Source organism: Strix uralensis, chromosome 1 (genome assembly GCF_047716275.1).
Source record: "Strix uralensis isolate ZFMK-TIS-50842 chromosome 1, bStrUra1, whole genome shotgun sequence".
Lineage (NCBI taxonomy): Eukaryota > Metazoa > Chordata > Aves > Strigiformes > Strigidae > Strix > Strix uralensis.
Window position 1 is genome coordinate 148,802,308 of NC_133972.1, and position 71,448 is coordinate 148,873,755.

Genomic DNA, 71,448 nt, shown 5'->3' on the forward strand with positions numbered 1-71,448 from the left:
GGTGCAGCCGGCGTGGGAGCGGCCGCCGCCCGCCCCGCGAAAAAGGGGGGGGGGTGGGAAAAGGGGTAGCCGTGTGCCTCCCCGCGCTTGGCCCTTGGGGAGGGAGGCTGCAGGTGGGGGCTCTGCCGCTTGGGTCTCGCTTGGAAGCGCCTCAGGCAGGGAAAGTTTCTGGCCTCTTTTCTTCCTCTCCTTTCTTTCCCCCCTCTTTTTTTTTTTTTTTCCCCCCCCCACCCCATTTTTGTATCCTTTCCACTGTCCCGCTGGCACCATGACGGCGTCTCCCGACTACCTGGTGATCTTCTTCGTGACCACGGCGGGCACCAACGGGGCAAGGCTGGGCTCGGATGAGCGGGAACTGCTCCAGCTCCTGTGGAAAGTGGTCGACCTGAGGAGCAAGGAGGTATTTTCCCCGAGGGGGGAGCACTCCGACCTGCTGCTCCCCTTGGCCCCTGCCGTGCTGGGTAGAGGTGGGGCAGCCCCAGTGCTGGGCTGGCGGTGGGTGCCCCAGGCTGGAGCAGGCTCTGGCGGAGGGCAGGGGCCGGTGCTGCAGGTAGGGACCTCCAGCCCGGTGAGCTGACTCGCCCCTCCTCTGCTTTCTCTGGAGCTGGGGCACCTGCATGACGTGCTGGTCCGGCCTGACCACCCGGAGCTGACGGCTGAGTGCCAGGAGATCACCCAGGTGGATGTGGAGAGCCTGTCACTGGCTCCACCGCTGGAGCAGGCCCTGAGACAGGTGACACCCCATAACTGGCTGCTGGATGTTGGTCTCCCTTGGGGGCTCCCCGGTGGGGTAGAGGCAGTGTTATCAGCCATTTATCCCCTCCACCACCACCATTGCGGCAGTGGAGCCTGGCACCACAGACATGCATGTGGTGGGCTGTGTGGGAATTTCTCCCTTGCCTTTTGCTCCTCATTCACCTTGGGAGGGACTGAACCCCAAGAGAGGAAGGTCAGGCTCAGGCATCCCTCTACCCTGGTGTCCTGTCATGCTAGACCCTAAGCCTTAGCTGAGGGTGAGCCCCCATCAGTGTTGGAAGAGGCCAAGTTTAGGTGCCCCCTGAAAAGTCTGGGTGGTAGCAGGCCCTGTTAAGGCTTGTAGTGGCTCCTCAGTCCTGGGAAGGAGACGGTGCTGAAGCCTCTAGATAAACAGGGAGGTGTGTGTGATTCTCGTTGAGGGTAGGGCTTTCCGACATTGCTTGAGTGACCTGTCTGAAAGGCTCTTCTGCCCTGGCACTCCCTCTGCTCTCTGCAACCAGCTTTATGTCTCCTTGCAGTGCTCTTGCAAATGCTCCTGGAAAAGGATTTTCTTCTGTGATGTGAACGGTTTGTGTGGCCACATCTCATTAGAAGGGTGGGAAAAGAGGCAATTTCCTTGTGAAGATTATTATCATAAAAGTTACCATGTGCTTAGCTAATAAGAAACAAATCTACAGAAGTGAAGGACTAGGGTCTTACTAAATTAATTCCAGCTCCATGTTCCTGTTGCCCAGGAATAACATATTACCAACTGATGATACTGCCTAGCTGAGCCACTGATCTTTTTTACATGTATGTCTTTTGTTGTTCCTGCTTTCAGTTTAATCAGTCCGTGAGCAATGAGCTGAACATTGGTGTAGGTACTTCCTTCTGTTTCTGTACTGATGGACAGTTGCACATTAGGCAGGTTCTGCACCCTGAAGCTTCCAAAAAGGTATGTAGTTGTAGCTTAAGTTTGACTTTTAGTGTGCTTTATATGATTTTTTGCAAAACTGGTCAATTTCTCTTTAGTATGAGGGAACCTCCACAAAACCACAGTACAAACATCACTTGTATATTAATATGCTTACCAGACTAAAGAGCCTGTCCATATGGAAGGCATAGGCAATGCCCTGTGCTTATGTAGCCCTGAGATGCCTTTTTTAAGCTTTCTAAGTTCTGATTTGAAGAAAGATTTTCTTAAGTATTTAAGAAAGGAGCAATGCATTGACAGAACTAGTAGCTCCTACAGCTGTAGAAGCTACAATGGGTTAACAAGTGGGAACTTGGAAGTGTTGCCAAATAGTTAATCACCTTAATCATAAACTGTCTTTTGAAATTTTACATTCACCTTTAGCTTCAGCAATTTTCAATCTTTGTGTATTCAGCTGACGCTCTGAGGGCGGTGCTCATATTTCTAAGGAGCTGAGCAGTAGTTTGAGGCAGGCTATGAGCGATGACTAGTCCCATAGCCTAGAGTTTTCTATAACTTCAGAGTTGCCAAATCGCTAACAGTGTTATGAGGTCCTGCCTACTTTTCATTAGTGATAGGGTTGCAGCAATATGCCGAGTCTTTAGTCCCAAAATAACTGCTTCAATATTAATAACATCTTGTTTTGTGGTTTGCTATGAACATGCATTGCTGTGTAACTGAGCTGTTCTGCTCCTCTCCTTGCAACTGATACTTGTGCCCATCAGTTTGCTGCTTCATCTTTGAAGGGGCACTGCTGCAAGTCTGTGCTGTTACAAAACTGATATTGTATGAGTTTGGTTTTAATACTTGTTAGTGTTTGTACCTTTGAAAGCTTAGAAGAGAAACATTGAGCATTATTCGTAGTGAAGGGACAGTCCTTATATATATAACTTGTCTTAGGGTATAGTACAAGAAAATGTGCAAACAGGTTTTTTAACAGACTTTCTTCTCACTTGTAGTGGGTATGTGTTTTATACAATTAATCTTTCCATGCACGTGGATAAAAGAAGGGATGACTATGATTATTTAAGTTTGTTTGGTGTTGGGGATAGGCGTACTTTTTCTGTATTGTCACAGGTAGGAATCAAATCTTCATCAAAATCTTCTGTTGATGTTTTAAGAATTATTCATTTGAAATCTGCGCTGTGCTGCCTATAGATTAAGTAAGCCAGATGCTTATGAGACCTGTAATAGTTCTTTGGTGAATACCCTCATCCTGAGGTTGGGGTGGGGGATTGCTAAAATCCAGGTAGTCAAAAATCACTAGCCTCTCAAATATATTTCTTTTAAGATGCCCAGGCTGAACCAATGTAGCAGCTCACGGTATTCAGAGAATGAATTGGCATCAACTGCTCAAACTGAATGTCAGTGAAGTATAGAATGTAATCTCTCATTGAGGAAGAAAAATAGCCATGCTAAAACTAGAGCAGGAAATGTTGGCAAGCACACCTGCATTTTCATAAGTTTGTCTTTAAAAAGTATCGTTTGCCTAATGCACCTGTCCATATGCTAAGGTAAGCTCTAATGTTCTCAAAGAACTCAAAGAACTTGTTTTAGAGCCTAATCTTCTTTCTTTGGGCTCTCTAAATGTGCTTTCAGGTATCCTGTCATTCTGCTACAATGCCAAGATGCTAACTAGTCGTTAAATCACAGAAAGCTCTTACTTTTGGTCTAGAGGGGCATTGCAGGCAACAAACAGCCAAGTGGAACATGGAGTATTGTGTCTGTGGGAAAGCTCTGGGGTGAAGACCTAACTGAAGGAGTAGGGGTTTGTGTTGGTTTAAACAGCTTCCCCCAAGTCTTCTCCTTTGCACCCCCAAAAAAATTAAAAGTATGTGTAGTGGTAAGGCGAAAAGGGCTTTTTTGGCTTCCAGTGGGCTACATAACTTGCTCCTGGCTTCATATGCTGCAATTAAAGCCGTTGCCACACATAGACTGACAACCTGTGCAGCATATCAAACCCTCATCTGCACACAGTTGGGGTGGTTTTGTTGTTGGTGGTTTTTTTTAAGGGAATAAATATTTGAAGTGTGACTATTCTCTGAAAACTCAGCCTTGTCTGTAAACCAAAATGTCTTCTGCTAGTCTTGCAAAATTTGCTTGGCTCTATAAACTGAACTGGGTGCCCTCTGGCTTTTTACAGTTAAAACTGGAATTAAGAATTGATGATAACTGTTGCAATAGCAGTGATTTGCTCTCCTACATATATATTGGATTTGAGGCACTGGTAGTAATAGCAAATGTGCCTTTTCACTGCCAGAGAAACATTTCTCTTTTTAAACCATGTAGACAGGGAGCTGCTTAAGCAAGAAAAGTTTAAAACATACTTACATGGCAAAGAGCTATGTGAGTTTCTCTGTGGTAAAGGCTGTTTGTGTTTCCTACTCATTGTAACAAAGCTGTTAGAAAGTTTGGTATCTAAAGACAAAGTAGATTAAACCCGTCTTAGCTGACAGTAGTTACTTTTTTCCTTTTACAGAATATCTTACTGCCTGAATGCTTCCACTCCTTTTTTGACTTGCGGAAAGAGTTCAAGAAGTGTTGCCCTGGCTCACCTGACCTTAGTAAACTTGATGTTGCAGCCATGACAGAATGTATCCTTTTAACAGTGATGGTGTCTACTGCTGTTACAGCTTTGGCTGAATTTTAAGACTGAGATGCATGAGTAATGCTTGCAACACATGTTTAGAGGTGGTATAACTTTAATGAGTGACTCGGAGCTGTACTGAGTTTTCTCACAAAGATAAAAACATATGAGGATGCATGTTACCGTGGGGAAAATCCTATATTTCTTGATTTCTGTATATTTTCTTTACTACCTTTATAGATTTGTCTCTTTAAACTTCAGCTTAGTGTAACTGGCACATTTGTTCAAATTGCTGATATGAATCCTAATATTAAAGTTTTGAGGTTGCTTGCTGTATCAGGTAGATTTTTATTTTAGTTTTAGGTAAGAGTGGATGTTAGGAGACCATCCTAATTTTTTAGGAGGGGAAAGGGTTATTCTTGATGTGCATTTGTAGTCAGTCTTTGATTCAGGAGTAAACCTGAGGCAGGAATGCTGTCGGCACATGTGGTATTCAGTCTCATGGAAGTTGTACATGTTACACCTCACAAGGTGAGGCTGGGCTGGAAATAAGATGCAGTCAGTAACGTGTTTCCATTTTCAGTGATAGGGATGTCTAAAATTACTTTCTGAATAGTCTTAAGTGGTCTGTAACCTAGTCCTGTCTGGCTCTTTAGTAGTTTTAGCTCAGTTTTGTTTGCATGCCATGTACAATTACCAGGGCCAAAACTGAGGCTGTGAATGATTTGGCTCTGCCTTCCTCCTTGCATCCCTGGCAGTCTCCCCTCTTGCTGCAGGCTCCAGTCCTCATCTCAAACGTACTCTGCGACATGGAAAACGCTTGACTTCCTTACTGACTTATTGAAGCAGTGACCACAAAAGCTAGCTAGCAAGGAAGGATAAAGGAATTTGAGAGGGTTTTCTTAATATTTTCAGCTGGGTGGTGGTGTTGTTGTTGTTTTTAATAACTTTTTTCTTCTGACTAGCTTATTGTGTCCGTAGAGTGGTTGCCATTATGAGCCAGTATTTTTCAAACTCAGGCTGGCTTGTGAATTATTTTGGTCTTTCACTGCAGTAATATTGCCTGGGCTTTGTACGTGTGTCAAGGGCATAAAATATCTATGTATGTGTGGATATTTTTTTGGTAAACCATAAGGTTGAATACTGGAGGCTGTCTGCTCTGCTTTACCACCTGCAAATTAAGCTTCATCTCCCTTAGTGAAGGGGCAGAAATCACTTCTTCCCCTACTCTGAAGCAAGTACACTTAATGTAGGAGTGTGAATTTTTATGTAGAAAAGTGAAATAAATGCTTGTGTTGCATAGTCTAGAAGCTGGATGATGGAGACTTCTTAAAGTTAGGATCAAAAACTTAATACATTGTTTAGGGATGCTTTGACATGAGCAGGAGAAGTTAAAAACATTTAGCTACTTTGGCTGTTTTGGGGAGATGTCTTTGCTTTCTCCTCATGTGAGTGTCTGGTGTACATCTTGCCACTGTGGAAATAGTTGTACAGCTGTAGCCACCCAGAGCGTTGCTGGTCAGCTAAGGCACAGTGACAGACTGTACTCCCTGCCTGCTGGGAGAGGGGAGCAGACCACCCTGCGTTACCCAACTGTCAGGAAGCCCCTGAAGAGTCACTACCATCTGAGGGTGGCTTTGGTGATTGCTAGCAGTATTTCCTCCATGTTCCTAGAGGGTTGGTCAGTCTATCCAAATGCTTTCAGCCTGAGTCTGAATTATGGATCTGATATGCTTTGTAAGGTATATAAACCTAAATAACTTTGTTCTGGTTTTATATTAATCTTTGTGGTTTGTCTTGTTTTGTAACTGCTGGTGCTCGTATTTGTAAACTTGCTATGTTTATGTAATGCGGCTGAAATCAACTGACTCTACCCTATATTGTGTGTGAGTTTTGGGGGTGGAGGATGCAGGGACCAAAAAGGTAAAATAATTTGGTTTTGTTTCATTGACAAACATGATCATTTCCTTTCCCCTCACCTTGCTGAAATGTACCAACTTAATCTCCTTGGTGTCAGAAGCTGTATAAGTACAGCTTACTTGGAGACTCTGGACATGCATGTAATGCTTGGGGTAAAAAAAATACATTGTAGCAGGTGCTAAGTGTAAAGACCAGTTCAACAGTTTTGTGCAGAGATTTTCTTTTTTTTTCCTTCATGTAAGCAGGACAGCTACTTTCCTCCTGAGACGGTTATGTAGCAAAGAAAAAATGTCTAAAAAAAAAAAGTAACTTGAATTTGAAGTGGATAAGCTGGGGCAGAGGACACAAAAACAAATTAAAAACAGAGTAGGTTAAAATGAAGTTGCAGATTAGTGCACAGAATCTGACCAAGCTCTTATTCTTGTAGAAAGTGCAGATCTTCCACCTCATGCATGTAAAGGGACTGCATGAGGGAATCTTCCATGATTTGTTTCACACAAACTATACTGGACCAGGTTTGTTAGCTTTTGGTGGGGATAGAAGGTTTTGGTTTATGGGTAGGGTACTGACTAGAGATGCAGACCTACATTTACAAACTGGTAGGAGCAGGAGTGGAATGATCTTTGAGCACATCCCTTCATGTACTTGCATCTCCACTTACCTGCGTGTAAGGTGGCTGTGATCAGTGAAAGGAAACTTGTGTGATATGAAAGCGTTAGAGGAAAGCTGAGTATAATTGTACAGTCATTTAAATTATTAGGAGTCTTCCAAAAGTTTTATTTTGATGGGTAATATTTGATTAAACAACAAATTACAGGCAAATGGAGAATGTACTCTATTGCTCCTAGCGGTCAGGGGTCATAACTTCCTACTGCACAGTCATTCAAGATATATATTCCAGTGTCTAACACAGTGCCGAACTGGTGCTTGGCTACATACTTCTTGCAGACAGGCGGGCACAATCTTGAAAAAGAGAATAGAGATACTAAACTAAATAATTGGCTGGATTATTCTTCCTTTAGAAAGTACTTTTGGGACTTACTCTTTCAGCAAACTACTTGAAATTTGTGTACAGCAAAGAAACCATTTCAAATCCAAGAACTCTGGTGAAAGCCTGGCAATTCCTCTCCTCTCCCTGACATCCCCCACCCCCCCCCAAAAAAAATTTTCTAAATTCCATGTACAAGCAGCCACTGATTTATTTTAGTTCAGAGTAAGGAAATGTTTAAAATGCCATGAAATTTGAGGGACCGAGGGAGAACTGAGACTAGCTGTATCTGTTATCTGAGTGCTACTGCTGCCTAATTTACAGTCTTAAAACAGTTTTTTTGTGTAGGAGACAGTCTTCTGGTAGACGTTCTTTAGTCAGTATTGTGTAAGAGTAGTGACAGCAGGACAATTATGAGAAATTTTGAGGAACGAAAAACTTGAGAGAAGCGATCGTGTTCCAGCAGAGAAAGGAACTCAGGTCTGTCGAAATTTTTTTTTTAAACGTGTGTAAGTATATACAAAAGGAGTAGGGTTGTTCTTGCACCCTCTGTACCTCCCATACTTGATGCACTTCTTGATTTGCAAAGCTTGCTGAGCCAGTTTTCACAGCTGTGAGTGCCTTCAGGGTGGAGTGAACAAAGCTTGCATGACTATTCGTATTCTGTCTGTAGAAGACTCATCCTTTGCCTCAAGATTGGGTGTGCAGAAGCCATTAAATGGCAAATAGCTCTTGCTTCCTCCAGTGAATGGTTTGCTCCACTGGCTTCTGACCTGGGTTTGCAAGGATAACTCCTTATGAGGAGTATCTGCTGGATGTTGTCAGTAGAAACACAGGCATACTTCAGAACAGACTGCTTAATGTGCTGGATAGGACCTGGATACTGCAATACTGAAACTTGGTTTGTTTTTTTTGACCTGGGTGTCCTAAACAATGATGCAGAGCACAGTTATAACCAGTAGTACTTAACTCTAGCAATAAAAAGCCTATTATTGGGTATTACCTGAGAATCTTGCATATTGCTATTTGTATTTCCTGTGATAGCACCCAGGAACCGGGTAATATCAGATTACCTTTATGCAAAGTAGTATTAAAAAAGATGTAATCTGCCTGCAGAGACTTAAAAACAGCCAAAGGGGGAAGAGGATCAGTGCAGAACACAATTGCAATACTAGTTCATGTCATGACATCTCTGAGCTAAGTTAGTTGATCAGTATTTCTTTTGCCATTGTTAAAGGAGTTGAAAGACTAAGAAATAGAAAAGACAGTGGGAGGGAAGAAGTCTTGGAGGGCAATGGCAGTGGGTGAAGTGGTGGTGATAAATCTGAGGAAGTGATTTAGAAATTTCTTCCATGTTATATAGGCAACCCTGACGTGGAATATACCTCCCCCCCAGCCCCTTTAACTTCCTGAGTGCTGGAGGTGGTACTGCAGCTGAACAGCAAGATTAAGAAATACCTTGTTTCCCATCCTGCCTTGTTATTTGGGAGTGTCTTGCTGGTTGCTTCATTTAGAATATATGTGTGAATGCTATTGCATATTGTAGCTTTAGACAGGTCTGTTTTCTAACACTTATTTAAATGTGAACTTGGATTTGTTTGCTACAATCAAGTCTTTCAGTTGCCCAGGAGAGGCAACCTTTAAATATCACTGTACTCGAACATGTGTGGTCTCCTGTCCCTTCACAGAACAAGGGGTGGGTTTTATAAAGACTGTTCCATTAACAGCTTTTCCCCCAAGAGTCCATAATTTCTAGTGCCTCTGTTCACAGGAGTCCATCTGTATGTAGTCAGTCTTTTTCGTTAGAATTCAGGTTTTCACTCAGTTAATGTTAACATGCTCCTTGCAGAAAACTATCAATTTTCTTCTCCAATCCTGTCTAAAAGCCTTGCTTCTAGCTAATCAGAGGCAGAGATGTGAGCGATTTTTTTTTTTTTTTTTTTTTTTTTTCCACTCCTGCTAATGTTGATGACTTTCTTCCTCCCCTCCCACTGTGTTTATATTAGAGTTCCTTGGCACAACTGACTCCCTGTGTCTGAACACCTGGTACCAACTTCTGTTGGCACTAGGGCATTTTTAGGAACTATATCTCCTGTTGATCAATATTTTCAATGAAAATGTTTTCTGAAGAAAATGAACGTGGGGTGGGGGAGTTGTTTGTTTTCCTTGTGTGATGGCCTGGGAATCTGAAGCAAGGCTCTTCACACTGCTGCATTCCCCTCTCTGGCAGCTGATCACTTCTAGGGAGCTGTGCAAAAAAGAAATATTGAAACATCTCTTCAGTTCTGAGGGCCCAGTCTAACAGTCAAGCGCATGCATGTGCACATGTGTAGGCATGTCCCCTGCCATAATAGCTATTGAAACTCCTGCTGAATGTCTCTTGGCTTTGACAGAGGAAAGATGACATTTCCGAAATCTTCATAAAAAACAGTCAGGCAAGACCAGGGTTCCAATACCTGTGTCTTCAGCAGCTTCTGGTGCCCTGGATGGGCAGCAGAGACTGCGCAAGCACAGCACGGAGCTGTTAGATGCTGCAGGAGGAAAGGTGTCAGGAAAAGGAGGAGAAGCACTCCTCTGCTCTGATACACAAGGCACCCAGAAACATCTGTGTAGTGCTGATTAGGCACCCTCTTTGCAAGGGAGTCTGTTTGTGGATTATTTTTCTTTTGAACCCCCTTCCCCAGGGGGCAGGGGAGGATATGAGCTTGAGTGTAAAGCTTAGGAAAAGATACCACAATGTCTTGTTGTCATAAATACTAATAGTCTGTTAAACTGTGCTTGGTTTTTTTAGCTTGGTTCAGGATTTTTAGCTTGGTTTTTAAGAAAACTAATATTCTCACTATTTTTACCCTCCCTCCCAGTACCTTCTTTGGAGTAATGGCAATGGCTAGCAAACTGTATTCAGTCAAGCAGTTGGAGGGGAGGGATCACTGGTTTAAATTTTCTGGTTTTTAAACTAGGATAATTCACTTAAACTTCAGATGTTCTTGTAACACTAAGCACCATCTTCTCACCTTCTGTACTCTAGTGCACACTTAAAACCAACAAAGCCTCAAAATCAAATTAGCCTCAAAGTGCATTGTGTTGGCACAGCAGCTTTCCTTTCCTTGCTGTACAAAAGGAGTTCATTAATTCAGTTGAAATTATTTTTTATCTCACAGGATAATTTAAACTTAAAAAACAATTTTTAAAAATCCCATTTCATAGGAGTGACTTGCAGTCATCCCACAAATAATAGGGAATACTTTATTTCACAATGAAACTTGTGCTGCCTCCCCTGTTGATGAGACGATATGACAAAGCTGGTGGGTGGTGTCTGTTTCTAACAGAAGCTGTTCTTCTGTTCCCTGCCCTTCATGTAGGCATCTGCCAACTCAAAATGTGCTCAGCTATAGGTGAAGAAAGATTTATTTTTTTTAAGTGGAACCTTGCTATCTTGGGCTGAGAAGCAACTTTTGAGTCTGCAACCAAAATGCAGACTATTTTGAGCATTTGAAACGTGCCTAACATAGTCTTTTGGGAATATGGGCAAATAATTGGTACATCTGAGTGTTTTGAGTGTCTTCCGTTACTGTACTGCCATGCCAGGATAGGTCTTGTTTAAGAAACTCTCCCTTTTGCTCTAAAGTCATGATGCAAAGTGATAAGAAAGGTCAAAAAAGCAAGTCCTATTCCCAGACTGCTTTATATTTAATTTCTTGTTCTGTTCTTGTTTGGTTTTTTACCTGACACTCATCAAAGAAGATTGAGTGGAAAAAACCTCTTTAAAAATTTGCTTTATAAATGTTGGAGTAGAGTTGCAAGTAATCTTAGTCCTGTAGCCTGGTGTTAGAGAGACTCAAATATGACAAGAAGCAGGAGAGATGCCATAATAAACTCTGTTTAAAGTTGTGTGAAAAAAGATGGTATGTGCAACTTAAATCAGACTCCCTTTATGAATGTGGGGTTTTTATCTGGTCATTCTACAGCTGTCTTTCCAGAACAGAGCACTTCCTGCTCTCTATTGGCAGGAGAGCTTATCCCTGCCATCATCTTCCGAAATCCTTTAGATCGAAGAAGATATGGGTTATGGGATTCTGTTTTGTCTCTTGTTTATCTACAATAGTGCACTCTTACCTGATTCTCAAAATGCTTCTGCATAACCACACAAAACACAGGTTGTAACTTCTAATAGATGAGGTTTAGACAAGGTGCTGTTTGTGAATTTTGTCAAAGTGGTAAGATATTTATTCTGCTTTGGGATTTACTTGTTCAGAAAGCATGTGGTATATTCTCCTATTTCTGGAGCCTCTACTTGATGGTTTGCTTCTCTTCCTTCCCCAAATCTTCCCCTAGAGATTAAAGAAGATCTTAATTAAAGAGGACAGGACGCCATGCAAAAGTGTATCTGTCTGTCTGTCAAACATACATAATTCATGAGTATATTAAATATATATGTCCTTATTATGGGGTCTCATGTCCCCAGACACTATCTGGAGTGACCTCACACTCCCGCAGGTGGCAGTAGTTAGAGCCCAAGGCAGAACAGCTAATGTATCCCAGCAGGAAAATGGATTAAATCTTCCCCCGAGAAGCAACTTACCATCAAGGATAACATGAAAGCTTGTTGCTCTATCAGGAATCCAATTAGAAATCTGTTTGGTGATGATTGACTTAACTCCAGCATAAAGATTTAAATCTTGACAAGAATAGTCCAGCATTTCCCTATGGAGCCTCTCAAGTTGAAGATATGGGGAATATTATTTTAACACTAATATCTGAACCATACAGTAAGTGATTGTGATGAATGAGTTTCCTCTGTTGCTTGTTTGTTTTTCCTGCCTGTCCTGTATGCTGAGGAAAAAGAAAATAACTTATGCTGTATTTCATAGATCATCGATTTTCAGATCCAGAAAGAGTAAACTACAAATTTGAAAGTGGGCCTTGGTAAGTATCTTCTTCCTCTTCTTACTGCACACCCACCCCTTTTTTTAAAGATACTGCTTATCTTAGCTGTACTTCTCTGTATTCCTAATTTGTAAATAGCTGTTACCCCACTACTGTGGGAATCGATGAGATGCTTTAAGTGGGAAAGAGAACAGGTATTCTATGATCAGATGCAAGCCGGTTTTCTTGCTGGGCTTCGGTGTTGTCTGTTAGCTGCTGGTTGTTCTGGGTTCTGCTAATAAGTGCTTATAATGGGTGTTAAGTGTGCTGTGCTATTAACAAAGAATGTAAGCATTTTTGCAGGAGTAAGCCTATTGATTCTAACACTTACACTCTTCTTGCGATTTACTTCAGTTACTGAATACACATCATGATTTTTTTTTTTAATAGGGAAGAAACATTTCCATCAAGATACTATGCCACTAGTGAATTGCTCAAGCTATGATGATTGTCTTCTTCCCAAATATGTTTTAAACACAAAGCCTTATCTGCTTTTGATGACTGTTCTGTTGTCTGTTTTGTTCTGGTTTTTTTCTAAAACATACTTTCCTATGTACGAATAGAGATTTTTCTCAGTGGTTTGCTGGATACTCTGTCTACAGTATCTCGAGAGGCTGGTGTTAAACTGATCTTACTTTTATTCCCATCTTGCATGAATTCTTCCTTCCCTCTTCCAGATTAAGGAACTGTCATAATGGTAGATGATGCTAGCACTTCTGAGCCAAAAGAAGCAGGAAAAGAATGCAACAATATTGGCAGACAGTATCTAGTGAAACTAGATCAGGGGTTATGTTTTAGCATTTTTCTAAGCTTTTTCCCTTTCACTAACAAAATCCTGGGATGAGGTGGAAGATTCCCATCTGATTTGTGATAGGAGAAGTACAGAATTAGGGGTCAAGGGAACATTTTTGGCACAAACACCTACAGAAAGGCCACCCGACAAATTAAAATGAGTGAGAAACATGACCCTCCTATAGCAAGGCATACTACAGCCCTTTTGTATGAGGGAGTCCTCTGCTGCTGAACAACACTTCATGTGCTTATCAGTCACATGGTCTCTTCTGTGCAAAAACCTGTCCTTGCAATAGCCAGAAAGGCAGCCTTGGGTAGCTGTGAGCATTTTGTTGTACATAGCACTTTTAACAAGTAAGAGAACAAAAGAGACTGCGGTAATGACCAATTAAACCTGGCTTTCTGTGGCTGAGCTATTCCCATGCTAAGCAGCCAATGTAGCCTGTAGCTATATTAGTCTCTAGTAACACAGTGATGGCCTGAACAAGCAATGTTAAGGCTAAACTCTTTTTGGGCAGGAGTCCTCTCTGTGCTAAGTATAACCCTGAACAGACTTGGTCTTGGCTGGTGACCGGCTCTTACATGCTGTCACAGTACAAATAATGCGCGCTACCTTCAGTTAGATGTAGCTGCTCTGCCTCTATTTCCACCTAGCTAAGATTAGAATAGAAAGTGCTTGATTTTATACCAGTAACCCTGTTCAGACAGTGGAGAAGAACAAACCATTGGAATGTCAGGAGCAGGGAGTGAATTTGGAACATGATTGAAGAGATGAGAGCTCAAGAAGCAGATGTGGTGAAGCAGGAAAGGGAAGCTGGGAAAGGGGCAGCTTAACAGAGCAGACATACCCTGAGCAGAGGCATGTGCAGTGGCTTTGGGTGGTGGTGGCACTTAGCCCTTGCTGCCCTGGCAGTGCCATCCCACAGACACGGAGCAGGGACAGGAACCAGTCCCTGGAGCACAGGTGACAAGCAGGGAGGGTAGTGTGTGGTGGATATAACAGGCAGATGTCTCTGCATTACTCCTTCTTTCTGTGCCTGCAGCAGCAAGATGGAACTTGTGGATGACAATGCTGTTATCCGAGCAAGAGGATTACCGTGGCAGTCGTCTGACCAGGACATAGCAAGATTCTTCAAAGGCTTAAATATCGCCAAGTTAGTAGCTAAGAATTTACCTCTATATTTGTAGTGCTTCATCTGTGTTGGTCATGGAATTTTATCTCTCTTGATTTCAATCATGCAGGGGAGGTGCTGCACTCTGTCTCAATGCCCAGGGTAGGAGGAATGGGGAGGCTCTCGTGAGGTTTGTAAGCGAAGAGCATAGAGATCTAGCGCTCCAAAGGCACAAACATCACATGGGGAATCGATACATTGAGGTGTGTGACACTGCCTTTGAAATCCTTTTCTCAACAGGAGTGCAAACAGCATGCCAATCTCATGTTCTCTTTTCTTTCCTTAGGTATACAAGGCAACAGGTGAAGACTTCCTTAAAATTGCAGGAGGTAATTTTTAGGGGGTGAGAAGGGAGAGTTTGTTCTGTCACATCTGTAACTAACTTTTGGCTGTACACTGCCCCTGTTGGATGTGGCCTTTCATTTTCTTTCTTTAAACAAGTAGTTGACTGGACTATTGATTACTAGTACTCTGCTAGCAGCAGTCTAAGACGTTCCATGATTTGTCCATCTATCTTTCTCTTTCACATTCTTGCCATTTTCAAGCAGCCTGTAAAATAAGGATGTGATCAGTCAAGGTGATCTTGCATATGAACTTAATTTGTTAGGTCATCTTCTTAACTGAAGGGACCTGAATGCTATTGGTTGCTGAAAAACAAATCTAGAGTAGTTTTTCAAAACAATATGACTGCTGTTGTTGTGGAGACTTGCATGTAAAAGCAAACAGATACCACAGTGTAAGTAACAAGGGATTTATGGAACTGATTTTTTGGAAATCAAATCTTTGCCTCATACTAAAGGGGGAATGCTTATTTAAGGGAAATATTGAAATATTTGCAGCCTTGAATTGAAAGGCTGCAAAACTTGCTCTACAAATCCTCCCATGGTCTTTTTTCATTCCCTTTATGACTGCAAGCATACAGTATTCGAGTTAAGATCCAATAAGCTGTTATGTATCTACAATACTACCTTAAGGTCCTTGTTGGTTCTTGACAGAGATTTGTTTGGGGGATTGTAAATGACTAACTAGATGTCTGAGGTTGAGGTTTTAAAGTGGGAGAGGCTATTAAGCTGTCAAATAAATAACTAATTGATAGGCTTGGTAATAGTTACACCATTCACAGTAAAGACATTGCAAACTGACATGGGGGAAAAATGGTGTGTGTCTGGCACAACCAAGCTTCTTTGCAGAATGAGCTAGCTCTAAGTGAAAGGACCGTATTAAGATGTGAAGGTGGTTAGCAGCCAGCTTTGGTTAGGGTAGTGTTATGAGCATCAGTGGTCTTCTGGAGATAGTGAAAGTAGAATTGGCAGACTTTGACAGTTTTATGGGGATAGGATGAAATTCCTGAGCTGTTTTCAACATGCCCTTACAACTTACTTTCCCAGCACAATGGTCTGGGTACTTGGTTACTATATATTATGGTTTCAGAGCATGCTTTCATAAGCATAAGCTTTCATAAGTTAGAAAGGCAAGGTACATGGTAGCAGAGGTGCTATTCACATGAGAGAGTCAGACCGTGCTTTCCTTGGGCTCTGAACACTAAGTACTTTCTATTTTCCCTTTGAATAAGGATGAATCTCTTCCAAATGGAGTAACATTATTAGACTTTAATGGGAAGTGTCCTATACAATATTTCTAGGTTACCAGAGAGGGACATCTTCTGTGACTGGAGGCAAATACTGTTCTACCTGCTCAAAACTGTCTTGGGGAGGGTGTAGCTGTACCAGACTTGCTCATGATTTTGTGGCTGCCTAGACTTAAGTTCTTCTGTACTTCTTTTTGTTAAAGGCACTTCCAACGAGGTTGCACAGTTCTTGTCGAAAGAAAACCAAGTGATTGTCAGGATGCGAGGCCTTCCTTTCAACGTAACAACAGAAGAAGTGCTGACATTCTTTGGCCAGCACTGCCCTGTAACAGGAGGAAAGGAAGGAGTCTTGTTTGTCACGTACCCTGACAGCAGGCCAACAGGGGATGCCTTTGTGTTGTTTGCTTGTGAGGAATATGCACAAAATGCACTGAAAAAGCATAAGGACTTGCTGGGGAAAAGGTACATAGAACTCTTCAGGAGTACTGCAGCAGAAGTTCAGCAGGTGGGTGTAAACCTGACAAACACTAGCTTCTCATAATCCAAACTCCTACATTGGCATACAGTAGTGGAAGCAAATACTGCTTGGCTATGACTTGAAAGCTTCTCTTCTCTTCTCTCACTCTTGAGGGTAGACTTAGATTAGCTATAAGGAAGAACTTCTTTCCTGTGAGGGTGGTGAGACACTGGAACAGGTTGCCCAGAGAAGCTGTGGCTGCCCCCTCCCTGGCAGTGTTCAAGGCCAGGTTGGACGGGGCTTTGAGCAACCTGGTCTAGTGGAAGGTGTCCCTGCCCATGTCAGGGGGGTGGAGCTAGATGATCTTTAAGTCCCTTCTAACCCATACCCTTCTATGATTCTATGACTCTTGCTGGAAAGAGTACTGTCTGAATTTCCAGGAGACTTTGCTTCCTCTAAATGTAAGATCTTACAGCATATGGATGTTCTCAATCATATATATACAAACCTTTGGGGTTTTGGCTTCCAGTAGCCTTGCGAACAGCAGTTATAGCAGAGTTTGTGGGTCTAGTGGTTTACACTACAGATACCAAATTTGTCTAAGTCCAATGATGGTCTATTCAGGAGGAGCGCTAGCAACAAATCTTGATCCAAAAGACTTACCTTTAGTCACTGACACAGAAATACACCCTTTTGATGTAGCTGTCGTCTTCAGAAGATGTATCTGAAGAGTCTTATGAATGCCTTTAAGGGCAGGTCTCAACCATCTTCTGCCAGCACTGGCTACCTAGCAGAGCATGGCAGGGCTTCATGAAACAGGGCCTGAAGAGTGCCCCCTCTTGCATTAACATGGCTTGATGGGACCATTAATTGCAGTTATGCTGTCAGGGAAAGGAAGTAGGGCTGAGAGGATTGCTTATGTATGTCTCCAAAGATTTGTAGTACTTCAGTTGAGGTCACTAACTTCTAAACATGATTCCAGAAGGTCTCATCTATGATGAAAGTTATGGCCAACCAATAGCCATGTCATTGTAACCAAGCAATGGAACAGCTCTCTTCCACCCAAATATGTAGAGATTTCAGTGCTGTGTTTGAAGGGTGTCACTAACAATGAGAAGGCACAGCTGCAACACTCACTCTTGTCATTGTATTTTTTTTAAGTGCTCTCATATGTTTCTTTATATAGCTATCAGAAAGTTTTGCTAATCAAATGTAAATGCATATTAATCTTGCTCAGAGAAAGTTAAAGGATAGTGATTGAACATTCAGTGAACTCTTGACCAAGCAGGGTTTTTACTGTTAAAATTAGTCTCAAAGCATGACTGTTAACAGATACTGTGACTCAGTAACAACACCTATGTTACTTGATAGACTATTGCATCTCAAGTCAGGGCTGTTTTGTAGTGAAATGCTTCTAGTTCCCAGACTCTCCTAAAGTTTTGCAGAGGAGATATTGAGTAGAAGTGTCACTGTGACTGTAGATGGTAGAATGCTTTGGAATATTTTCCCAATAAAAATACTGTGGAAACACAGGTTTCATGTTCTAAGATGTCTTTTTGAGTTGCATAAATGTTCAAATAAATTCTCCAAACCAAAATTATGTTTTTCAAGAAAAAATGATCCAAAGATTTACTTTAAAACATCTGAATTCTAAGCACTGCTGTTGTGGTTTAAGCCCAGAATCTAGCTCGCTTGTTTCTTAAAATACTGCCCAGAGTAACAGATGGCACTGGTGTTATGTTCAGTTCCTGTGAGTTGAAGAATGAGTAAGGAGGCTTTCTGTAACCTCTCTATTCTTCTGTTTTGCACAGGTGCTGAACAGGTACTCTTCCACGCCGCTCATTCCCCTCCCCACACCTCCTATTCTTCCAGTATTACCTCAACAATTTGTGCCTCCTACTAATGTCAGAGACTGTGTACGTTTGCGTGGTCTTCCCTATGCTGCTACTATAGAGGACATCCTGGAGTTCTTGGGAGAGTTTTCTACAGATATTCGGACCCATGGAGTTCACATGGTACTAAATCACCAGGTTGGTAGGCATCACGTTTCTAGCCACTCTGCCTCTCTAGCCACTGCATGTATCTTCAGTCCTTCTGATGGTATCAAGAAGGAAGCACCTTTGGGATTGACACTAATGCATTGATTGGCCTCCAGCTCTCCTCAGAGTGTACTGGCAATAGATGTATTGACTTATTTGAAGCCTGCTACCCCAGCTGCCACATTTGCTGGAGAGTGGTTTCTGTCACTGAGACCCATGCGCCTAAAACTAAGCCACAGTCTTGGAGGGGTTGGTGCTCCCCGAGCAGCAGCTGTGATCTTGCAGTATAGGAGGCTTGCACTGAAGAGACCTGCTCAACAGCATGCATAATTCCTCTTGTACCAGGCAAGGAGTACCTTCAAAACAAAAGTGTGGGCAGTTAGCTCTCAAAGGAATGGTTTGCCCCTGCCTTGATGAGCAATGTGCCTCCAGGTATATTTGAGGGCCAATGTGACTGCAGCCTTTTAGAGACAGGATTTCCTATGGCATAAGTCAGCAGCTGAAGCTTTGGGTTTCCTGTACTGTGTAGTTGCTTTCTTTAAACAGTCACACCTAAGCACCAAGATTAACAGTTTGTTGACGTGTATAAACAGTCACATCTCTGCCATTGTTTTCTGGAAGCAGTTTCTAACAAAAACTTTAGACAAAGGATTGTGCATTGTTGTGATATCCTTTATCAGCATAGTCTTGTGACTCTAGGGGGAGGAGACAGCAGCTCCTCTAACTCTATGGAGATGACCTGAGTGGTTGCACCAATTACACTGATTATTGTGGTATAAAAATGGTTCTTCTAAAATTCTTCTGGTTAACGCTGAGCCTAAACTGAAAGTACGCAGTACTTCCTTGTCCTGGAATAGGGCTTTGTTTCAGGGGCATGGGGAGAGAGAAGGGACCATAGTTATACCAGTACCTCTTTACCCTAAAAGATTCCTATGTCTGTGAGGACTTGACCTAGCCAAGGCTGAAAAATGGTAAGGAGTGTGCAGGGCTGGGAGAGGCTAAGATGCAGATATTAAAGCACAAGTAATGGCTTATAGTAGTATCAGCCCTTGCCAGCAGTAACAAAAGAACCTAGAGAAAGAAATTATTGTGTAGTATATAGTCCTGAGGGCTGTCTGATACCCCTGCCCAAAGCTGTCATTTATTTTCCCCAGATACTGCTTTTGCCTGACTACTAGATTTTTATCTTTCTGCATGCTCCCACCATTCCTGGTTTCAGTCCTCTAATCCTGAACAACTGTGTAAGGAATGGTGGTAAAGTTCTTCCCTCCAAAACTAGAAGAACTGGCCCAGAACTTAAGTTAGAGCTGGCTTCAGATTTCTAGCTCTAGTTTTGGCTACTTGAAGTCAGCAGCTGCTTGTGGCTACAATGACTCTTCCCAATTATGTATCCCACCCATTTACAGCTGTAGTTTTTTTTCTCCACAAGCTCATACCAAGCCTTTGGCTAGTACCCTTCTAAAACATCCCAACCCATATGGGCCTTAACAAAATAAAATTTGAAATCATTTAACATTTGGCACTTGACTGTATGTATCCTCAAGTTTTAAAAATCACAGATAAAAAAATGTGGATTGATCTTCCAATTCTACATTCTTACTAAACTGGTAAAAGCAGGTCTCAAAGCACCAAAGTACCCCTGAATTGTAGTTTCTCTCATAGATGTCCTTATTTTTTTTAAACATAAAAGTAACATGGCTCAAGTTACAACCTGGCTTAACTGAAACAGGTAAATAAATATGATCAATCTAGCACAAGTGGAAAGAACTTTGGGAAGGAGAGCTTAAATATGCTAATGGGTGCTCAAGTTGACTGACTGTACTTGACTTTAACAGCACAAATTACTGCTGTGCTGCTACTTCATGGCAGCTCCAGAAACTTTTCTTTTTGTTTGCCTTGTTTGTAGGGACGTCCATCTGGAGATGCTTTTATTCAGATGAAATCTGCAGACCGAGCTTTTCTGGCTGCACAGAAGTGTCATAAGAAGACTATGAAGGACAGATATGTTGAAGTCTTTCAGTGTTCCGCTGAGGAGATGAACTTTGTATTAATGGGGGGCACTTTAAATCGAAATGGCTTGTCCCCACCACCATGTAAGTTACCATGTAAGTTTTGCATAGGTCTTGCCAATACTCTACGCTATGCGGGTAGGTGTTGGAGCTGCTTTACTGACTCTGATTCTGGTTCTTGGAAAGGAGTGTCAGATGGAGGTATTAAAATAAGGCCTTTTCATCTTAAATCAGCAGCTTGCAATCATTATTTTTCCCTTTGGTTCTGAATTGCTATGACTGAAGAACTACTTTAAAATTACTCTTGCTTTTTCAGTGGCAAACTTCCCCTCCCCTCCCCTCCCTGAAACTTAACTTGGCCAGGGTGAGCCATGACTGAAAAGTAATTTGTAAGCCCTGCCTAGACCTTAAAGAACTGTTTCCCATTTAAACTGATTCATATTTACATTTTTCATCATGGTGAACATACCAAGTAAAAAAAGCCTTCCCCTTTCACTTCCAAAACTTAATTTATTAAACTATGGGTAATGTGCTCCTCTGGGGCTTAACACAAGTGTTCTGCCTATTGAACCACTACTGACTGAAATTTTCCTTGACTTTTTGTTGTTCATACAGAATTGAGGTTGCCTGTGTGGGAGTAAAATACACATAGCTTTGGCCTTGGAGAATTGCTGAAACTATTTCATGTAAAATTATGCTCCTTGGAGCTACTAGGATGAACATGGACTTCTAGACAAACATTTGGGGGAAATGCTTTAAGAGCTTAAGGGCTACCTTACTAAGGATATGTGCCATATAAATCTGAGCCTATGGGAAAAATAATACTTTGCTTCTAAGATCATAAACGGCAAGGTAGTCAAGTAGGAGCTTTCTCTCTGTCTCTCTGTGCAAATGTATTATTATTGTTGGTGACTTTTTGAAGTGTCCTCTAAATCCTAGTCAGAGCTGTCAATATAGCAGCAAACTTCTTGGGTGTGGTTCCTTTTGAGTGTGAGTAGACCTTCAGCTAATCTTTAAGAGATAAGTTTTCCAGGTGACTAGCATTTTTTTTGTTTATTTGCAATGCAAGTATCCTTCTGAGCAGGAATCTGCAGTATGTAGTTCTGTGTGTGACAGCTGTTCCAGACAGGGATTGGATGCTTCTCTGGAGATCTCTTAAGACAGGTTCTTGGGCAGAGCCCCAAACTTTGGGAACTCTTAGGTGGCAGCATGCCCACTTCCAGCTACAGATGCCAGTGATGTATTCCTTAGATAAGCCCTTTCGTCTCTGTCACTGCCCCATCCCACAAAGCAATGAGATGCTGACTGTCACTTTAAAGTAAGCCTCTATTTTTGATCTTCTGAATTATATAAAGCTTTTATATGTTCACTTTTTATGGCACTGGGGAGGGGAAGATGGAAGAAAAAGAATAGCAAAAGAGGAGGGTGAACTCTCATAAGTGAGAATTCATTTAGGGCCTCACATCTTGTTGAAACACCACAAAGTGCACTTTTGGATTTTTTTAAACTCAGTGTTAAGGCTTGAAGCTGCAAAGACATGACTTTTACACTCTGCTGTTGGTTAATGGAAGACAGAGCTATTTTGGGGGGTAGGGAATATCAGGATGAAAAGGTGTCCTCTGCTCTAGGGAATGTTAGGCAGATCTTTAGCACAGAAGTTTCCTGCTTACTGTGGAGAAGTCTCACAATTCTTGATGGGAGTCTTCGTTAAAATCTGAGCCTAGACAAGAAAAACTGGCCTCCCCTTCAGAAAGAGACCCTATTCCCAGAGTGAGAGGTGGCTTCTTGTGTGTTACTGACTTTGCTTTTGACTGGGGATGTGCACAACACTTGTAGTCAAGCTCACATTGGTGGCTCAGATTTATTTTCTGTGATGAGCAAGAGAAGTAAAGAGCCTTCACAAGTTTCTCATTACTGCAGAGTTCTTCAGCTAATGAAGACCATATATATGCTGGATTTAAAAAGGTCCTAATCTATCTTCTGTTTGTTCCCTTTAGGCCTTTCACCCCCTTCCTACTCCTTTCCGGCTCCTGCTGCAGTTGTGCCAACAGAAGCTGCTCTGTATCAGCCATCCATGCTCTTGAACCCACGAACACTCCAGCCCTCCACGGCGTACTACCCTGCTGGGGCTCAGCTCTTCATGAACTACACAGCGTACTACCCCAGGTAAAGCAGAGGAGAAACCAAGCAGGAACAAAGAAGTCTTTTTGCAGCAAATGCACAAAGCTCACAAAAGAACATTGTCTGCTATGCTACCAAGAACAGCTTGTTCGGTATCTTGTTCAGGGAAGCAATTTCAGGATATCTAGGGATTTCCCAAGTTTTAGAATACTTCAGGTACTGATGATGTTTTTTTTTTTTTTTTAAAAAAAACCTAAATCACCAAATTACAGTGGGAATTTTGGGGGTATTTTCTTCACCTTACATGTCTCTTAAACTTGTTAGTTCACATTGTTGTGCCCTTAGTGGGAACTGGTGTGTGCAGTACTCCTTCCCATGTTCATAAAGAAGTCCTTGGCCCCTCTTTAGAATGGGTGGATTGGGGTCTGCCCTACCAAATTCTGAAATTCTGCCTCTTTGTTTTTGTAATAAAGTAACTTTTGACCTTTATGGTGAAAACTCTGTCTACTTATTTATAAAAGTACTGCACTGAAGCATATATGTATCGAATGCATATGTAGAGGCATATATTCTTCCTGACCTCATAAACATCTCTCATGAAGAGCTTTTGGCTCTTCTGCATATATTGGCTATCTTCTACAGAACAAAAACTCTTGATACCACTTGCCCTCTGCAGTCATGAGGCCTTGGAAAGAGACATTTCCCTGTAAGCCATAAACCATTCCTCATCTGTCAGGAAACCTGCTAAAGAACTCAAGTCTTCTATTAGATTCTGACCAGTGTTTGTTTTTTTTTGCCTGGAGAAGGGTCCAAACAGCTACTTACAAAATTGCTGAGCAATATGGACTCTCTAGTTACCTGTAAGATAATACAGATTTTCTTACTACTTTACACTAAACCAGTATGTCTGTAAGCTGCCTGTTGGGTTTTTTATTAAACTGTTTTCTTCACTCATGAGTTAATTTCTATAATGCCTCCAATGTCTGTCTTATGGTTATGATGATGTTACTAAACTCAGCCTCTTTAATGTAAGATCAAGAAAAATAAAATTTGAAACTTGCACTGGCACTATAAAACAAATTTCTCAATAATAGTTCTATATGTCATGAGAACATGGTAGCAGTAATGGTTTGTAGTGACTTAGTCTGGCCGCTGCAGGCTCAGCATCAGGCCCTACAGAGATCTTTCGCTGAATGGGATCCCACATGAGTCCCATCGCTGGCTGCTTGGGCTGTGGGCATATATGTTGGTTACAGACTGAGACCCAAGTCTCAAAATATCCTTTTTATATTCTTGTCTAACTGATAGTTGTATACTGTTCTTAGGAAACCATTCCTGTGTAGCTTCTGTGCCAATTACAAGTACCTCCCTTTTAAAAAAAAAAAAAAGGTAAAATTTCCAGAGTCAACTTGGCTTCTTTCCATATTGTGAGATCTGGTGTTTGGATATTGCCTTTCTATCCAGAGTAAATGTTTGATCTACAGACAAATTGTATATACTCAAGTAGAAGTAGTGATTCTTTGTAGATGATATTTTGGTGTTTTTTTCTAAAAATTACACTTTAATGCTTTTCAGGCAAGCTCCCATGCTTTGTAAAGGATGCAATAAGTAATTGGGTCCCTTTCACGTAGCAATTGGAACTCTCTTAAATGGAGTTTTCTGGTTCTGAAATTTAATTCAAAAAAATGTTAAGTATGTGCAGCAGGAAAGAATGGGGTATCCTCTGTACTAAGTGGTGCATTTAAATGCATGTACATGGAAAAGCAATACAGAGCTGGTGGCTAATGATCAGACAATGGTTCATAAATCTAACTAGTGAATACTTATGGAAATAAGGAAAGTTTCTTTGACCTGCTGCCAAAAGGTTCTACCACTTGTGTTTTGCAAGGTCGAGTTGCTTTATAATAGCCAATTCTGTTCTCTGTGCAGTAATCAACCTAGGTGGGGGGGGAGGCATTGCTTTGGTCTCCAGGATCTATCAGAAATCCCTGAAACTCTCAGACTCTTCTTAATGCTGTTATGGGTTTGGTGATGAAACCCAATGGTGTAAAGAAATGGATGCCTTCTATGCTATTAAAATAGCTTTAATGAACTCCTAATGAAAAGGAAGGAGAGCAAGTTATTCGGGATCTGTCAGTCTTTGATATCTCTGTTCAGCTTTTAATTATATCTGGCAACATGTTCTGACAGCGAATCGGTGGTCTCGGTCTCTGCCTAGTCCCAGGCTTTTGAGAAAAAGAACAATAGGATTCATGGGAGGGAGGAATTTTTTTCCTTATCTAATCCTGGATAAATAGGTGTACTAGTTGCTGTATGTATGTACATCAAAAGTAATGAATAACTGTGCTACTTGGCTACTGCTAACATGTTCTATAGAAACATTCACCATACACAAACTTGAAAGTTACTGCTATGGTATATGTAGTTTTAAAACAAAGTTAAATCTTATTGTATTTATTCAGTTTTAATGCCACTTTGATCACTTTTTTAAGCAGTGTCTTTAAAACCTCAAAAGTTTCTGTCAAAATCCATGACTGTAGGAATACACTTAAACTTTGTTCTTTTTTCAACAATATTTTGAATAGTGAAGTGGAAAGAGAAGCTTCTTACCCAGTAGGTAGTATGCTGGTGGGACTTGTAGCCAGAAAGTGATACAGGAGCTGAAAACTGATGTGGCTTCAAACAAACTGGATAAATTCAAGGGCAGGAAATTCATTGTGAGTTAGTGAATACGCAGAAACCACATCTGGCTCAGGAAGTCCTTGAACTCAAAATAACTGGAAGACTGTTCTTATGTTCTGTGTCCTATGGTAAACTCTTGTGCTATTGAAGCAAGGTGGGTAGGTGAACTTGTTTGTTCGCATCTTTGAAGTAGTCCTTGTCTTGTGAGATGTAAGTACTGCTTGTGAGCATGGGTCTTTTCCAATGTGTTTGTAGTTGTATTCAGCTGTGCTAGTTTAATAATGGCTAAATTTGGGTTATCTCCCTGTTGTGTCAGTGTATGTACATACAGCTCCTCCTGTTGGAGTGATTTGAATTAAAAGGTCTTTTTATGTGGTAGTTAAAGGCATGATTCTGACACTTGCTGCACAAGAAAATACAGGGTAATTTGTTAGTGTCCTCATCTGTCTGCTTTTGCCTCTTCCTACTATTGATTAGGTATATTTTTCTCATTATACACTAACCAACTTGTAAAAGTACAGATATTATATACATATGCAACTTATAGCATTAAATATATGTATGCATACATTAAAAAGTCCATGTGTATAAAAAAAAAATGACCAAGGCTAGAAAAAAGCCTTGCTTGTTCTCCATAATGGTCATTATGAAGGATCTGATCCATCACAGAGAACAAGTGAGGCTTTTCTAAACTTGGTTGTTGCTCAGATCTGTATTGAAGCACAATAAAGTTACAGGGAGTTTAAACTGGCAAAACTAGGAACAAGTGGGCTGGATTAGGAGTGATACCATTCAGAGCTGCTGCCAGCAGCTTTATTTGCATATCTGTGTGTCTGGCTAACTGGCATCACTTGACAGAACTGGGTTAGGAAACAACCATATGTGTATTTAGCCTGGGAGATCTGTCACAGATGGAGAACAGCAGCAGCCAGAAACAAAACCTCTTCATCAGCTTAGTTGTACTCATAGCATCATAGCAACACTCTGGACCACAGCTTTTAGAATGTAGTACCCTTTTTTCTTTTTTTTTTTTTTTGAATTTTTATAAGAAGTATGTCAACTTGGATTGCATGAGATCACATCTGCAGTGAATAGGCTCACTGAGCATAAAAGCCTACTGGTGGCTTTTAGTTGCTGTCCAGCAAATGGAGTTCACATGTTTACATCAAGTGGCAGCATTTGGGACTCTTCATTACCTATCCATGCTCGTGGTGAGCCAGTCTCAATCGTGGATTTGTCAGTCTTATTGGCATCACAGAGATGTGGTAGGATGACTCCTATGACTGGAGTGTTGGAATGGAAGGACAGGCAGGGGAGACGAGGACAGGGGCCTGCCTTCTAGATCAATGCCCAGCTGGAGTGTGTGGAGCTCTGCCTGGAATGGATGAGGAGCTGACCAGGAGCTTGTGGGTCAGGATTAAAGGGAGGACAGGAACAGGTGACATTAGAGTGGGGGTCTGCTACAGACCGCCTGACCAGGAAGACTGAGCAGATGAGGCCCTCTGTAGACAGATAGAAGCAGCCTCACACTCACAAGCCCTGCTCCTCATGGACTTCAACCACCCCAATACCTGTTGGAGGGACAACACAGCAGGGCATAAGCAATCCATGAGGTTTCTGGAATGCTTTGATGATAACTTCCTTCTCCAAGTGATAGAGGAGCTAACAAGAAATGCTGTGCTGGAACTTGTTCTCATCAACAAGGAGGGGCTGGTGGGGAGTGTGAAGCTCAAGGGCAGCCTTGAAATGGCGGAGTTCAAGATCTTTAGGGCAGTGATGAGGGTGCACAGCAAGCTTGCTACACTGGACTTCAGGACAGCAGACTTTGGCTTCTTCAGGGACCTGCTTGTCAGAGTAGCATGGGATAAAGTCCTGGAGGGAAGAGGGGCCCAAGAAAGCTGGTTAATATTCAAGGATCACATCCTTAAGGATCACATCCTTCAGGCTCAGAAGCGATGTATCCCAGCAAAGAGGAAGTCAGGTAAGAACGCCAGGAGGCCTGCATTGATGAACAAGGAGCTCCTGGACAAGCTCAAACACAAAAAGGAAGCCTACAGAGGGTGGAAGCAAGGACAGATAGGCTGGGAGGAATTCAGAGAAATTGTCTGAGCAGCCAGGGTTAGGAAAGCCAAAGCCCTCATAGAATTAAATCTGGCCAGGGATGTTAAGGGCAACAAGGAAAGCTTCTATAGGTATGTTGGTGATAAAAGGAGGACCAGGGAAAATGTGGGCCCTCTCCAGAAGGAAAGAGGAGACCTGGTTACCCAGGATATGGAAAAGGCTGAGGTACTCAATAACTTCTTTGCCTTGCTCTTTACCAGCAAGTGCTCCAGCCACACTGCCCAAGATGCAGAAGGCAAAGGTGGGGACTGGAAGAAGGAAGAACTGCCTACTGTAGGATAAAATCAGGTCTGAGATCATCTAAAGGAACCTGAAGGTGCACAAGTCCATGGGACCTGACAACATGCATCTGTGGGTCCTGAGGGAACTGGCAGATGAAGTGACTAAGCCACTCTCTATCATATGTGAAAAGTTGTGGCAGTCTGGTGAAGTTCCCACTGACTGGAAAAGGGGAAGCATAACCCCCATTTTAAAAAAGAGAAAAAGAAAGACCTGTGGAATTACAGGTCAGTCAGTCTCATCTCTGTGCCTGGCAAGATCCTGGAAACTATGCTAGGGCACGTGGGGGAAAAAAAAAAGAGATGATTGGTGACAACCCACATGGCTTCACTAAGGGCAAATTGTGCCTGACAGATTTGGTGACCTTCTACAATGGGGTTACAGCGCTGGTGGGTAAGGGAAGAGCAACTGTCGTCATCTACCTGGACTTGTGCAAAGCATCTGACACCATCCCACACAACATCCTTGTCTCTAAATTGGAGAGACACGGATTTGATGGATGGACCACTCAGTGGATAAGGAATTGGCTGGATGGTCACACTCAGAACTGGAGTCAATGGATCGATGTCCAAGTGGAGAGCAGTGACACATGGCGTTCCTCGGGGGTTGGTGTTGGGACCAGTGCTGTTTAATGTCTTTGGCGACATAGACAGTGGGATTGAGTGCACCCTCAGCAAGTTTGCCGACAACGCCAAGCTGTGTGGTGCGGTCGACACGCTGGAAGGAAGGGATGTGCCATCCGGAGGGACCTTGACAGGCTCAAGAGGTGGGCCCGTGCAAACCTCATGAAGTTCAACAAGGCCAAGTGCAAGGTCCTACACATGGGTCAGGGCAATCCCATGCACAAGTAGAGGCTGGGCGATGAGTGGGTTGAGAGCAGCCTTGCCGAGGACTTGGGGATACTGGTGGATGGAAAGCTAAACATGAGCCAGCAATGTGTGCTTGCAGCCCAGAAAGCCAACTGTATCCTGGGCTGCATCAAGAGAAGTGTGGCCAGCAGGTCAAGGGAGGTGATTCTTCCCCTCTAATCTGCTCTCATGAGACCCCACCTGCAGTCCTGTGTCCAGCTCTGGGGCCCCCAACATAAGAAGGACATGGACCTGCGCAAGTGGGTCCAGAGGAGAGCCATGACTAGGGGCTGGAGCACCTTCCCTATGAGGACAGGCAGAGAGAGTTGGGGTTGTTCAGCCTGGAGAAGAGAAGGCTCCAGGGAGACCTTCTAGTGGCCTTCCAGTACTTAAAGGGGGCTTACAGGAAAGATGGGGAAGGACTGTTTATCAGGGAGTGTAGTTTTTAAACTGAAAGAAGGTGGATTTAGATTAGATATAAGGAAGAAATTCTTTCCTGTGAGGGTGGTGAGACACTGGAACAGGTTGCCCAGAGAAGCTGTGGCTGCCCCCTCCCTGGCAGTGTTCAAGGCCAGGTTGGACGGGGCTTTGAGCAACCTGGTCTAGTGGAAGGTGTCCCTGCCCATGTCAGGGGGGTGGAACTAGATGATCTTTAAGGTTTCTTCCAACCCAAACCATTTCATGATTCTATGAAAATAACCTCAAGTCTTTAGTTAATGGCACAGACTTGTCACCAGAGCGATTGTTTTAGGGGGAAAGACTTAATGATTTACTCTAAGTGAGGGTAGCTTGCCAAGGATTAGAACAGCAGGGATGCCTTTAACTGCTACTGTATTTCACTGAAGGAGTGCATTAACAGGGAAGACTAATTGCTACATCTCTTCATAGGCTGTCATTATCTCTTCATTTGTAGGTTTTAATTAGTAAAACTGCCATGGTGTCTGAAAAGCAGCAGCATAGTAATGCTCTGATCAATATGTATCTGGGTATCAGGATAGTAAAATTATTTAAATGTTAAAAAAACAACCCACCTTTCTTCAGAGTTGATAAGCCTGTAAAAATATTGTTGCTGGTAGCAGTGTCCAACATTTACTCAAGCCACCACACAAAATGCCACCACAGATGCTGGTGGAGGTTCTTCTAGTTACAGATCCCAGCTTGCTTAATATACTGAATGATTTGATGTTCAGTTAGCAGCTTTTACCGTCACCTTCTGACTTTCCCTCTGCTATCTAGGAAAACATTTAGATTAGCATGAGGGATTAATTGATATTACAACGTTGTGCAAGCTAGTTGCAGAGATCGGTTTGAGTATAGTTTTTCCTTTTGCTTATTTACCACACAGTTCAGTGGTTGGAGAGAAGATCCTCCTGTTCTGCCTCAAGGCATGTGTCATCCATGCAGGTGGCTTTTTTTTAAACATTTGCAGTGATGGGCAGGTAATCTCAGTTTATTCAGGGCACAGAGATAGGTTGCTGAATGCTTCTCTTTACTCAGCAGCAGCCCTCTACAGGTGTGTGTTGAAAGTCCCAACTACTCAGGGCAGACCATTGCAGTCTTCTGTGGCAGCAAGAGCTTCTGGCTCCATTCCCATTGCTTGTTGTTGTCATGCTACCATTAATTTATACAGATAGGAAGCTGATTGCAGTAGGCAGACTGGTTAGGTATGTGTTGAGTGAGCAGTGGGTTATCTAGTGAAATGTGGGGATGGCATCTGTACTGAAGGAGCTTTTGGTATTTCTAGGGATAGAGTTGGGTTGATTTTGGAATAAGGCTCCTTAGAGCTGAAAACTTTTTTTTTTAAAAAAAAAAGCCTTCCCAGGTGAAAACATGGTCTGTGAGATTTGTCCATGATTAAACAGCAGTCATGGGGATTTAAATGTTTCTTTTCATTAACAGATGCCCTGATGATTTAGCGCTCATACATCTGCCATTTGTCAAGTTATATGGCTTTTCTTTCTTTAAATATGGATAAATATTCATGCCTTGTAAAAGGAAAGTTATTCTAGTTATGTAAATATTTTGCTAATAGCATGTCTTGTTAGTTTTTGTGAACAAAGTACTATGTTAAAACTTTCAACTTTGGTAATTATACCATAAAATTTACTAGCTTTGCTTCTCTCAAACTTTGTATGAACAGCTTCTAAAAAAGCTTTATACTGAAGCTGCATTTCCTCCTGCTTTCCAGAAATGAACATTATAGGCATTATGCTGCATGCTTGTGTGTACCTGCACACACTATACTTGTGACCTGTGCCAGCCCAAGGAGTAATTGAAAATCCCTATTGATCTCTGAAAAAAATCTGTTCATTGGATGCTGGAGTGATCTGCCAAATTTCCTTGAGGTTTTCTGAAGTCTGCTTGGTGATGCGCACTTTCTGCTTTTTGCTGATCCTCCTGCTGGCTTCAGTCAGAAGATCTGGCTTTGGGGTGCTGCAGAGCTTCTCAGGGTCTGCTGGGATTCCTAGAGCTAGCAAAGGGGGAGGCTTATTTAATCTTGAAACACTAGTGGATGAGTCTGACAAGTTGTTCTTACCTGCTCCCTCCCCTTTCTTTTCTTTCCCTTGACTTTTCCTACTAGCATTTCTCTGAGTAGTACAGCGAGGGATATGTAGTGAGACTGACCTGCAATACAGGACCTGTCTTAGTCCTGAAATTAATAGAAGCTGTCAATCAGTAGCAGAAAATAGTTAATACTTAACAAACAAAAAACTTTTTCAGGACTACGGAGAACAAAGTTAGGGAAAAATAGGGATAGAAGATATGCAGGGAGGGAACGGAAACCGTAGATGGTATCTATGTACATATCTGTTCTTACATGCAAATAGTGCTGGGTATGTCTGTGGTTCTCTTGACTGACCTGCAGGATACTTGGCAGAAATCTGAAAACCTGCTTGGTTATGTATGCTGACTGCTCCCAACTCACACCCACTTTTAATATAAACCACAGCTTCCTTCTGGATATTGGTATATGTTAAGCAAACGTATAAAGGAAGAAAAATATTAGGAAATCAAGCAGGAGAGACAGTGATCATCAATGTTTCTACATAATATTTTAGTGATGAGTGTTTGGGATCCTTGATCTCAGACACACAAATTACCCTTTTTGGTAGCTTCAGCTGGCTTACTAAAAGGATTAATGTTAATGACACTTTCTACAAAGCTATGCAGTTGCAAGCAGTCTGTGGTATGCATCTTGTTCAGTGAAACAATTTTTTTTTTATTAAATGTTATACATATATATGTGCATCCAGCAGTAGCTGGAAACTCATGGGTTACCTGACATTTTAGCAAAACCAGGATATTTGCTGGGACTGACAAATCAAATCAAAACAAGGGTCTGTTAACAAGCTACATTTTTTGGCAATTTGAGTAAGGCCATGGAAGACCTGACAAAGAATATCAAAGCTTATAACATCTACAAATTGTGAGTATTTTGGGTGTTAGAGTATTTTTATCATGCTAAGGAATAGCATGAAAATAGTGATGGAAATAAATGCTTGAAGTCACGCTCAGGAGATAAATCAATATGATCAAGGTGACTTTGAGTGAGAAGTATAGGCTTTTGGGGTGGTTTATTGCCTTTTTTTTTTTTTTTTTTTTGCTTTCATCTTAAAATTGTGTAAGTAGGAGAAGCTAGTGGCATCCCTTAGTATTAGGACAACTCCAGGGGTAAATGGCCTATGTGCATCTACCTAGTAGCAAAGTTGTCAACTTTTCCTTCAGAGACTTGGAGAGTACATGTGGTTCTGGCTGTACAGGAGGTGTGTTTTGTCTCTGATCTCCAGGAACACACTCTTGAGACCAATCACTTGTGACTGCCAGAGTTTGGAGACAGTCGTCTTCAACAAGATACTGTGTGTACCCATGTGTTGTGCTGTTAGGGGAGGCTGATTACCCCAGTGTAGTTTCTGTTGTTGAATTGCTCTTCACACCATGGTGATGGGAGCATTGCAAATGTCTAATTATGTGGCCTGAACTTTGATATCTGCCCAGGGCTTTAAGAAAGGTTAAGTTTGCATAGCCAGCTGCTGGCTCTGTTCTGCACTAGTTTGGCTTCTGATTGCTTCTGTCTTAACTTGTGTTTGTAGTATGCAGCAGAGGATGGACTTGTACACACAAATGATCCGGCCAGGACAGTGTCCAAAGAACGGATTTGCATTTAAAGGCCCCAGCAGTTAGACCTCCTTAGAGAAGGTAAGGATAGCAAACCCCAGGAGATGGGTTTGGGGGTGTCATAGCGTTTACTTCAGATAACCACCACACTCAACATAATTTTTCACTTGCTGCCCTGGGAACATGGCTACTCTTTGGTATGTGCAGAATGTCACACTGCAGTATATAAGACCTTGACTACTAAAGCCATCATTTAAAGGATTTTGACTACTCCAGTCTTGTTATGGGCTGCTGCTTTACATATTTCCAAATGGATGCTACTTCAAGCTCTAATATCGGTGTTGAGAGCTTCAAGAAAACTCCTCGGAGTCAGTTTTCTCTGAGAGCAAAGTGCAGAGATGATGTTACTCTCCTAGCAATGCACTAGGATATAGTGCTAGTTAGACAGAATGAGATACTTTCTTAAGTAACTACAGAATCTGATTTCTAAACCTTGTGCTGATGTAAAACTGCAGCAATGAAGTAGACTGTGTTTCTGTTACTGGCAGCTACTCTCTTGCTTTTGTGAGCTTTCTGATCAGGCCACTTCAGCCTTTCAAGCTTGGTTTGCTTGATCTTCTGTATAGGAACAGTCAAAGGGTGAAGTCACCCAGAAAGCATTTGTGCAGAAAAATGCAAGTTGAACTGAAAAGTAGTGTATTGATGGCTGTACTGTGTGCAGTAGTCTTAGAGGAAGATATAGAAATATATTTACAAAAAAGGCTTCTCTAATACCTAGTCTTTTAAAAATATGTAGTCAAAGAAGTGATAAGACTTGTTTTATGCCCTTTTCTTTCCTCTATTCCTTCATGTTCCCCTCTGAAAAATAACCAAAAAAAGCCTTCTTTTTCATTCTTCCTCTTCTCTGACACAAAGGCAACTTAGCCCAGGGTGTAATCCACTTCTGGGCAAAATCTTCACCTGCAGCATCACTTTGCTGTCATCTGCTCTAGGAGTCCTGCTAAGTGAAGTACAGCATGTGTAAAACCAGAAGTGACCATCTCCGCTAACTGGCCAATGACTGACTTTTGGCTGCATTGATAAAGCTAAGTCCCATCCCTATAATTAACAGTCTGAGACCATAGTTAGGTGCTTAGTAGCATCCTGACTTACACTGTGCTTCATCGTTTCCCATCCACCTGTAGCTGATTGTCTATGGTGAGCATTGCTATGCAGTGACCTAGGTTGGGGAAGCTGATCCAACTGGAAGAACCCATGGGGTTTGTCTTTCAGTCTGTTTTCACCCAATCCAGTTTACAGCTTAGCTGTGCGAGTACCTCTGTCAACTCAGAGATGGGAAGGTAGAAGTGAGCACAGCAGGCACTGAGGGATAGTAATGGCATTGCCATGTTGGAGTTGATTGTAAAACTTCACCTTGAAAGCTAAAAGGTCATGGAATATTGAATAAATTTTGGCATACTCTTAATGAAACACTGTTCTTTCTAACAGAAAATGTCATTGAAATCCTGTGTGTGTAAGGTGAAAACTAAAGCTTTTGCTCCTTCAGTAAAGATTTGGTATTCTGGAAATCAAGAAATTAAGGTTTGCTTTCATTATGGTGTTCAGTGACCTGCACAACTCTTTCATGCAGATTCTTCCACCCTTTCTGATGTTTTGAACAAACACAGCAAGCCAAGATGGAGATTTTGATTATGTTCCCACTTTTACCACTGCTCAAGCCAATTGTGCTCAAGAAAAATCAGAACTCTAGAAATCAGCAGATGGACCTCTAACTGTTTTAATGTCCAGTTTTCAGACACATGCACACAGACCCCTAAACCCTTCACTGAGAGCACAGATGCTGAAATCACACAAGTCTTTGAGGTTTTCTTCTTGATAAAGAAAGTATTAAGCTGCTCTTAACACAGAAATAGTGTAGCCTGACCCTACAAAGTCTGATCTACTACATTCTTTGAAATAGCAAAAAAGTCTTTTTTACCTAATTTTGCACACAGTTTAAAGTTGTTCTTTTTAAAGAAAGTGTTTTAAGACCTCTACTTGTGCATTTGACATTTTTATAAAAAACTTGTTTGCTTGTATATATTTGTCTAATCTGTGCAAAAGAAGCCTCTGTAAACTTTATATACAGGCACATTTTACACAGTGCAAAAATAATTAGGAATGTAAAATGGATTATCTGAGGAAAAAATGCTGTAATTTTGTATAAATATAAGTGCGAGATGCTAAATGCTTTGTCTCTGATTCTTGTATGCTTTCCATATGTACTTGGGTATTTAAATTTTAAATGGCTTACAGGAGTAGGCATTTTCAGACTTTGATCACACTGCTTAGTCAGAAAATGAGAAATGCAGTGAACCTCTCTTCTGTGATAGTTTTTATTTTTCCACTTCCCGCTCTACCCACCCTCATCGGTGTTCAACAATCTTATATGTAAAAGAAGGAATTATGATCTGTTGTAAGACCCAGCACCTTCTCTGCTTCAAGGGAGGATCGGGTAGGGACAGTACTTCGAGTTTGGTCTCTGAACAAGAGCAAGTCTACTTTGACTGTAACCCAGCACCACAACTGTCACTTAGCGAAGAAATCAGATGATGTACATGCTCTTACTTAAATAACTGATGTCTTTTAGCAGTTTGTGCTCTCCCTCCCTGCCCTGGGACTGGACTTCAGCTAGGGATTGGAGCACAGCATCTTTCCATGGCAATTGTACTCATTATTTGTATTGAAGAAAGGGGGGTGGGGGTAAAGAAACCCTGAAATAAAGAGGCTTGTGAGGCTAAAAGTTGCAAATGGGATAGGTTCTCTAGCATGTTCAAAATAAATATTACAGAACTGAGGATTGCAAGCTGATCTGTTCTTGAAATTGGTCACAAGCAACCCTTCTCTGCTGCAAGTTAGAAACTATCTTCCAAGTGAGAAAGTTACTGCCAAACAAGACAAGGTATTTGGCAAAAAGACCTTCTTATTATTTAAAAACACACAAATCCCAGATAATATACTTGGTTATAGTTCTGGAGGTTGATGTGGGAAAGCATTTATCCTCTGGACTCTTCCTTGCTGGTCAAGCTTCTCCTGGAAAGCACAGCTGAGCTACTACCCTCCCGAAGGTAATTCCCCTCCCAGAGCCAGGCACTCAGAGCTGTGTATGTGCTTTAGTCCAAGACTTTTTGAAATACAGGTATGGTCGAGGGTGGGGAGCCTGGGAGCTGGGACCTGTGTCTGCTGGAGAGGCTGAGCTCGGTGTCAGGTGCTGCTTTGTTTGTTCTCCCACATGTATCTTTTAACTTTGGCCAAAGGGCTGTATCTTTGTGCTCCATTGTTTGTGTATACTCTCCAGAAGAAAACAGGCTTTTGGAACATTGCAGCCCAAGGAGGGCCTCGCTCCACCTTGTAACCAATGGTTGCATGAGGGATATCAGTCACCTCTGTGGTTGTTAGACTCAGGGGCCCGTGGGGGGTCTGTGCAGGGGATGCCCAGTTTGGGTCCCCAGCAGCTTTGGAGCCTGTTTCGCTTTCTTTTCTTCCCTGACTTTTCACCAAACTCAGCAGAAAGAATAGCAAAATTTTAGGACCTAACTCATGCTATGGTTCCTTGGAGGCCCTTGGGAAACCTCAGCAGTTAAGACAGAGTTCCTGTAAAGCACTTTGGGTATGGGTTGCTTATGTTCCTCCTATAGCAGTATAGTTACCATGAAACCAAATCCACAACAGTGCCTTGGTATCTCTTAAAGTAAGTACAAAGGAAGAAGAAGAAAAAAAAAAAAAGGCAGAGGGGGTGGGTGGCAAAATACAAAAACTCTTCCAGACAAGGCAAGTGATAATGGAAATAAGGCTATCTAATTAAAAAAAAATTAAAATTCCCCCTTTCATTTTTTCCTTTATTTCTTTGCCCTTCTCTTTGCTGTGTCCCACCCTCCTTCAATCACTACAGACATAGTAGTCTTTATATGTTCTTCTGGCAAACTTCACACTGTTACAGTCTGAAGTATTTGACAGGGCATTCTTTTAAATCACTGTTCTGTAAACATGAGTATATTGAACAGGGTTAATTGATGCAAAATATTTTTAAATGGTATTCCCAACTTTTGTTTCTGAGAATGTGGTTCTGCCTTAAATTTTGGAGCACAATTATAAATTAACAGTTATGCAGAGAGAAAATTAGCCTATATAAGCCACCCAGGGAGTGAAGGTGGAATAGAGTGTTTGCATATCAACTGCACAGGAATATCCCAACTGTGCAAATACAGATAGGGAATGAGCGGATGGGAAGTGGTAGGGCAGAAAAGGTTTGGAAAAATAAATCACAAACTGAATGCAACAATAATTAATGCTTTTGAAAAACAAAGGCAAACCTCATGTTGGGTTGCACAAATGGGCCTTTTGTTTTGGATGTCCTTGAAGTTTTCCAAGTCTTCTATACAGTTCTGGTAAAACTTTAGCAAAAAGTTACGGCCAGCAATTGGCACAAAAATTGCAGAAAGATGTGGACCAACTGTAGAGTGAACAGATGGGATGTGAAAACAGCTCCCAAGGGCCTGCTGAAGGCATTGGGATTGCTTAGTTTGGTGAAAAGGAGGCTGAGGAGAGGTATGAGAACAGTATATTAAAAAATGCGGCTATGAAGAGAGAAGGAATAAATTCTTCCTATTGTGGATGTGACCAGGAGAGAGGGATGGAGTTAAGAGAGGTATCAGAACAAACCTCACAGGAGCAGTAGTTAAGTATTGACCTGGACTGCCTGAGGGGGCTGCTCAGTCTCCACCCTGGTAATCTTTTGGGACTGGTTGACCAAGCACCCATCAGAGATGGCACTGGTATAGCTGATCCCACTGTCAGGCACAGACATGGACAAGATGTGCTCTTCAGGTCCCCGCCAGCCTTGTTTTCTATGATTTCTTCTTAGGACTCTGGCTTCATATTTTATAAAGTTAGATGCACATCCTAATATATATGATCTGAGTTGGGGTTTGTGTTATTTTTCACAATCGCTCTCATGTTTGGGATTCTTTGGGTTCTATTTATTAAATTCAGAACTGAATCCTTTACATTCTTTTTCAATAAGTCTGTTTTAATTGATTATGACATTAAATTTCATTTAACCTAAAGCTGAGTAGTATACCATTCCCCCATTATAATGGTTGTATGTTTTAGAAATCAAACAAAATAGAAATAAGGTGATTCCTATAGAAGGGGAAAATGTGTGTATATTCGGTTTTCTTTTTGCAAGATTAATTGGGAAATCTCACAGCCTTGATATCTCTGAATAACTCAGTTACCTCAGTTACGCAGGTTCTCAGCTGGAGGCAATTTTACTTATTCAAGCAGGAAAGACTGAGACTCCATCAGTAAAGATGAAAATCCAATTCCACAATGTAACTTTCTCTGAGGTTAAGATTACTGATTGAACTTGAGATGTGAATCTATCACTCATGTATTCAGATGCGTAAATAATATGTAATATGAAGGTAATAACTGGAATTAATCTGAAAAAAAAAGATTGTGAAAATATGTATTATACTTTCCTAAAGACTATTTTTAAAATTATTGTGTTACAAGGAGGAAATTCACCTTCTGAACTACAGCCTGAGTAAAATCTGGTTTTAAATCTAATGGCATTATATGTTTTTTAAAAAAATTTAAACTGTGGAAGCATATTATACGTTCCATTAGCCTGGATAACCTAAGGAATGACAACCGTGTTTACCCTGATGATAAAAGTATTTCCAATATTCAGGCTGCTACATCTTCATCCTGTTTCTCTCTCTCTCTCTCTCTTTTTTTTTTAAACTGAGTCTCAGCAGCATGTTATCTTATATTTTAAAATTCCCAAATTAAAAATCTGAAACTGAATATTTATGAACTTTAGGTAGTTTTTATATGAGCTTAGTGTTAAGGATTTTTTAAAATAAGCTTTTGTTTAACATTTAGGTGCTTCCTGTGGTCAGTATGCCAGCCTGCATGGCATAATATTACACTGTTTATCTAGGAACATTGCAATCTTTTTCTTGGTTTAAAACCATTTAAAAAATAATAAGAATTCTATCACAATTTGTTTACTATGAAAATAACACCCCACATTTAGGGTAAAATTTTTTAAGCCTAAAGGAGTTCCTAAAAATTCCCCCCTTAAATTTTTATTTTTCTATTTGCACTTTTGCAAGATGACAAATAATCTCACTATAACATCTCACAATGGCAAAAGCTCTAAGCGGGTGTTGGGAAGGCTGATTTCTGCACTCTCCATGGGCAGCCACAGAGAGCTTGATGCTCTCTTATTTTGCCAGGTCTGAAATTTCTCATCTCAAATTTCCTACCATGCACCCTGAGCCATCAAAACCAAACAATTTTTAAACTGTTGAATATTTAAAATCTTTAATGATATTTTAGTCTGTGAGTTTTGGTTGTTTTCTTTTCAAAGATTGCAAGCTGAAAATAAATATACATTGATTCAAGTAACTTGCAAAGGAATTCCCCAAATCTGTGAACACAAAGTGGTTTTAACCCATAATTAGTAACTTGCCAACCAAAGCTGTGTATGTTCTAGTGTCTGAATTGCAGCAGTGCCACTCTCGAACAAGCCGTCGTTTTTAAGGGTGCTTTTATCACTGTCAACAGCCCCAAATGCTAAGACTGCTGTACTTTGGGATCTTACAAGTGGCAAGATCCTAAAAGTAACGCTGCCACAAAGCAACATGTTGCAGTGAAAAATGGAATACCTGTACTGCCTTTTTTTTTTTTTAATAGTTTAACATTTTCAGCAAGGGACCTTGTTAAAATGCAGAGCTTGTAGAAGCTGCCCAAAATAATGAGAAGCGAGAAAAGACTAACCCTTCCTGTAATGAAGCACTCCAGGGAGGGTTGAGGGTGAGGATGCCCTCTCCTCCCCTGCAACCCCCTTCCCTGAGTATGGACTGTCTGCCTTTTTTCATGCTCCCACCTATCGCTGTCCTGTCCTGCTCTTTCTCCCAGGTCACCTCCTTGGCCTCCCTGGAGCTGGGGAGGGGGTAGAGCCAGGCTGTGCCCCTCACCGGGGGAGAAGGGCTGGCAGGAGGGCAGTGCTGGAGGGGAGGGAAGGGGACGAAAGGCCCAGTGTGGAGACCCAAAGTGCTGGGCGTCCTGCGTGAGTGCCGCAGCGATGCCCCAGCAGAGAGGGTGGCAAGGGGCAGGCACAGCCTACTCCCCAGCATCCCCCATCCAGCCCCCGTCCCTCTCCAGTTCCACACCTCAGAAAACCAGCCTGTGTGTTTGCCAGGCTTGCTGCCACCTCAAAGCAACCGATTATGCTCAGTGTGTGCTTAGATGGGCACGTTCAGCTTGTAGATCCACACGGACTCCATTTTTGTTGTTGTTTAATCACTTGAACGGAGATGTAAGCAGCTGCTTTTGCCTGCATCCTCACCCGCAAAGGCAGCCAAGTGATCCTTTCACACACCGCAGGTCAAAGATGGGCTACTTGGCAAACAACCCTGGGCAGTCAGAGCGAGCATAAGGGAGATGAGCTTGCTTTTGTCCACCTTTGCTGCCTCTGCCCTGCTTGGTTTGAGGAGCTGATGGAAGGTCATGCTGTGTTAAATTGGAAACAAAGAAAAAAACCCTTGTTTTCATGGTGTAAATGGGGCACAGTGATAAAAAATGTTCTCCTGTGGCTCGTGCATGTTGCATGGCAGTTACTTGGCTTAGTACCTGCATCTCCTCAGAGGATGTGTAATCCTGGTCTGCTGCAGGAGCTGTTGCGATGAGACACTTCAGTAACAGAGTTGGTGCAAACCCTACTGAAAGGACACATGGCCAAAGCACTGGCTACAGAACCGAGCTGGAAAAGAGATTAAAAACATTGTTAAATACCAACCCCACCACTTCAGTTACTGCTGTGAAAGATGCTGCACATGTCAGCTTGGCTGGGCTCAAGGGAGAGGACTAATTTAGTGGATTCAACTGATCAAGGAGCCCACATGAACTCCAGTAAACCATACCCTGACTGGCTGTGACTGCTTATGAGATGTCTGAAGCACAGAAATATACCCAATGAAGGGCCTGGAGACCCAAACTTTGGGGTTTTTCAACTTTATCACTCCAGTTAATGAAAGATACCACCACTACCTACAAGGTATGCCCCCATTTCATACCTTGGGACCATGATTTCATAGTATGAGAGCAACCCCAACCAAAAATCCTTTCCTCCTCCTGGTCTTGTACCCAGAGGACCCTCAGAGCTGTGCCTGCACACTGCCTGGGGCCCTGGGCACAGCTCTGAGGGTCCAAGGGCACTCTTGGGCATAGAGAAGCAATGGAGATCTTTAACCACTGGAACAGTTCCCTGTTACTGATCACAGTTTGGAGGTGGATCAACAGCAGTTGCCTCACAGCCAAGGGGAGCACAAGCACTGAGCCAGCAATGAGCCGGGCATTGAAGTAGCACCACCATCAACACTGGGCTGTCACTAGAGCATTACAGGATCCCAGGCAATGAAACAGCCTGAAAAGACCAAGATGAAATTTAGGGAAAGCCAGCTGGAGACACAGCACTCTGCTCTCACCCTGGTGATAGCACTAGCACATTGAATCGCCCCACACTCAACCAAGGCTTCCTGTGGTGGGCAAGCGGGTGGCAGAAGCTTGTCCCACCCATTCTCATTGCACTACAGAAGAGAAACCAGCACGCAGGAGGGGTTTGGACCACAAAGGCTATGAGCCTTGTCTACCCCAGCAATCAACAACTAATCGTGTACTGATTTTTGAGTCTGACTGGTGATAAAACAGCTGTCCTGGGTTCACCACATAGAGCCTGGGGTGGGAGTGCTGAGGCCCTGCTGTGAATTACTGCTGGAGTTTGGGAGGGTTTGGGCAGGGGCTAATGCTGGGCCAGTCCTGCTGCAGCCAGATCCCTGATGGGGAGGGAGGGGAATCCTCTCTCACACAGCTGTAGTCGCATTTAGCAGCAAGAGCCCTCTGTGACAGCACAGGAATGAAATAAGAATGCACAAAAATGAGCACAGAGAAAATTAAAGATGGCCTAGATTAATCAGCAGGCCTGGTTTGCTTTTTAGAGAGCTGTTACACATTGGTGTCCATAGAGAGAATCCATCACTGTATAATGAAGCATCAGCAGCAAAAATGGGATTTTGTGTGTTTGCTCTGTGATCTCTAACGTCAAAACCCAATGTCCTGTGTCCATCCATGCAGGTGGGCAGTTGCATGGGCTGCTGTGATCTGGGAGCTGCTGTGCTTCAGTCCTGGCACCCTCGTGTCTGGCCACATCCATGCTGTCTGTGTGTCTTTCCACCTGCTCCTCTGACTGCCAGGAACTGGGGGAAGCACCCCTGGCCCTGCTTTTCTTCCAGTCTCAGCCCCTACATCAAAGCTAGCATGAGGTTATAGAGGAAGGTGTCTGTGCTGTGAGCTCCCCAGCAGTCCCAGCTTTCAGCAGGCAGTGGCAGCGTCTAGCATGTGCATGCCACCTGAAATGGCACCGCAGCACTTTGGCCGCATTTCTTAGGAAACTGGTGTGTAATCTGGGGTGCAAGACACACAAAATGAAGAACAAAGAAGCCCATTTACTAAAACATTTCAACCTGTGCAAGTGTGCCTGCAGGGTGGAGAGGGAAGGGATGTTACATGGAATAAATGTCTCTTATAACTGATCATACATGAACACAAAGTTATGTAAGGAGTGACAACATTTCTAGAGCACCCTGCTGCTTGGGAGCCACTCCTGGTTAAAAGACCCTTGTCACTACTCTAATGCAAATTGTAGATGAGCTATTTTTACTAACCAGCATCTGTGATAGATAGAAAATACGGTTACAGCCAGATGGAAAAGCTAGTAAGATAGAGCTAATCAATAGGCTTTAACACTTGATTCTTTTTTAGACAGCAACTGCAAAAATACTATGATGGGATCACATGTTCATTATTTCTCTCTGACTTCAGAAAAAGCAGCATCCTCCGTTGGAGGAGACTGCACCCAAAGTTTCAAACGCCGCCTGGTCTCCAAGTCTCAGACAGGCTGGGTCACCTTTTCGTGCCCAGCCACCAATTGCCACTGATCTGCAGGTTCAGTAACACCCTCGCTGGCACCTGGTGAAGGCTTCCAACTGTGCGGGTACCCTGGGGTATGGCTGTGCAATCCTGTGTCCTGGGTTTGAGTGAGTGGCAGGAGGTTTTGGTAACAGGGGAGGGGGCTACAGCGGTGGCCCCCTGTGAGAAACTTCTTGAAGCTCCCCTGGCTCCAAGTTGGACCCACCTCTGCACCAAGGCAGAGTTAATTAGCGATGGTGGCTGCACCTCTGTGATAACATATTTAAGAAGGGGAACCTGGGATGAGGAGTGGGTGTTGTGAGGAGGAGTCGCAAGGAGAACAGCTTTGAGAACACTAAGGTCAGTGGAAGAAAGGAGGAGGAAGGGGGGGAGCAGCGCTGGTGCAGAGACCCCCTGTATCCTGTGATGAGACTGCAGGGCCGCCCCCCCTGCCACCCATGGAGGTCACCAGTGGAGCAGATGATGACTTGCAGCCTGTGGAAGGTCCCACGCTGGAGCAGGCAGCTGCACCTGAAGGAGGCCGGGACCCTGTGGGAAGAAGCCCCCGCTGTTGTAGTTTGGCGCTGGGAGGATTGCAACACGCAGGGGTGACCCACATGCCTGTGGGAGTGACTCATGTCAGAGTTAGTTTGTGGAGGACTGTCTCCTGTGAGAGGGGAGCCATGATGGAGCAGGGGAAGAATGCCAGAAGTTGTGTCCTGTCCCCCCGCAAGGTGGAATAAGTGGCAGGACTGACTGTACCCCCTGTTCCCTACCCCCTGTGCCACTGGGGGGGAGGAGGTAGAGATATCAGGGGAAAAGCTGATCCTGGAAAGAAGGGAGGGATGGGGGAAGGTGTTTTCCAGATGTGGTAATGCTACTCACAGTCCTACGCTTTCTGTTAAGCATTGTTTTTGTTAGTGCCTGTATTAAATTTATGTTCTTTTTTTCTTCCCCTAACAAGTCTCTTTTGTCTGTGAATGTAATGGATGAATCATCCTTCTCTGTCCTTATCTCGATTCCTGAACCTTTTGCTTTATTTTCTCCTTCTCAGTGCTGGGGGGGGAAGGAGAGAGGGAGCAGCTGCATGGTTCTCAGTTGCCCTCTGAGCTCAAACCACACCCTGGGAGCCCACAGGCTGCAGGGGCCCATGATCAGCAATGCTGCTGGAGCATCACACAACATTGCTGTGTGTCCCCCACCCACCCACCCACAAGCAGGATCAAAAGAAGTATAACCAAGTAAAAATGAATAAATAATGACAATGTAAAACTGGGTGCCATGGTTAGCTGTACACCACAGGGCAATAACAGCATATTTGAGGTCATTACTCAGATCTTCATTCTTTGTGACAAGGGGAAAACAGTGTTTGGGAAGAGCTGGGGGGCTCTGGCACAGCCACCCCATCTCCACAGGCAGCAGCCTGTGGGGCAGAGCCAAGCTGCCTGCCCAGCACTGCGTGGCAAGTGGAAAAAACTACTTGGAAACAAGCTCTTGGCCACAATGGCTTTGGAAATAAAGGCTGCTTCTGGTCTATTGTGCAGGTGATTTTCTCCCCCTCCCAACTCGTTATAAAACCTGTGAGCTGTGACCAGCTTTCTGGATGCTACAGGCGAGTAATTCTCCTATTGAAACATTCTGACTTCGGCGTGGCGAGACCTGGCATCGCCTCAAGCAGCTGAAGCCGCAGCCACAGAGCACGCTTTCCAGCCCAGGAAGATGGAGGCTGGTAGGTGGAAATAAAAAAAGGCAGCGTCTTCCAAATCTGTCTCTGTATATGCTCTGGGATAAATGTATAGTGGCTGAACCAACTGGAGGGAAGGAAATTTCTAGTTTAATTAAATGAACAGACTGAGCAACCAGATGCTTGAATAGAGAATAAAGAAAAGCTGCCGCTTGTCCAGGAGAGAACTTTGGTGCTGGGGGCTGGTTCGTGGACAGGCCACTTTCTCCTGCTGCTGCCCTTGGGAAAGCACTGTGTTGTCCTTTGGCACGTAGGTGGATGGGACAGACATCAGTGGTGATCATACACTTGCACAGGAGGGGAAACCAATCTCCCCTTGATGGCAGATGCTGGCTCTCCCCGCAGTGCACACCAGGATCACCTGACAAATCCCGTAGGGGTGATACACAACACGCTTTGGGTACTGACAGATTTACAGAAAGCTGCTTAAGGTGGAAGGCAGCTGCACGGTGGCTGTAAGAGGCACTTGCACATCCTTAGTTTGCTGTGTTCAACTCAACTGAACTAGTAAGACAAAAGGCAATTTAAAAGCACCTTGCAGATTACCTTGTCCAAGAGCTTCTTAAAAACTCACACAATGAAAGTGCATTTGAGCTAAAAATACGGCATCAGTCATGACAGTATATAATAGCTATAATGTTTAACCTAGAAGGAATCAGCTCCGTTAAGCGCATCACTTTACAACTGCTGGCATCTGGGAGCTGTGTTTCTGGGTCAGTCTTTCAGATCCCAGTTTGTCAGACTAAAAGGGACTGAACCTCTTCTACCTAAAATGTAACAGTCCTCTGTATTGCGCACTCTAGTAAATCTAATGGCCAGCAATGGTGCAACAAAAATCCTGCAGGCAGCTGGTGAGGGAGTTGATGCCTGTGATTTAATCCATCTCAAAATCAGTCTCAGGGACCCCATTTCAATGCCATTTGTGTGCTACGGAAGCGTTTCTGCTGCTGAGTTATCTCTGTTGTTTCAAGCCTGATGTTGGTCACAGCCCCCCCCCAGCCCATCCTGCAGAGCTTCTCCCAGTCCCACGCTCTGTCGGCTCCGTGAGAGCAGAGTCTGAGCAACCGCTGAGCTCAGGGGACCTGAGTTTCTCCTTGTGCTTTGCTAGCCAAGTCGTCTGACTTCTCTTGGTTTTAGCACAAGGTGGCTAATGAACATTATCTGTAAGGGAGGGAAAGTACCAACAGCTTTAATCTCCACAAAGCCAGGCAGTGTGTCCCCCCCACCAGCTTGGAGTCAACTGCATCTATCTACATGGTTAAAAACTAACAGCCCCCTATCTGCAAAACCTCTTGTGCAACATCGAGACCTGAGGTATCTCGTTTTCTGACTCTCAAGACAAAGACCAAGGCTTAGGTCTGCACTTTGAAGTTTCATTTTGCCAATCAGGAGTTTGCAGGCCTTGGTGCGTACCATCCCCAGCCAAACAGCCACACCAGCAGGACTGCTGTTATCACAAAAGTGAAACCTATGTAAACTGCCATCCTGCTATCAAGGATCCCAGTCCCCACTTGGCTGAGGAAAAGCAGGTAGTCAGTTTAAGGACTAGAGCTGTTTGCTTGATAAATATTGATGGTGTGGAGCAAGGAGTATTGCAACACTGCAGAAGGTCCTTAAAAATGTTCAGAGGATGAAAATTGCCGGCACTGTTGTGATTTTGAAGCTCAAATAATAAATGATTCAACAACTGTACAGTTACCATGGGGATGAATTCTCATTGAGCCTAAAATTACCAAGCTGCTGACAAGGACCTATTTTTAGTATCAGCAGATGTGTATCTTTAAAAACATCAGCACAAACCTACTACTGTGTGTTTGTGTATGCGTGCCTGCTTGCCTGTAATTGAGTTTTCTGATGCTAATAACACAAGTGAAAATAAGTAAATGTCTGATCACTGCAACGGACAATGCAGCAATTTAGGCTGGGGGTCATATGTGGAAGTTCCAATTAATACCTGATAAATAAAGCATGCAAAGTGGCCAGATTGCCAGTATGTAACTGAACTAGTAAGCAGAGCCCTATCATTACCATCAACTAATGTGCTACTGCAACCAAGTGTCTGTTTTCGGTGTCTGTGAGTATCTAATGGGAAGCACCCGTCTGCATTGTCACAGCCCCATGACATGGGAAAAAGGAGGCTCAAAGCTGACACGAACTGCTGGCACAGATCCTGAATCTCTGCACTCAGAGACTGAGTTTGTCATCGCTCTCCCTCTATTTCACACTTGAGGGAGGTGCAAGGATAACCCCCCCAAGAAAGCACACAGATTAGGCAAGGTGTTAATACATCCCCAGCAATGACATAACAGCAACCGGTATCAGTGCCAAGTCGTGGGGTGCTTGCTAATCACCGACCAACACATCCCGTCCATGCTGACTCACCACAGCGTCAGCAATGCAAATTGTGTCACCAATTTAAGAAAGGTTAAGGCCCCTGCAACGCTGACTTTGACTGGGTTTTTCTTGTTAACTCTAATAGGACAGGCTGGAGACCTGCCTTTTTTTCTAACCTAATTTTGCTGAGGTAAAGGCCAGAGGGTGGCTATAATGGCATCTCATTTGGTGATAAAAGGATTGGTTTGTTTTTGCCAAACACGTAGCTGGACAGACATATGTCTGCTTGCCTATTGACATGCCAATGCAGTACATATACATGCAAACAGAGTGCTAGCAAACCAGCCAAGCAAAAATCAAAAGCAGTACATTACAGCTGGATAGGATAATAGGGCATTACAGGAGACAGTTCAGCAGTTTTGTTCAAAAACCAAACAAGCTCTTCAAGTTTCTGAAAGACAGGGATGGAGGCAATGGGAGAGGACTGCAGTGGTTCATAGCAGGCAATAGTGCTCCCTGCTTGCACTGCCACGTGAGGCACCGGTCATGTCTCCCACAGAGAGCAATGGGAAAATAATGACATTTCAGATAAGAGAGAGAAAAAGAATTAAGGATCAAGAAAAGCCCTCATGCCGAGACACATTTGAAAAAAACCTGTGAATGCTCTTCTATCCCAGAGTAAGTTATGTAAAGGGGCATGATTAAACCATCCATCATTCCCCATTTTTGATATTTAATTAGGAAAGAGTGGTTAGTTCCTCAGAGTTGGCTCTTTGAGATGTGTTGGTCATATATGCTCTTCTCTTGGAGCATACGTGCCTCTGTTACAAATGTCTGACTCTGCTAAGAAGTACCATAGTGTTCTGTGTTCTGCCATGGTAGAAAACTCTTGTCTTTTTTTATTTTTTTTTCTTTTTTCTTTTTTCTTTTTTTTTTTTATAATTGATCTTGTATAATTTGAGGCTTGAGGGAGTTTTGTCTGACTTCAAAGAAGCTGTCCCTGTGGAAGCCAGCTGACCGATATTCCAGGTGAGGTTTAGAGATGCTCTCATTCAGAAAGACTGTTCCAACAACTTGGCCAGGCTACTGAAGATTAAACTAAGAGTTTCAGGATATCTGGATAGCTGAACTGCCTGGGCTGGCCCTGCCCTGTTAAGATCATACATGTGGTCTCTCATCTGAATTTCCTAATGCTCTTGCTAAAAGAAGAATAGGATGGTATGCACTGGAGACCAGAGGTGTATGGAGCACACAGACATGTCTGAGAGGCGGTTTCAGACTTGTGGCTTATCTGAAGCAAAGGATGTGAAATTAATTCTGTAGCAAAGAGAAACTTGACCTCACATTCAATTTTCAGTTTGAACAATCAAAAGTGGAGGGTTTTTCTGTTGTCTGGGCACAGTGATCTGAAACCCCCAACATTGCCACTGGACTAGAACTTTTTTCTGAGAAGTCACTGGTTCACAGCAAACTGCTTCCTGATACGGAGGGTGTTGTCAGCTCTTGTCGAGTCCCGAGGCATTAGGTTTACTGAGACAAAAGCTGCCATTATGAACACAATCCTAAGAGCACAAGGGTTCGGGTCTTTCAAATGTGGGAAAGGGCTTTTTTCTTGCTCTCTTAGGAATAACCTTACCCTTGGGCACACATTTACATTGCATTGGTTTGTTCCCTTTTGAGTCCAAAGGTAACAACAGATGATCCAGATGAGAACTTAAGTAAGCTAAAGTAAGAATGCCTGAACCACGAGGATAACATCTGGTCCTTTCTGTCTGCCTTTTCCAGTGCTGGAGGAAACGGTGCACGTGTCTGCCTGAGCAGTATCAGCTGAGCAGTGAATGTCCTCCCTGTTGTAGATGAGAAATTGGTGGCTGGGGAGGGCTCACATATCTCAGTGAGAAAGGGCAGAATCTGGATATAGAAAAAAATGAGGAGAATGGTCTTGTCACCATAGGACCCTAAATGAGAGTAGTACTCAAGGTGAATCAGGGTGAATGAAGCTACAGCAGGAGAAAGTCTTGAAATTACATGCTTGCTAAGGGGCTACATTCATGTAGCCTGGATTCCTTATCCCTAGCTGAGATTTAGGGAAACACTGGGTGAATTCCATGCACTGCATTAGAATGGAATATTTTGTTGCAAATGGATCATAGGATAATTCAGGTCAGAAGGATCTCAAGAGGTACCTAGTCCAACCACCTGTCCAAAGCAGGGACAGCTCTGAGGTCAGACCATGTTTGCTCAGTGTTTTGTCCAGTCTGACCTTAAAAACCACCAAGGACGGAGACTGCAACCTCTGGGCAACCTGTTCCAGTGCCTGACTGTCCTCATGGGGAAGAGGTTCGTCCTTATATCCAGGACATAAGGATGTGGTAAATTATTTAATCAGCTTCTCTGTGCCTCAGAAACATCATCAAACACAGTGAGAGTGCTAACAACTGAGTAACAGAAGTTATTTAAGGGAAGCTGTTGATGCCAGGATCACCCTGGGCTGTGAATCTCAGCTGTGAGACTCTTAGTACCACGTGCAGAACCACAAAGGTAGCCCATGCTGACAATGTAAGTGCTGAGGTCTTTGGTATTGACAAAAGTTTCGTCATCATTGCTGAATGTACAGTCAGAAGAACAGCAAGACAGTTATAGATACCATTTGTACCTAATTTTGCTCACTGTGATATGGGTTAAAGCACAGCAGCAACTAACTTACTTAAGCAAAAAAAAAAAAAAAAAAGTGAGGAGAGGAAGGTGTGCTACAGCTTCACTGCTTTCAAAATCACAAGCTTTGCAATAACCAAGGAATCAATAACCAGGCAGATTCTGTTTTATGGAAATAAGACTTGGGCAGTGCTGTATTTCCCCTTCTCTCTAGGGCAAGTGAAGGAGGCTGAGGCTTCCTTGTGCAGCATTAGACAAAAGATTCAGATCTCAAGCTCTGGGACGTCAAGGAGTATCGATGCAGAAATAAATATGTTCAAGCCCCCAAATTATCTCTGTCCTGCCAGTGCAGACCCACAGTTCTGGAGACAATTGGTGACAGGAAAAGGGCAAAATCCCAGCAAGACGCAGGCAGGTGCCAAAGCCAAGAATGAACCAGAACAGAAGGAAGAGCTGGGTCAGTGCTGCCCATGGTCAGTGTCCACATGCCAGCACCCTTTTGTAGGCAGTCAGGGGAAGCTTAGTTTTCTCTGCCATGCTACTGTTTTTCCTCATCAGGAAGCTTGTTTCTACCTACAGTTCTCCAGCTGGATGTCTACCAGTCTTCCCTCTCATGATGGGGCTCCATAATCTGCTCTCACCCTCTCTAGCAGTTAGTCGGGGCACTTGAGGCTTATGCATACTTCTGTGTTTCGGTGGGTTTCCTTTGATCTAGAGTGTCTGAGACCACTTTTTCCCCAGAGTTCTTCATGTCCTTGTGCTGGTTCAAATCTCACCAATTTTGGTAGTGTTTTCTCTTGCTCATCTTCTGTTTCTCTTCCTGGTCAGTTCCAACGTTTCCTGAGGAGCCACTTCTTATAGAGCCCAGTTTCCAGTCCCACACCCCTCTCCAGAGGCAGTTTCCACAGGCAACATCCATTCCTGCTGTTTCATTGTCAGCCCTCAGCATTACACCCAGAAGCCAAGGCAGCCACCAGGCATGTCTGATGGGCTGGCCAGGCTCTCTGCTTCTCAGGGAGGGAACATTGCTCCCCTGACCACCCTGACCAACCACCCTCCCACCACCCTCCACAGAAGGCAGCTTTTCATCCAAGCATACATGGGCCGACTGACCACAGCAGGTCAGGTGTCCTGGCTCTGAAAGCACTGGACCACCCATACCATCATGTACAGCTATCAAGAAAATCAACTGTAACCATGACTAAAGCTCCAAAACCCAACAGTATGGAAGGGATAGTAAGCTATGTAACCAAGAGGGACCCAAACTGCCAGACTTCAGAATGAGAACTGCTGGGGCTCTTCCACCATGTAGCAGCTGGTATGAAGCAGCTGACCAGCACCCAAGATACTGAGCTACCTAGAGCTCAGGTCTTACCCAGTATGACAATCTCTAGAGTTTTAAAGATTTATGTGGGACTGTCACTTATGAGAGAACACCTTTGGTGTCAATCCATTAATCTCCTCTGCTGAGTCATAGGAGATCAAATAAATTGGACTGGACTACTTGCGAAGTTGAAATCGCCCACTGAAAATCTTTGTTCTTTCTATTTAGTTTGAACATTCAAGTTAACTTCACCTCTCCAATTTAAAACTTTCTAAAGTTTATGGACTTAAAAGTAGTTCCTCCTGGATAACACAATTTCAACTTCTAGGTGTCTGTGCTTGTTGTACTTAAAAGTGAAGATCAGTTTGTAATATAATTTCCCCAGGCAGATACAATCTGAAACCATTAAATGTTTTTTCACAATTAGATTTTGAGCTGAATTTTTCTTATTTTTACCTCCTCACCCTGAATGAAAACTTTTCTGACTCTAGAAAATATGAGAAAAATCTCCACTCTTGCAAATGAGAAAAAACACTTGTCCTGGTTTCAGCTGGGATAGAGTTAATTTTCTTCCTAGTAGCTGGTACAGTGCTGTGTTTCGGATTTAGGGTGAGAATAATGTTCATAACACACTGGTGTGCTAGTTGTTGCTAAGTAGCGCTTATCCTAAATTAAGGACTTTTCAGTTTGCCATGCTCTGCCAGCGAGCAGGTGTACAAGAAGCTGGGAGGGAGCATGGCCAGGCAGCTGACCAAACTAGCCAAAGGGATATTCTGTACCATAGAACATCATGCTCAGTACATAAACTGAGGAGAGTTGGCCAGAAGGGGCAGATCACTGCTCAGACATCAGTCAGCAGGTGGTAAACAATTAAATTGTGTATCACTTGTCTTTTCTTGGGTTTTATTTCTCTTTTTGTTATATTCCTTTTCATTACTATTGCTATTATGATATTTTATTATCATTATTGTTATTATATTTTAGTTTAGTTGAGTTATGAAACTGTTCTTATCTCAACTTGTGAGTTTTAATTTTTTTTTATTCTCCTCCCTATTCTGCTGGGAGAGGGGAGGAGTGAGCGAGCAGATGTGTGGTGCTTAGTTGCTGGCTGGGTTTAAACCATGACAACATCGCAACCACATTTAAAAACACTGAAGGCAAAAGAATCGAGACTTTTAATAATAGATAAATTAAAGCCATTGCAATCGTAAGGCAGATCTGTACCATTCTGGCTGCAAACTTCAAGTCACTCCTGCACAAAGCCATCCTTGAAGGAGTTATTCAGCATCAATATATACCTGACAATAAGGATTTTTGTTTTGTTTAGGAAGAAGCAGGTAAATCAAAACCCATTTGAAATTTTATGTCTTACAATAATTTGCTAGTCCTGATAGGGTCTGATCTGCTTTTACTAAGATAAGACCTGTCCAGGAGCAGCTATCAAGGCAATGCACACACAGGACATGTGCAGTACTGCATTAAAAAGACATTTGCCTTAACTTCGACAACAAGACAAAAACCACAATGGTATTCTTCCATAATTTTTGCTGTATACTCAAATTTTTACTAAAATCATAGAATCATCTAGGTTGGAACAGACCTTGAAGATCATCTAGTCCAACCATTAACCAAAAAATTTAATTCTGAAGTTAATTAATAGCACATGTCCTTTGTGTAGGATTATCTTTTATTCTTAGTGTCAGTAAAACATCTGCACATTTGACCCTGTGCGCAAGTACTATTTCAGCAACTCACATTTGAGCCCATGCTTGTGTGTCCACATACACAGCACCCGTGCTATGCATGTTTGCTCTTTAACCCCGAGCATCTCTGTCTAACCACAGGCTGGAGAACCGGATCAACACAAACCAAATGTGCTGTGAAAGGGTCTCCAGCAAAATAATGAGAAAAGTGAAAAATGGGGCTGTGCATCACTTCCAAATCACTACCAAGGTAGGCAATTTGACTTTCAGAGGCACTTGATATCTGTAGCCTCTCTCAAAAGGGAAAAAAAACACGGGGAGAAGGACAGATCTATACAGATGCAGAGGTGGGAATTTCTGTCTCTTATTTCTATTCTGCTACCAGTCTGGCACACTCCAGGCTGACCATACTCCTTTTCAATGGGAATAAGATTTCTGTGTCCTACGACCCAGGATCCAGCCACTGTTCAGGACAGAGCTGAATGTAGCCAAGGAAGTTTGCATCAGAAGCCTTGAAGGAAAGCAGCTGTCAAAGCAGCCTGGTGAAAGCTAACAGAAGAGAAGAGCAGCGAGATGAAAAATATAAATACCTGCTTTTTTACCTTCCAAAATGATGTACAGATGAGATATCACATCAGTGGGGCATATCTGTGCACTGACTGACAGCTAGGTATTGCCAGAATAGCAACTGCCAATGCTGCCTGCTAACAAGAGGAGAGGGTTAGATATCCCCCTCATTTTCCATCTTTCAGGAGAAGCTGGGGATGTACCTACACACATTCAGTCACCTGCTTCAGCACTGCTTGGTTTCCTGTGGAGAACTACTAGTCTTGTAAAAATGAAAAGGCATTGCAATGTGGATTTAAGAACACTAATAACCCAGATTTGCACCTTAACTTAGACCCCATGCTTCTGTAGATTTAAGCCTTGAAACTAGGACAATTGTTGTGATACAGGTAGAATAAGCCCCGACCTCTTGTGGTAAAATGCTTAGAGGAGCAAATACTTAGTATTAAGCCAGCCAGGATCCACTTCCTCTAATTAAAACATTTTCATCCTGGTGTTGTTTCATCACATACCATCAAATGAAAAATGTATCTCTTTAATTCAGAGTCACTCCTAAAAGTGATCCCATTGAACTGGAAGACTACCACCTCTCTGGCCTGCAAAATCAGAGACCACCTTCTGAAGGGCAGTTGATGGCACAAGCCCCATAGCATGCCGGGGAGCAGCAGACTTCCTTGGATGACAACTGACAGTAACCACATGGGAGGAAAATTAAAACAGATCTATTTATTCTCTAACTTAGCACTTGACTTCCGAGTGTAAAAGCTCCTGCAGGATTTTTTTTTTCCTAGATTTACAATTATTGCTGCTATAAAACCTGTACTTCGGGTTGGAACTGAACGTATTAAACTTCTTCATATGGCTCAGGAGCTTACAGCCTTTCTTTAGCACCTCTTCATGAAAGTCCTGCCAAGTCAGTGATTACCGGGGGACACAGAGACAAGGTGTTTCTACAATTTCTTTTGATTGCTGATGTCCTAGTGCCTACAGTGATGACAAGCACCCTTAGCTGGCTGTATTACTCTACCAGACACCACCAGATTAGATCATGGGAAGCAAAAATAATACAACTTAGATACAGGATATTGCATAAGGAACAGTTAATGCTGCGTGCCTCTGAATTTATGGTGCCTGATTTCCTGTAGCTTCCTCTGTTGTGGAGTCTACAGTGTCTACTAGTGCGGCTTGGGCACACTGCAGCCTTCCTCTCTCTAGGGGCACCAATTCCTTCTTTTCTAGCAGCTGCCTTTTGCCATAGAAATTGCAGAATAGCAGTTCTGCAGCTTTGACAAAGGTCGAGGTTAGTCACACAGTTAAAGCATCATTTTTGGAAGAGAAAAGGCAAACCAACCTCATTGACTCAGGAAATGAGTTTGCTGATGTCATTTTTGTGTTGCTTCAAAGTCATTTATGTAGTTATCGTAGCACTTTAAGTGGTGTTTTCCAGCTACTTCTAAAAAAAAACACATAAGGAAATTCCCATAGAAGTTGAGATGAATTTTTCTGTTAACTTCATCCGTTCATTTCATTGCAGCTAGGATTTCACCTCTGATTTCTGCCCTACATTGTACAAACTGAAGATGAAAGACAGTTGTAACTTACCCTCCAAGTCACACACTGCAAGATGTAGAAGACAAATCTTGGCTAACAAGAAGTGACTGAGCTACAATATTTGAAGCCAAATGAACAAGCAAGTCAAAAGTACCTACCAAAAAGCAACTGAGGAGAACAAAGCTACTTAATATTTGGGAAGAGCAATACTACATGGACAAACGACATGTAAAAATGAAAGATTACAACCACAAGCTGAAAATAATGGCCTGAGTAAGGGGGGAATGCAGGGTAAGGAGAGGAAAACTGTGGGGCCAGGGACTAGGAGGGAATGAGGGATGCTCTTTAGATGGAGATGGAGATGGAGATGGAGATGGAGATGGAGATGGAGATGGAGATGGAGAAGCTGCTGACACTGGGACTGGCCCTGTCTGGACAGAACTTAAGTTGTGCATTAACCAGCCTACATCCCTTTTCTCCCTTATGCCTTCCATGAGATGCACTTGCTATTTTCTTTAAAACCTTCTTTTAAGCCTGATTTTAAGGACTTAGGGCAGAGTTCCTACTTTCCTACCATGCTGAGTACTATACCAACATAATTTTTACAAGAGTCTCTAAGTACTGGTGCAATACACAACAGTAAGCTAAAAGGGATACAGGAGACACATGGGGCGAATAGCAGACAAAAATCATTTTACCTGCCAGACTTGTGGCTAAACTGCATTACTTTCAAGAGCTCAGGGAATGTGAGAGTAGAAAGAGCAAGATATAACAAGGGTGCAAAGCTGAGTTTTGGGCAAGGGGTCAGGAAAACACTTGTTAAGTCATATAAAAAAAACTCAGGAGTTAAGCTGCAATGTAGACTACACATGAAAAAGCTGTGGCAGCCTTGTGCCATTCTAATGCAACGCCACGAAGAGATGTGATTGTGAGTCTTTTGTGCATTTGTTTACAAAATTATTTAAAATCAAGCTTATCCCCAAAATATAGCCCCCTGTAAATATAATGAAAATAAACTTCTTCCCCAGTGCATTGCAGTATCACTTGTTACAAATATCTAAATGGCTTATTTTTAATCTTACAGCTCATTTGATCCATTGCAAAATCTTGTGTTTTGAACAATTTTTTTTCCTCACAAGATGGAAAAAAAAACCCTAGCTAAATGCCTATTATGAAAATATAATTTTATTCCAAATTAAAGCTGAAGTAAACTATATTTTCACTTAGAAATGAAGGTAGTCTAAGCATACCATGAAGGCTAAACGTAGCATGTACCCAAATTTCCTTTTTGCTTCTCCAGAAACCAACAACTGGTATCTGAGGACCAGTACAGGCTAAATGTACTAAAAAAACCCTACCTCTAAACCAGATATTTAAAGCTTACAAAAATGTTTCCTTCACTGTTCAACATTTTTTATCCCATTTAGGAAACAAAGTAAACAGTGACTTTTATATCAAAGTTCCTTTCTGTTTGTATGCCCGCATTGCATAGCACAAGGCAATATTTGAAAAAACAGAATTTGCAATCAATCAATGGAAACCTTCTGGCAGTATTTCAATTGGTCCAACATCTTGTAAAACTTGGCTTCCAAAACCAAAATAAGGCACGTTTGGTCTGTTCCCTTACGAAGAAGTGACATGTGCTCTATTTTGAAGATCATTTTAAAGACTTATAAGGAAGATGTGACGATAAAGGTTGCTGACATGAGCTTAGGATGTTCACGTTATGAGTGATGAAGACACATCGGTGAGTTATGCGAGTTATCTGAAAGAAGTGCCAAAAACCCTTTTACCAAATCATCACACACTCTACATAACACTTAGCTCACTATAACCCTTTTCATATATGCATCTCCCAGCCTCGCACAAAGGAGAAAGTAAAAGCTATTTTAGAAGTAATTTAGGAAGCTTAAAAACCAGCCAGTCACTGTGAAATTTATTAGCATCTTTTCTAAGCCTCACTTCAACTGCCAGTTTATTGAAAAGTGTTATTCTAGTAAAATCCTTAAAAGGAATGTCTCAAGGCTTTCAATGACTACAAAGGACACTTGTAAAGTTAGCTGTTCTCATTAGTATACAGAGGCAAGGATTTGGGGAGGGGGGAAGGTGGGGGGAAAAGGGGGATGCAGAATTGATGCATAATTATCAGTGGCAAAAATTCAAGTCAACCATGCCAGCTTTCAGAATTTCAGCTGACAGCCACACATATACTTTTAACCATAGTTGTGTAACAACTCAGGCTCCCTTGGCTATGCTCCGTTTTTACCCTGTTTCCTCCAGCTCTTTTAGTAATTAAACTACCCATCCTCGGGGTCACTTTCAGTGTTGACACAGCAAATACCTATCTGCCCGAGCATCTGAAGGACAAATATGAGAACAACTAGTTTTTTAGTTGTTGGCTAGTGGTAATACATGAAGCTAAGATTTCTTTCAAATTGAACATTTTTCCCCTCAATTAACAAACAAACAACGAAATTTCAAATAAATATTCCTTTGAAGTAAGGACAAGCTACACATTATTGTATTAGAGGATAAAAACTAGCGACAGATACGAATCCTTTCTAAGTTGTGCAAAATGCCACAAAAGCAGCATAAGTTATGAGAAAAAGGACTTCAGATGTTAGTAATTAAGGAGGTTCTGAAATGTGTTGAACTTCTTTTGCATTTTACATGCTTTGATATGGAAAAACTGCATTCTACTTCTAAATTAATCAAGATAAAGCTAATAATAACATCACATATTGTTCCTAGCGCATGAGAAATTCAGTAAGACATAAAAACCTTCAGCATCAGTTTCTATCAGTAGCTGGTAGCAGAGAAAGAAATCTAAAATATTTTGTGGATTTAATGTATTCTTGAAAGAACTAATCGCACAAGTAAACGTAGCTGCTCAAATTGCTCTCTTGGACAAAGGCAAACATCTTCCATTTTCTTTCATGTGGGATTGCTACCTTCTTCAAAGGAGCTTTTTACCTCAAATTGAGTGGGGGCTGGGAGACTGTTATGCTCCCGTCTGTCTGATGTGTTCAGTTCTGATCTTGAAGCTCATTCTTTGACTCCTAAAAACCTAACATAGGATTTTACCAAGGAAGCTATTTAGAATAGGTATTGGAACTTAATCATCACCAGCATCAAATTCTGGTTTATAGAAACAAAACCTGCTGCCTAGTCCTCCCCACCCCGAGAAAGCAAAAAAACAAACAAGTAACCAACACAAGCTCTGTTCCTTCCCCAATACCAGATACCTAATTTTGGTTTCAGTATGATTTGACTTATAGATTCCAGTAGCCACATTCTCGCTGTTCGAAGGGGCGTCTCACGGCTTACGAATGAATGCTGCTGGCAAACAAAGGGGCTCAGTTGCATCTCCGTGCATTAATAACCGGTGTCCCACTGCATCAGACTATGCGGATTGTTGTGGGGATTTTTTTTTTTGTCTGCAAAATGGAGATCTCACAACTGAAAGAAGATCAAGGAGAACGTGCCTTCTGGAGCATCATCCACATAGTTTTGTTCTCATGAACAGAAATTCACTTCCCCTTAACAATGAGACACAGACCCAAAAATAAAAACAAGACCACATTTATTCAATACAGACAGGTTAATTAAGACAGTAAGTCCTGTAAATCAGGAACACATTTCAAACACTCCGGTACGAAGTGCATATATTTAAAATCAACAGCTGCATCTTGTATTCGAGCCATTGAGTTTGTCGGGGAAGGGTGGATTCAGGGGTTTTTTTCTTTTTGGTAGAAAAAACTTGTTTCGGCTACCTTATGTGAACAATGCGTCTCAGGCTCCATTCACTCATCAGGCTTTACAACTCTAAGTCCAGCTGCCTTCCAGCTTTGATATTCACATTTTTTTTTAAACTGCTTCATACAGTCACAACGGGAAAAAAATAATAATAAACGTTAAAATAATAATTAAAAAAAACCCCAAACAAAACCAACAAACCAGCCGGGAGGGGAAAGGAAACACCTCCCGCCGGGGTCAGCCAGAATTATTGCAAATGGCTCCTGGGAGACGGAGCCCGGCGGCGGAGCAGCCCCGCGGCGGCCGGGGGACCGGCGGCGGGGGGGGTCCGCGGCCCCGGCCGGGCTGTCCCGGTGGGGGGAGGAGGAGGAGGAGGAGCTCCCGAGGAAGGCAGGGGGGGGCGGGGGGGGCACTCCACCACCTCGGGGCGGGCGGGCGGCATGCGAGGCCTCCGCCGGTTGGAACGCGGCGGGGCTCGGCGCCGCGCCGGGGGTGACCTTGGGGCGGCGGGGGGAGCAAACCCGCCCCACTCCAACCGACCCCGACGCGCCCGGCCCGTCCCCGCCCGGCAGCGGGAGGGGGGGGCCCCGCCGCCGCCCCGCCGCGGGGGGAGACTTACATCGCGGCGGAGCCAGCGCCGCGCTCCCGCAGTCCGCCCGGCGGGGGTTCCCGCCGCCGCTAGCGGCCGCCCCAGCCGCGCTCCTCCGCCCCGGCCGCCGCCGCTCGTCCCCGCCGGCTACTGCAGGGGCTGCACCGCCGCCGCCGCCGCCGCCTCGGCCGCCTCGCCGTCCGCGCCGCTGCTCCCCGCCGAGGCGCTGCCGCTGGACGCCGTGGAGGCCGCCGCCGCCGCCGCTGCCGCCGCCGCCAGCTGCAGCCGCCGCACGGCTTCTTTGATGAGGTTGCCGGAGAGGATGAGCTGCTGCAGGAGCCGGTGGGGGTCCTCCTCCTCCGCCGGCCCGTCGCCCGGCCCCGGTGGCGGTTGCTTCCTCCGGCGGGCGGCGCTCCGCAGCCAGCCCCGGCCGCACAGCTGCTTGGTCACCCGCTGGTGGCCGCTCCGGTCCGGCCGCGGGGGCTCGGCGTGCTGCTGGTGGGCTTGCGGCGGGGCCGGCCCCCGCGGCGCCAGCAGGCCCCCCCCGCCGCCGCCGCTGCAGCGCGGCGAGTAGGGGGCGGCGCGGTCGCGGGCGCTGCCCGGCCCCAGGTGCTTGGGGGCGCGGGGCGGCGGCGGCGCCCGCTGGGCGCTCAGCTGCAGCACCTCGCCCAGCTTGGCCACCAGCGCGTCCACCTCCTTGGAGCCCGCTTGCCCCACGGCGACCGAGCGCTCCAGCAGCAGGAAGCGCTCGCCCGGGCGGCACGGCATCTCGGCCGGCCGGCGCCCTGCCGCGCCGCGCCGCCAGACGCAGCGGGACCGGGGCCGCCGCCCGCCGCCCCGCGCGCACGCGAGCACACGCGGCTCCGGCGGCTGCGGTTGAAGCTGGAGCTCGGCCCGCTGGGGTTGGTTTGTAAACAATGGGTGACGCGGGATCCCGGGCGCCTCCCACTGCGCCGGGCGGGGGGGGAAGCCCCCGCCACCGACCGACCGCCGGCCGCTCCCGGCGCCGACGCCCCGCGCGGCGGCCGGGGGCGACTCGCGCGGCGGCGCGGGGGGCGGCTCCCGCGGCCGGAGACCGCCGGCCAGGGCGAGGCCGCCCCGCGCCCACCGGCCACGCCGCTCCCTCTCCCCCCCCCGCGCCCGCGCGCCGCGTGGACCGGCCCGCTTTCAAACCCCGCACCTCGGGCCTCGGGGCGGGGCCAGGGTGATTGGCAGGAGGGGTGTGAGGGGGCGGGGCGGCCGGGCGGGCGCGGGGCCGGCCGGCGCGGGGGGGCCGCTCCGCCGCTCTGTCGTCTCGGGAGAAGCGCCCGGAGGAGGGCGGGGGGCGCCGGGTGCAGAGGGGAGCGTGGCCGCCTGCTGCCGCCCCCCCAGGGGCTTCCTCCGGGCGCCCCCTCGGCCGGCACCGTGTCGGCCCCAGCCCCGCCGGCCTGACAGACGCTGCCCCGGGAACCCGGCGGGCTCCGTGTGGGAGCGCGTGGCCGTGCCTCTGTAACTGCCGGCCTCGCGGCACCGGCGGGACGGCCGCTTACACGGCTCTGCTTTCCCTTTAACACGGCGCGTGTTAAACGCCATGCTTGCATTTTCCTAAAATAAAATTTGGGGAAATAAAGCGTCAGCCACTAGTGCCCTCAGGAGCGGATCGTTACGTTGCAATTCCCATTGCAGGAGTCTCCCACAAGATTCAGTTCTGAGACCGCAGCACGTTCATGCTGCAGCGCCCGGTCCGGAGGTCACAGCACAGCGCTGTGCTGCCGCCGGTTCACGCTCGGCGAGCACGGTTCTGCTGCTTGGTATGCCCGCCGTGTCCTCGCACCCGGCAGCGCATTGATTTGGAGTTTAATTCCTTGGCATACAAATGCCTTTGGGGTCTTATCACTAGAATGAGCAGACGTGGAGCAAGTCTGTGCGGGCGTTCTCTCCGGCTTTCTACCTGCCTGCAGTTTACTTCATCACCTGGACCAAGGCTCTGTCCTGCCTCTTCCTGTCCCAGTCCCATTCCTTCCCTTGAATCCATCACCGCATCCTTTAAGCAAGTGCTGAAGTTTCTGCGATGAGCCTTAAATAACATTTTCTGGATGTCAAAACTCTGGGGGCATAGTCCAGAACACGCTCCTTCACGTAACTTGGCATGCGGTCGCCAACTGCTGGGGAACCGCTAGTAAAATGGAAGTCGCTCACACGCATAACTGCTATCAGCATCATGCCCTTGATTAATCAGTAAGCGGTCGGCAAAGGAGAGGGCACGTCCTTTGGTCTGTTTGTCCATGTTTTCCTGAGCTACTTTCACTTGCTGTACAAAACAAAAGAGACCCTGCGCCTGTGTGCACGTGTTTGTGAACGTGCCTGTCACCTGAACATGTTACAGGTCACACCAGCCTAGGTGTCCAAGTCCATTACTGCATCTCCAGGCTTGATTTATATGAGCTGGGCTTAAAGCACGCTACCTAATTGCATATTATTTATTCATATATATATTTAATGTACTGATACTTTCTTATTTTCAGCACCATCTTGGAAACTGGCAATTAAAACTCAGATCACATTCTTCTACAGATGATGAAAAAGCATGATCTTGTTTCCCCACACCAAAATATTTTTAAGAAAACACTTCTACCCTTATTCCCTAATTATGCAGTATCTTTTCAAGTGAAAAAAAGGCAGGCCTGCACAGATGCAGTGGATGGATCTACTTCAACTCCAAGGGAGATCTATATTCAGAGCACTTCTGAGTAGGTAATCTGGTATTCTATACAAGCAAAACTGCAATAAACCAGTACAGCTTATTCCAGCCTTTCCTTCTCCTCCCACAAAAGCAAAATAAGCTATACCAGCAAAAACTCAGTGCTGCTTGTGATTACATCTACACCTGGGGCTTTCATGAGCCCAGCAATGATAATCGCAAATCGCGCTTCACTGCATCCCTAACCAACAGCAGCACTGGGAAAAGTTTGCAGGATAGAGCAGATCAGTGCCACAGATAGGGAGCTCAGAGTGCAGTCATTAACAGAATCTTGATGTCCTCGGATCTTTTTTGATGCAAAACTTCAGTGATGGCTGATCGACAATTGACGGAGTAAGTATCTGCTGAGGATTTTAGGAGTAAACCCACTGAAAATATTCACATCCAGTGCTACTAATCAGAGTTAATAGTTTTACCACCTCAACAGAGTGTAGTAGATTTGCGTATCTTAAGGAGTTATCAGGAGAAGGTTATGTTCTCTTAGAGGAATAGAGAACCTCAGCCATTGGTATTCTAACTGCTCTCTTCACAGTAAGAGTGAAACACAAGACAAAAGCTGAAACGCTGGAGAAGACAGTATATCCTATATCAGATCTGAAGTTCCTCCTGGAAGATTTGTTTATGTGGGAAAACTATGCCAAAATGGGCTCAATATGAATTTACATCGTACTCACATCTGTGGAGTGGATCGCACCATGTCAGCACCCAAAGACCTTTCTGGCATCAAACCCCAATCCATGCCAGGAACAGGTCTAAACTGTCTGCAGCCACCATCTCACGTTCCTGGCAGAAATCACTACAGCGGTTTATGAAGTGTTAGCTGTTTGCTAGTGCCTCTCTGTAGAAATGAGAACAGCTTCAACAGTGGGTTTTGCAATAAAGTGGCTGTTGTACATAGAGGTGCCCTGATGCAGTTTGTGAACATAAATGACGGGGTTGGCTGCCACGTCAACCCTGAAGAAGCTGGGGCTTCTTCACTTGTAGCCATCAGGTCATTTGGCCAAGTCCTGAGTTAACTATAGAAAAGTATTCTCATTTAGACTGGGAGAATCACAGCCTGGTTATCATACTTTGTCTTCTACTGCTGGTGATGAGTTACCCCCACTGAGTTACCAGCTGAGTGCACAGAGGCAATTCTTTTACTTTAGCAGTTTACCACAATAATTTCAGTTACAAAAAACCCCCAAACCCAAAACACTAAAGATAGAGGCAGTTCTTTTAATAATAAAAGGATGAAAATACTTTCAAAACTGCTGACAAGATTTTTCTGATCATCGACATCATTTTTCTGAGCAGTAGTTTGATAATGAGCATTGCCATGATTTTTTTTTCCTGATATATTTCTCTGTATTGTCTGTTTCTGTTCTGCTAAAATTCCCACTGCAAATTGTTGTCTAAGTCATTCTATTACAAAGATGTTACAATTGTAAACAATAATGGGTTCCTTTATAAATATGGGAGACCTGGTTACCCAGGATATGGAGAAGGCTGAGGTACTCAATGAAGACCTGGGGAACTACAGGCCAGTCAGTCTCACCTCTGTGCCCAGCAAGATCATGGAGCCGATTGTCCTGGAAACTATGCTAGGGCACATGGAAAATAAGGAGGAGATTGGTGACAGCCAACATGGCTTCACTAAGGGCAAATTGTGCCTGACACATTTGGTGGCCTTCTACAACGGGGTTACAGCTTTGGTGGATAAGGGAAGAGCAACCAATGTCATCTACCTGGACTTGTGCAAAGCATTTGACACCATCCCACACAACATCCTTGTCTCTATATTGGAGACACATGGATTTGATGGATGGACCACTCAGTGGATAAGGAATTGGCTGGATGGTTGCACTCAAAGAATTGCAGTCAATGGCTCGATGTCCAAGTGGAGAGCAGTGATGACTGGCCTTCCTCAGGAGTCACTGTTGGGGCCGGCACTGTTTAACATCTTTCTTGGCGACATAGACAGTGGGATTGAGTGCACCCTCAGCAAGTTTGCTGACAACACCAAGCTGATGACATGCTGGAGGGATGTGCCATCCAGAGGGACCTTGACAGGCTGGAGAGGTGGGCCTGTGCAAAACTCATGGAGTTCAACAAGGCCAAGTGCAAGGTCCTGCACATGGGTCAAGGCAATCCCATGCACAAATACAGGCTGGGTGATGAGTGGGTTGAGATCAGCCCTGCAGAGAAGGACTTGGGGGTATTAGTGGATGGAAAACTGACTATGAGCCAGCAATGTGCACTTGCAGCCCAGAAAGCCAACCATATCCTGAGCTGCATCAAGAGAAGTGTGGCCAGCAGGTCAAGGGAAGTGATTCTCCCCTCTGCTCTGCTCTCGTGAGACCCCACCTGGAGTACTGTGTCCAGCTCTGCGGCCCTCAACATAAGAAGGACATGGACCTGTTGGAGGACATGGTCCAGAGGAGGCCACAAAGATGATCAGTGGGCTGGAGCACCTCCCCTGTGAGGACAGGCTGAGAGAGTTGGGGTTGTTCAGCCTGGAGAAGAGAAGGCTCCAGGGAGACCTTCTAGTGGCCTTCCAGTACTTAAAGGGGGCTTACAGGAAAGATGGGGAAGGACTGTTTATCAGGGAGTGTAGCTTTTAAACTGAAAGAAGGTGGATTTAGATTAGATATAAGGAAGAAATTCTTTCCTGTGAGGGTGGTGAGACACTGGAACAGGTTGCCCAGAGAAGCTGTGGCTGCTCCCTCCCTGGCAGTGTTCAAGGCCAGGCTGAACGGGGCTTTGAGCAACCTGGTCTAGTGGAAGGTGTCCCTGCCCATGGCAGGGGGGTTGGAACTAGATGATCTTTAAGGTCCCTTCCAACCCAAACCATTCTATGATTCTCTGATTATTATTGTTCTTTTGCACTCTCATTTTATCTGTTCACATTTTTAGAAAACAGTCTTCAAGATATTGTTAGTAATACTTGACTTTCAGATATCCCTAGCATAGGACAAAGTCTGAGTTTCATAAACAAGTACTAATTGTATTAATTATGTGGCCATCTATAAAATTTGGACATAATTTTATAGCCTTTCCTAAGGATACACTTTATTTTCCAAATATAAAAATCAATTTATGTATCTTACCTTTTGTTTTGTTCCTCACAAGGCAGACAACTGGATGTGAGTTCTGACCTTTAAACCTATTAAGGACAAAGAAAGAAAACCCTTAAATCCTTTGAAGTCCGCTGTCCAGTGTAATCTCAGTCCTTCCACTACATGCATGTTCAGAATCATGCACATGTTCTAACTTGTGACGGAATCCCAGTAATCCAATCAATGTGAAATGAGAAATAATATTTAATTTGTGCAGATGTTTACATTTCAAACCTCTATGCCGGAGCTGTGTGATCTGTGATCTCAGACTTTGGCATTGTGTATAGAAATAAATCAGGTTGATAAATTCGTGGCAGACACTATGTACTGTTGCATTGCAATGGTAAAGTATTTATAGTGTTGTTTATAAAACAGTAAGAGGGCTTTGAACTGGGTGAACCCAGTGAGTAGGAGGTCTTTTCTAGTCCTTTCTTTCTCCAGGCATTTCTCACGTCTTTTATTTTCAACAGAAACTTCTGTCATATATATTAAATATGCAGAGCTTCCCTTCATAACAATAGTGTCAATGAAGGATGCTTGTGCAAAGTAAATTAATATCCTGTGCACACTTTAAATGCACAATGGGGAGAGGCCAGAACACCGTCCAAATAAGACAAGTTTAGATTCCCCAATAATCATTTTGTAAGCTGCATTTATAATAGATTTCCAAGAACAAAAGACATTCCTTTAGAAACAGCTGAGGTTGCTAAGTGACACAAATGTATTTACTGTGTCATAACTTGCAAAAGCCAAACACATTAAAACAGGGGAATTAATAAGCAGAAATGTTGTGAGTCTTACCCTGACTCCCAGGGTAAACATAAACCTGTCGGCTAACAGTTTGACGTGGTTTTGGATGCCCAGTCTGAGACCTTAATGGAAATGGGAAAGATTAGTTTCTTTTGAAAATACAGGCTTTCATTCTTAAGAAATTCAAATATGCGTATTTCATCCCAACACATGAGCCTGAATTCAGATGTATGGGATTTGTTCCTTTCATCTATTGTTTCTGTTTATCTCCAGTCAATTACCTAAGAATTAGCATACAGGGATACTGCTTCCTAGCAAGGCTGGGAACTACATCATCAGTTGTGAGGCCGAGTTAGTTCTTTTTGCTGAAGTTATCACTTTTTCTTACATCTTTTAGACACACAAAAAAGCAGTCTTTAAGGGAAAAGCTAAAACTGGCACCTTCTTCTACCTTCTGAACTTGTTCTCCTGTCTGACACACCAAACTGCTGTATCCCAGCTTATCCATGCAATCAGGACACGTGTCCCCTTTGGAGGCACCACAGGAACCTTCCTTTGGCCTGATAGGCCAATCCTTCCCTTTCCCTAAGCTGCAAAACCTCTTCTCCCTCCTCTGACACACACAAGATGCTGCCAGTTCTCTGTGCCTACTCCAAATGTGCAAAGGTGCCCGGTGTGCAGGGATTGCTTCAGAAGAGTGCATTAAGCTACCTGTTTATTAGGAGTTGTCAGGTTGCCTTGCACAACAGCCTCTGCTAGTTTAGGAATGAGACAGCAGGCGTGGGAAAGGAGCCTGAAGACGTCTCAGGGATGCACTAAACTACGGGGCAACCAGGTCTTTGTTTGTTTATTCAAATAATTGACTCACTTCCCGCTTTCCTAATAACTGGAATACATTTTAATGGTAGCATTACATTGTAAGCAATGGTCCAGTGCAATCTGTCGTGTGGGCTTTTACAGATTTTCCATATATGCAATTCCTATGAATAATTTCCATTTGTCTGATCTTTTCAAATATTAAAATATAGGAATCAGAGATGAAAATGAAATATGGAAATGCCCCCCAAATCCCATGAGACAGACTTTTGTGACATCTCTTGAAAAATACCAGAGATTCAAAAGAAAATCCCATTCACCTTTTGTCAAAATTCCCTGCTCATTTGTGTATGTCCTGACAAATTCCCTGTGCTTGCTGTTATACCTTCCATCAGTAATTGTTTATTAACTAGACACATCTCTTGACAGTTCTGTTAAAACAAGCCTATCTACAGTGAATACTGAAAAGCCACAATCAATAAACTAGTATATAATGATTACAAGTAATGTGTCTCACTCAGCATGTAGGCCAAAAAAGAAAAAAAAAAGCCTCTTGTCTAATTGTGTTTGAAGTAGACTTGTCTAAAATTAAGGGAACACTTGTCCCACAAGGACCAGAGCCAGTTTCACTGAATCAATGGAACCTGGGCACAACTGACAGCATTCTTTGTTGAAATCCCTCCTTCAAGCATACTTTTGACATTAAGCCATTAGAAAAAGATGATTGTTACTTAAAAATAAAAAAAAAAAGCCAGGCACCACCTGAGATCTGGTAACCCCTTCTTCTTGTTTTGAATCAGAACTGTGGTGTTTGCGTAATTTAGGGCCCAGACTTGCTCCTCAGAGAAGCATGATCAACCTTCAGGTGAGAAACATCTTTGGGGCAGCTGCTGTGGTTATAGGTATGGTTTCATTTCCTTCTTTCTGCTCCCTGTCCACAGCGCATCTATTTTTTTCCTTTCTTTTGTGGTATTACTCATTTCATCATGAATTCCTCAGTTTTCCTGCTTATTCTAATCCTGCACAGCACTATGATGTTCATTCGTGGTACTCAGTATGAAATTTGATCTCTGCCATTTTTCTCTGTGAGAGTCTGTGATTAGCAAAAGATTTTAAAACCAGCAAACTTCATATCCATTTTTCTAAAGTCTTATTATCCCCTCAGATCAAGACAGGTAAGTCTAGCTCCTTGAAACACCTTCCCTTCTCTCTAAAAAAATTATGCATGTGACAGCCTGATTCCACAGCACCACCCCCCTTTTTACCTAATATAGTCCTTTTGATCTGCTTGCAATCCTTTTTTTGTGTTTTGGGGTTTTTTTCCCATTAACTTTTAAAAATCCACATGCATTTGTGACGAAGTGGCTTATTTCAAACCTTTTTTTTCTTACTTGTCTGCTTATTTCATCTTCCAGCCACCTATTAGGTCAGTCTGATTTTCTCCTATTAAATCAAGCTAATATATTTAGACAGTGAATTTCCCAATAGCAAAGTCAACAAACAAGATCCATAAATTACCACACAGTAATAATTTCCATCACATTAGCAACCGTGTTTTCCTGTATATTTTGTTTAGAGCTAAATTCACCCTCAGTGGATAATGAAAAGCAGCCCTTTAGGTTGAAAACCCTTCAGCATACAATGCCCCACATAATAGATTTCATGAGATCCTTGGGTGCTATTATACATGCATAATTCAGAGTAACTATTGCAGGTCATGTCACTTACCTCCTTCTGATGCAGGGCTCTCAAGACTTGGCTAAAAAAATATATCTGGCTTGCAGTAAGAGACATGGAGAGGTTCCTGTCTCATTCACTTTTTGTCTCTTCAGGGTCCTGCTGAACCGCCACAGTTCACAGCCAAGGGCACCCATGTAAACAGGCCATGGTTTTAAATCATAGAATTACAGAATCACAGAATTATAGAATACCAGGTTGGGAGGGACCTCAAGGATCATCTCGTCCAACCTTTCTTGGCAAAAGCACGGTCTAGACAAGATGGCCCAGCACCCTGTCCAGATGAATCTTAAAAGTGTCCTATGTTGGAGAATCCACCACTTCTCTGGGGAGATTATTCCAGTGGCTGATTGTTCTCACTGTGAAAAATTGTCCTCTTGTGTCCAATCAGAATCTACCCAGGAGAAATTTGAACCCATTACCCTTTGTCTTTTCCATATGACTCCTTGTAAAAAGGGACTCTCCATCTTCTATTGTAGCCATCCTTTAAATACTGGAACAGGGTGATAATGTCTCCCCTAAGCCTTCTTTTCTCAAGGCTGAACAAATCCAGTTCTTGCAGCCTTTCCCCATATGGCAGGCTTCCCAGTCCTTTGATCGTCTTTGTGACCCTCCTCTGGACCCTCTCCAGCTTGTTCACATCTTTTTTGCACAGCAGGGACCAAAACTGAACACAGTATTCCAGGTGTGGCCTGACAAGCGCTGAGTAGAGTGGGATAATGACTTCTCTTGTCTCTGCTGGTGATGCCCTTGTTGATGCAACCCAGCATCCCATTGGCTTTTGTTGCCGCTGCAGCACACTGTTCACTCCTATGGAGTATGTTGTCCACCAGGACCCCCAGATCCCTTTCCACAGAGCTGCTCCCCAGCCGGGTAGATCCCAGCCTGTGCTGCACTCCTGGATTATGTTTTCCCGGGTGCAAGACCTGACACTTGTCCTTGTTGAACTTCATAAAGTTCTCATTAGCCCACTCTTCCAGCCTATCCAGGTCTTCCTGCAGGGTGGCTCTCCCTTCCAAAGTGTCCACTTCCCTGCTCAGTTTGGTATCATCAGCAAACTTCATCAGGGTACAATAGATCCCATCATACAGATCGCTTATGTTGATATTAAGCAGCGTTGGGCCCAATATCGATCCCTGGGGGACCCCACTTGTGACAGGTTGACAGTTTGAACAGGAGCTATTTCCCACCACCCTCTGGGAGAGACCTGTCAGCCTGTTCCCCACCCACCACACAGACCTCTTGTCTAGACTGTAACGCATCAGTTTCTCTAGGAGGAGGCTGTGGGGAACTGTATCAAAAGCCTTGGAGAAATCCAGAGACACAATGTCCACTGCTCACCCCTCATCAACTGAGCAGGTTACTTTGTCATAGAAGGCAATCAGGTCAGTCATGCACAATTTGCCCTTGATGAATCCGTGCTGGCTTTTCCCAATCAACGTGCTTCATTTGACTTGTTATAGCTCCCAGGAGGATTCCTTCCATAACTTTCCCGAAGACTGAATGGTCCCCTTCTTGTAGATGGGGGTGACATTAGCCTTCTTCTAGTCTTCTGGGACATCCCCAATCTCCATGACTTCTCAAAGATTATGGGGAGTGGCCTCACAATGACATCAGCCAGCTTTCTTGACAGCCTTGGGTGGATAACATCATGGCCCATTGATTTGTAGGGGTTGAGCTCCTGTAATAGTTCACACACCAACTCTTCCATCTCTGACAGTGGGTCTGTGTTTGCATCAGCCTGGATTTTGTTCCCAAGGCCTGGTGCCCAACAGTGCTGGTAAAGACAGAGCTGAAGAAAGTGTTGAGAATCTCTGCCTTTTCAGCATTGTTGGTGACTAATTTACCTCTCCTGTTTAACAGCAGGCCAACATTTTCCTTCTCTTTCTGGTTGTTGTTTACGTACCTGCAGAACTGTTTCTTGTAGTTTTTGACATCTCTGGCCAATTTCACTTCAAGCTGAGCTTTTTCTTTTCCCACTGCATCTCTGCACACCCTGGCAATGCCCTTGTAGTTCTCAACGGGTATTCGTCTGCTTTTCCACCTTTGGTATGCTTCTCTTTTGGTTTTGAGTAGACTCAGAAACCCATAGTTAAGCTAAATTTTAATTTTTCTTTATAGAAAGACTTGGATTTGTGGCAGTTCTGTAGCTGCAGAGGAGCAGGCTGAGTTGCCCCTGAAGTGGGAAGAGCGGGCAGTGGGGAAGTGGATGGGAGGAGCTCTTGCACCCATCCCAGTGTGAGCATTGCCTTCCCACTCAGGATCAGAGCATTGTGCTTGGGTTGAATGGAGACCTGGGGGATGAAGGTTTACAGGTAAAGTCCTACGGGACCCACTGCCTTTTGCATGATCCAGCTTGTTCTTATTGGTCTGTTACTGTTGCTATTGATAAATATGCTCTTTTCTCTTAGAAGACATTCAGCATTTTGGATCTTCCCTCTCAATAGCATCATTACTGAAAGAGTTGGCAGATGTGCTCACCAAGCTGCTTTCCATGATTTACCTGAAATCATGGCTAATTGGGGAGGTCCCATTAGACTGGAGGGTGGCAAATGTGACATCCATCTACAAGAAAGGCATAAAGGATGATCCAGGAAACTATAGACCTGTCAGTCTGACCTCGGTGCCAGGGAAGGTCATGGAGCAGGTCATCTCGAGTGCCATTAAAAGTCATATAATGGACAACCAGGGGATCAGGCCCAGTCAGCATGGGTTTATGAAAGGCAGGTCCTGTCTGACAAACCTGATCTCCTTCTATGATAAGACGACCCCACTATTGGACGAGGGAAAAGCTGTGGATATTGTCTACCTGGATTTTCGAGAAGCATTTGACACAGTTCCCCATAGAATTCTCATAGAAAAACTGGCTGCCCATGGCCTGGATCAGCGAACGGTCTGCTGGGTCAAGCACTGGCTGGCTGGACGGTCCCAGAGAGTGGTGGTCAATGGAGTTAAATCCAGCTGGCGGCCGGTCACAAGTGGTGTTCCTCAGGGCTTGGTGTTGGGACCATTTCTGTTCAACATCTTTATTGATGATCTTGATAAGGACATAGAGTGTATCATCAGTAAGTTCGCAGATGACATCAAGTTAAGCGGGAGTGTCGATCTGCAGAAAGATAGGGAGGCTCTACAGGGAGACTTGGAGGTTGGATTGGTGTGCCAACGTTAACGGGCTGAGCTTCAACAAGGCCAAGTGCCAGGTCCTGCACTTGGGCCACAACAACCCCATGCATCGCTACAGGCTTGGGGAGGTGTGGCTGGAGAGCTGTGTGGAAAAAAAGGATCTGGGGGTTCTAATTGACAAGCAGCTGAACATGAGCCAGCAGTGTGCCCGGGTGGCCAAGAAAGCCAACGGCATCCTGGCTTGTATTAGAAATAGTGTGACCAGCAGAAGTAGGGAGGTGATAGTCCCCCTGTACTCTGCACTGGTGAGGCCACACCTGGAGTATTGTGTCCAGTTTTGGGCACCTCAATATGAGAGAGATATCGAGGTGCTGGAGCGAGTGCAGAGGAGGGCAACGAAGCTGGTGAAGGGCCTGGAGAATAAATCCTATGAGGAGCGATTGAAGGAGCTGGGACTGTTCAGTTTGAGGAAGAGAAGGCTGAGGGGAGACCTCATCACTCTCTACAGCTACCTGAAAGGACATTGTAGAGAGGTTGGTGCTGGTCTCTTCTCACAGGTGATTAGTGACAGAACAAGGGGGAATGGCTTTA

General features: G+C 43.9%; 2 protein-coding genes across 2 annotated transcripts; one reads left to right on the forward strand and one right to left on the reverse strand.

Moving 5' to 3' along the window:
* The first annotated feature begins 236 nt into the window (after positions 1–236).
* ESRP1 (epithelial splicing regulatory protein 1) lies at positions 237–34,580 on the forward strand. The gene is made up of 15 exons (XM_074894223.1): positions 237–400; positions 605–733; positions 1,577–1,690; positions 4,188–4,302; positions 11,874–11,972; positions 12,075–12,129; positions 13,965–14,075; positions 14,164–14,296; positions 14,380–14,422; positions 15,885–16,186; positions 17,950–18,168; positions 20,084–20,282; positions 22,184–22,352; positions 32,329–32,434; positions 33,984–34,580. The coding sequence occupies exons 1-14, from the start codon at positions 269–271 to the stop codon at positions 32,417–32,419; spliced, it is 1,911 nt and encodes a 636-aa protein (XP_074750324.1). The 5' UTR covers positions 237–268; the 3' UTR covers positions 32,420–32,434; positions 33,984–34,580.
* A 24,022-nt stretch (positions 34,581–58,602) lies between these two features.
* LOC141950190 (GSK-3-binding protein-like) lies at positions 58,603–59,484 on the reverse strand. The gene has a single exon (XM_074884694.1). It carries the CDS (start codon positions 59,359–59,361, stop codon positions 58,741–58,743), a length of 621 nt encoding a protein of 206 aa, XP_074740795.1. The 5' UTR covers positions 59,362–59,484; the 3' UTR covers positions 58,603–58,740.
* Positions 59,485–71,448: the final 11,964 nt, after the last annotated feature.

Excerpts from the sequence above, each read along its gene's own strand:
- LOC141950190 (XM_074884694.1), bottom strand. The coding sequence starts at position 59,361 with ATGCCGTGCCGCCCGGGCGAGCGCTTCCTGCTGCTGGAGCGCTCGGTC.
- ESRP1 (XM_074894223.1), top strand. The coding sequence starts at position 269 with ATGACGGCGTCTCCCGACTACCTGGTGATCTTCTTCGTGACCACGGCG. Across the intron at positions 734-1,576 it reads TGGAGCAGGCCCTGAGACAG|TTTAATCAGTCCGTGAGCAA; the intron begins GTGACACCCCAT and ends TCCTGCTTTCAG. Across the intron at positions 14,423-15,884 it reads CTTCCTTAAAATTGCAGGAG|GCACTTCCAACGAGGTTGCA; the intron begins GTAATTTTTAGG and ends TTTTTGTTAAAG.